The sequence below is a fragment of the Taudactylus pleione genome, unplaced genomic scaffold (assembly GCF_031769625.1).
Source record: "Taudactylus pleione unplaced genomic scaffold, aTauple2 ptg000587l, whole genome shotgun sequence".
NCBI classification, from domain to species: domain Eukaryota; kingdom Metazoa; phylum Chordata; class Amphibia; order Anura; family Myobatrachidae; genus Taudactylus; species Taudactylus pleione.
The window spans coordinates 5297721-5369809 of record NW_028284989.1 but is presented as its reverse complement, the minus strand read 5'-3'; the positions used below and the strand labels follow the sequence as shown (position 1 = coordinate 5369809).

The following is a 72089-nucleotide window of genomic DNA, read 5'->3' as shown; positions in this document are numbered from 1 at the left end:
TCTCTCTTTCCGGCCGACACAAGCCTGCAGAGGTGCAAAGACCTGCTGGTGAACACACTGTCAGCTGAAGCGGAATGTGACACGTCAACGGCTCCTTCTTCATTTTCTCCTGCAACTGGGGCTGCCAGGAAAAAACTTAGGTATCCTAAGCAACCCGCTGGCAGTGATGCAGGGCAGGCAGGACCAAGTTTGGACATCTGGTCCAGACTGAAGGACCTGGCAACAATTTCTGACATGTCTACTGTCACTGCATATGATACTGTCACCATTGACAGAATGGTGGAGGATTACATCGGTGACAGCATCCAAGTAGGCATGGCAGACAGTCCATACCTGTACTGGCAGGAAAAAGAGGCAATTTGGAGGCCCCTGTACAAACTGGCTCTATTTTACCTGAGTTGCCCCCCCTCCAGTGTGTACTCCGAAAGAGTGTTTAGTGCAGCCGGGAACCTTGTCAGCGAAAGGCGTAGGAGGTTGCTTCCACAGAATGTGGAGAAGATGATGTTCATCAAAATGAATTATCAGCTCTTCCAGGGAGACCAGCCTCCAGAAGGTACAGAGGGACCTGTGGTGGTGGATTCAAGTGGGGACGAGTTAATACTTTGTGAGGATGAGGATGTACACACTGAAGAGGGTGAGGAATCGGTGGATGAGGAGGATGAGGATGACATCTTGCCTCCATAGAGCCAGTTTGTGCAGGGACACATTAATTGCCAGCTTGTTTTGTGGGGGCCCAAACGAACCAATCATTTCAGCCACAGTTGTGTGGCAGACCCTGGCGCTGAAATGATTGGTTTGTTAAAGTGTGCATGTCCTGTTTATACAACATAAGGGTGGGTGGGAGGGCCCAAGGACAATTCCATCTTGCACCTCTTTTTTTTCTTTGCATTATGTACAGTTTGGGGCCTAGTTTTTCAAACTGCCATCCTGTCTGCCACTGCAGTTTCACACCTAGATGGGTCACGTGTTTGTGCCGCCCACTCGTGTCGCTTAGCATAGTCATCCAGCTACCTCGGTGCAACGTTTTGGACATAAAAACACTATTGTGAGGTGTGAGGTGTTCAGAATAGACTGGAAATGAGTGGAAATTAAGGTTATTGAGGTTAATAATAGCATAGGAGCAGAAAAACCTACAAATTCTGTGATTTTAGCTGTTTTTATGCTTTTTTAAAAAAAAATACAGATCCAAAACACAAAACCCAGAACCCAAAACACGGAAGGGTGGTTTTGGCAAAACCAATCCAGATCCAAAACACGAAGAAAGATCCAGATCCAAAACCAAAACACAAAACACGAAAAGTGGCCGGTGCACACCCCTAATACACACACAATGTATTTGCACAATTCTAAATATATGCATCCAACAAGGTTTTATATGCGGTTACTTTAATGTTTAACTTGCGTCATTGTGTTTACCATCGAATAATGAGCCTATTAGTTCCATTTGTCAAGTAAGTCAAAATGATCATTAAGGAGAATAACAATTGTAATTGTCAAAGGAGATTTGTTTTTTCCCTGCAGTGCGTCTCTCATTTACACACATTATAAAAGGAATCATAACACAGTCATTTACATTGTCATCTATTTTGTTTAAAGGGAATGTTTTGTGTGTGCCAGAGAAAATGGAGCGATTTTAAAAAGCTGACAGAGGTTACAGTAAATATACTGGGATATATTGGATTTGGGATATATTGGGTCTATTAGTCCTTTGCAAGTATTGTTGGTTGCAGATTGTTTGTTCCATTTGGAATAAGGTGCTACATAAGTTGATTCATAAGGTAAAATCTATGTATGCGGCTGTTATTATTGCTAGAATGAGATAAAAATATAAATAAATGCAGAAGAAAAAAAAAGTTAACATGCAGGGAATAATACAAGCTTGGAAAATACATAAATGTTCAAAAAAATTCTATGATGGTAAAAAAAACAAATTAATAGGTTTATTAAGTAAATATCTGATCATTTTTTACTCACATACAACATACAGTAGCAGCACATACAGGCACTGATTATGAGGGATATATATGGAGATTCTGCTCAACATTTATCTAGCACATTCTAGAAGATAATAGCTAGTCTCCGATTGGTTGCTTTGGGAAACATCTCCACTTCGAAAAACTGTCACTTTAGTAAATATACCCCTGAGTTGGGAGCAAAGAAAAAAAAAAGAAGCAGGAAGTAGCTTTTGCACCTGGACAAACTATGCTGCACTGCAGGTGGAGGCAGTTTAAAATGTACAGAAAGATTTAAATTTGGTAGGGGTGTGTCCAAACTCTAAATTGCAGTGTATAAACAAAGCTGTCCAGCATTTGTGGGCTACATGCAAAGAAAGAAAAAAAATTACTTGTCCCCTTGCAGTGCAGCATGGTGTCCATATTGAAAGTTAAGTTACTGGCTTATTTTCCTTTGCTCCCAAGTCATTACAAATAAAGGGGTCTATGTACTAAGTAGTGATAAGTGACAGAGTGAAAAGTTATAAGTCTGTGATAAGTGTCAGCCAATCAGCTTCCAACTGTCAGCTGTGTTTGAAAAATGACAGTTGGAAACTGATTGGCTGGCACCTTATCACTGACTTATCACTTTTCACTCTGTCACTTATCACTGTTTAGTACATAGACCCCAAAATGAGGTAATAGCATGCAGGGACAAAATGCTCTGCTCTTGGACTTCCCACCTAATTTATGATTGCTGTCACCTGTGTTGAACTAGTTAATTGATAAGACAAGTGTTTCACCACAGGTGATGGCAATCATGCATGAAGAGGGAAGTCCAGGAGCAGAGCATTGTGCCTATCCTGAAATGGGTCACATTGGGATGCATGTAATACCCCTTTTCCACCTAAATTCCGGGTCTGACCCGGAGTTGGAATAAAGTTCCTATGCGGATCAGACCCGGAATTTTGCCGGCGCCGACTCGGGATATTCCCAAGTCGGCGCCGCTCACACCGGAGTCGGGTCTGCATAGACCCGGCTTTCCCGGTGTGAAAGTGGACGCTTGGAGATGACGTCATCTCCAAGCGCCACTGAAGCCGGACCAATCGGCCAGCTAGCAGCGCACTCCAGGTCATCGTGACCCGGAGTGCGCTGTTCTCACAGCAGGGTTTACGGGCTATGCCCGTTTTAAACCCTGCTATTTACTTGGGTTGGATTGCCGGGTCACTCGACCCGGCGATCCAACCCTCTCCCCTTTTACACCAAGGTGCAGCCAGGGTTAACCCTGCAATAAGCCGGGTTTTAGCTCCGGTGTAAAAGGGGTATAATCGAGGCACTTAAGACTCCTGTGTTACATAGGTTCTCAAATTCGGTCCCCAGGAGCTCAAACAGTGCATGTTTTCCAGGTCTCCTCACAGAATCACAAGTGAAATAATTAGCTCCACCTGTGGATCTTTTAAAATTGTGTCAGTGAGTAAGGACTACACCTGTGCACCTACTGGGTGACCTGGAAATGTCACCTGTGTGGGGTCCTGATGATAGAGTTTGAGAACCACTGCTATATTGGAACTACTGTATACTATAAAGCCAAAATAGTTCACATAAAATAAGTTATAAAAGTCTTCTTGTCCATAGGAGTGTTTAATACAGTATATGTGTGTATGCTATTTCAAACTGTGGAGTTATTTCTCAAACCCCACACATAGGAAAAGTGTGTTTACTTTTAAGAATAAAAATCTGATTATTTTATTTAGTACGGTATAAAATATAATAGCAAATATATAAGTGATATCTACAGCTCCATGTTCATAAACATCAGTTTTCAACTCGCTGTGTATTGTATGTGATCTCATTAATTTTTTTATTTTTGTTATTATGTGATTAGCTTGATGTCAATGCTGTTTGGATTTTCCAGAGACAGACCCCACATATCTGTCTGTAGCAGTGGTGTAACTAGGGTATTTGGAGCCCAGGGCAAATTTGAAAATGGAGCCCCCCCCCACTATGTGCGCATGCCAAAAAATGGCTGTGGCCACTGAAAAATGGGGCATGTCAACATGACACACACCTTTCTTGTCACTGGGAACATTTCTTTCCATTTGCACCTTAATGCAGTGCCCCTTATACAGTCCCCCCTATGCAGTGCCCCTAGTAGTGGTCCCCCTTATATAGTACCCCCAGTATACAATGCCCCCAGTAGTGGTCCCTCTTATGCAGGCCCCCAGTAGTGCCCCTTATACAGTACCCCCAGTAGTGGTCCCTCTTATGCAGCCCCCGATTAGTTCACCTTATACAGGCCCCCAGTAGTGAACCCCCATATGCAGTGCCCGTAACACAGTTCCCCCTGTAGTAGTCCCCCTTATGCAGCCCGCCATTATTTCCCCTTATACAGTGCCCCCAGTAGTGATTCCCAATATGCAGTCCCCCAGTAGTGCCCCTTAAACAGTGCCCCCAGTAGTTGTCCCCCTTATGCAGTCCCCCAGTAGTTATCCCCCCTATGCAGTGCCCCCTGTAGTGGTTCTCCCTTTTCAGTGCCACCTGTAGTGGTGCCCCCTGTGTAGTGCCCCCAGTAGTAAGTCCCTTATATAGTGCCCCAGTAGGAGTCCCCCTTGATGCAGTGCTCCCAATAGTAGTGGTCCCCCCCAGTAGTAGTCCCCAGTAGTGGTCGCCCCCAGTAGTAGTCACCCCTACACAGTGCCCTTTATAGTGGCCCCAGTAGGAGTCCCCCTTAATGCAGTGCCACCTGTAGTAGACCCCAGTAGTGGTCCTCCCCAATGCAGTGCCCCAGTAGTAGCCGCCAGTAGTGGTCCCGTGCCCCCCGCCTTGAAGTAGTGCCCCCAGTAGTATCCCCCCCAGTAGTGGAACCCACCCCCCCAAAGCAGTGCCCCCAGTAGTAGTCCCCTCCTTAGCTCCCCCCTGATAAATTCACCACTGAAATGAAACAATATATAAAGTAAAAATTGTTACCTGAATCCATGCTGCCGTTCGCACACCAGTCCTCCCGGGCTGGCACACTCTGCATTATGGGAGAGATGTCATGACGTCTCTCCCATTACCCACTGCAGGAGCCGGAAGGGAGTCAGCTCTTGCAGTGGGCGCTGTTGCTGCAGCAGTCAATGAGTGTCTATCTGACTCTCATTGACTGCTGTTTAACACACACATCGCCACCAGCGCTGGTGGTGATGTGTGCAGTAGCAGCAGCAGCCAATGAGAGTCTGTCTGACCTCATTGGCTGCTGATTCACGCACACATCGCTGCCACTCGGCAGTGATGTGTGTGCAGTAGCAGCAGCAGCCAATGAGAGTTGTCTAACTCTTATTGACTGCTGGTTAACACACACATTGCCGCCAGCGCTGGCGGCGATGTGTGTGTCACCACAGCCTGAGCCCGCCCGCCTGCCACCCTCCTCCTTGCACTATTGGACAAGCACTCACGGGGAGGAAGGGGCTCAGCTGTGCAGCACAGAACCAGTGCTGTGAAGCCTAGCGCTGGTCCTGTGTAAATGTGTAGTGCTGACCACACACACTACGGTCGGCACTACACTGGCTAACTAGGGCGGGCTGGTACCGTGGCGCCTCACTCACCCTGCCCTAGTTACGCCACTGGACTGTAGGTATGGTTATTTGCATTATTTTTAGTCATTTCACAGCAGTAAATGACTTATCTCTCTACTGTAATGTTTAGAACCACATATGTGTAGGTTGCATTTGGAAACGGTAAAAGGATGAGTTAAAGGGGTAAATTTACTAAGATGGTAGTTCTACTAAGAAGTGATGTTGCCCATAGCAACCAATCAGAGTCCAGGTATTATCTTCTAGAAGGTGCTAGATAAATGAGAAGTCAAATCTGATTGGTTGCTATGGGCAACATCACTTCATAATAGAACTACCATCTTAGTAAATTTACTCCAAAGTGTGAGTACGGTGTTTCCAATGTAGGATAAGAATTAATTCCACTATGATAAATAGTATGTTATAATGTTTCACGGCACCTCTATTTTTCATGGCAGCATTATCTGTGCAGAATGTGTCTGCAGTTTATGTTACATTAGGATCTTTTGGAGCATAATAAAAATGATTTGTCTTCACAAAATAACGCTGTAAAAACATAATTGCACTGCGTTGGTAGATACAGTGTTAATTTTTATCCTTGCGTCATGAATGCAGTCATCCAATATCACTAGTTATAAAAAAACATACTGTGTATATACGAGGGTGAGTCAAAAATTATCCGCACACATAGCTGGACCCCCCTGAAATCCAGGCCCTGGGGAGAACCTAGCCCTGCAGTGCTGTATCTTGCACAGGGAGGGACGAGGGAGAAGGAGGCGGAGTTACAGGCCAGGGCAGGGTATGAGCAGAGCGTCATGTCAGTCACTCACTTGACCACCAATACAATAACACTGTCTGGCAGGGAGGTAGAAGAAGAGCCTGAGTTAAGTGTAGATTGAATTCAGCGGTGGATTGGGCTCACACTATTGCTGGGCCAAGTGCTGCGATCGGAGCCCTGCTCTGATCAGGCAGCATTCACTGTTCGGAGGAGCCCCTTTTCAGCTCCATTTAGCCACTGCAATAAAGTTTTTTTTTTTTGGTATAGTGACGCAGCGAGTGTGACGTCATGACATCACACGCCATGCACTGCAGAGGCTGCCAGAGAGGAGGCGCGGAAGAGGAGGCTGGAGCACCAGGGAGACCCTGAGAATGGTAAGTGAGGCTATTGCATAGTGTGCTGCTGGGTTGGCACGGAAGTGTGTGTGTGCCTTCTGGGAGAGTGTCAAAGGCTTAGGCATGCACTCTGACTCACACTAGCCAGGCTGGCTAGTGTGTAGGAATCACATACAACAGCAACAGAGTATTCTATCCAGTACTCTATTACTGTTGTATGTGACTAACTATCTAGTTGCCACGATTGCTGGGCCATATTAAGTGGAGGGGGAAAAGGGGGGGGGGACACACAGGAAGCTCCCAGGAGACTAGGCAATGTCAAAGATATTAAGTGCGCAAGCTGGGCTGAAGTACTTTTGATGTTACAACCATGTTACCCACTATGGCAGGGGGAGATGTAAGGTCAGTGGGGTAGCAGTTTTTACTATCCACGTGGAGGAGCCACTGCGAGTGAAGCGAGCCCACAAGGGTACACGTTGAGACTGTCTTTGACCTTGTTCCTCCCCTTGCCGTCGTGGGTTACATGGTTGTCCTTTAGCCTATTTGACGTTAGCCCTAACCCTGCAGCTAGGGCACATAAAAGGATGGATGTGCAGGATGTGCAGGATGGACTGACCTCTACCACCTTTATTGCCTACTTCTCCTTGCACAGGCATCGGCAGAAGCTGCCTCCTTCTGTTGAGGGAGTGGACTCCAAGCAGTTGTAGGCTGCAGTGCATAGTTCATACAAGATTCTGATCAGGAACAAGTTGTGAGTGGGGCCGGAGGGAAGGGTTACAGGATCAGTTACAGTATATATAATGAGTTTGGCTGCCAACTTTCAGTCTCCACTCCCCCACTGTCCTGGCCCTGTCACCTCTTTCCTGGCCCTGTCACCTCTATCCTGTCACTGTCACCTTTGTCCTGTCAACGCTGTCCTGTCCTGCCCCACTCTCTCTGTCCTGTCACCTCTTTACTGTCCTGTCTCCACTGTCCTGTCCCTGCTACCTCTGTCCTGGTCCTGTCACCTCTGTCCTGTTGCCACTGTCCTGTCCTTGTCACCTCTGTCCTAATCCAGTCACCTCTATCCTGATCCTGTCACCTCTGTACTGTTGGTTGGAAAGTTAGGAGGTATCTAGAAAAAAGCAAAGTACTTGGGGGTCATTCAAAGATGTACGCAAACCCATTGGTTTGCATATATCTTCACTGGTAGGACGCTTATGCATGTTTAGAACCTGTTCTGCGATGTGCAGAATGGGTTCTACATCCTCGCATGCAGTGCTCACTAAGCCGCAGCCTGATGCTGCATCCGTTTTGGGGCGGGGCGGCGTTGAGCAGCGTTCTACAAATGTGGACATGTCTCCCCAGCACGGTGAACATCTGGGCCATCCTGATTAACCTGATTAACCTTAGGGTTACTCAGATGGTCAGTGTTCACGCAAGTGATCCTCGTACGCAACAGCAGATCACAGAAGCATGCAGGAGGCGTCTATTAACACAAGACACCTCCTGCTGCATTTGCAGAATATAGCAGTAGCAGCTGCTACTTATTATGACTTATATTCCTATGATTATATTTCTACACAAACAGGTGTCTTCTAGATCATATGATCTGTTACGTGAATAGAGAATATCAACTGAAGTCACCATCTGCCTAGGGAGGATCAATTTCTTCAGAGGTTCCCTGTCACTTAGAAACCACCATAAAGGTAAGGAAGACTCTCTCTTAGGATAAATTGCACCGAATATCAGAAAAGTTAAAAGCTGGCCCATCAGGAGCAAACAAGCCTGAGAGTAAAAAGCCGAGGATATCGGAAGCTGTATCCTTGTTTGAAAATGGAGCCACAGCGCTCTCTACTAACTTGCATTTCCTCCTCTACTAAATGTATTTTTAGTGCAGTGATATCTGGGAGCTACTATCCTTCCTCACCTGCTGTGAGGAAAGAGAGGTTCTGTGCTGTGAGGGGAGAAGGGTTTTGTGCTGTGAGGAGAGTTGTGTTGTGTGCTGTGAAAGGAGATCGCTGCTGTGAGACAGGCATTAAAGGGCAGTATGTGGTGCTCTGATGTGGAAGGCTGTGCTGGGATCATGTGTTTGATCCCAGCATCAGCCGAGGTGCAGGGGCAGGCAGGGGGGATGTGTCCTCTGCGGGACACATCCGTTGCCGGGGCTGGGACAGTAATGTCCCTAGCATCGGTGCAGATACCGCGGGCACCTGGTGAAGGGACCACCTGGTCCCTTTCACCAGTGCCGGTGGTACTGTGGCGCCGGGAGAAGCCCGGCAGCCAAGAAGCGGCGGGTAGCCGGCGCTGGGAGAGAGTACCTGCTCCCAGCGCCGGTCAGGCGTTGGGTGCAGTGTACTGTGCAGCGGGCGTTTGGCTCTGGCCACGAGCCAAACCTGGCTCGCGGGCCAGCAGCCAATCAGAGGCGGATGCGATGAGCCAATCGCAGCTCGCCGCATCATAGCCCCGCCCACTCGCGCTGTCTTGTATTAGACGGCGCCGAGCGGGAAAAGTTAGTTTGGCGGCGGAGAGGGAGGAGAGAAGACCTCCCGAAGAGTGGAAGATCAGCGCGGCAACAGGGGCGGCAGCCGCGGAAGAGGCCAGAAGACGCCGCTGTCAAGAAAGAAGAAGAAGACAGGCAGCGCCAGCTGGAAGAAAGGAAGAAGGGGCGGCGCCGCTGGCCAGGACGGGCCAGCAGCCGAAGAATGCGGCTGAGGACCGGAGAGGACTGCGGTGGAGGAAAGTAAAAGAGCGTCACGAAGTTCCCCCCCCGCAGCCTCTTCCAACGTAGCAGGTAGGCCCTCCGTGAGGCCCACCATATACCCCCCCTCCCTAGACCGCCAGGATTGTCGGGCGTTAGGCCCGTGGAGCGTTGTTGGGCACTAGGCCCGTGGGTAATTAGGCGGGCACAAGGCCCGGGGCACTATAGCGGGCATTAGGCCCCATGAAAGGATTGCCCCATTAGTAGGTGTAAGTGGCCTGGGTACTAGGCCCAGGTCACTATATAATAAAGTAGGCGGGCAACTGCCCGAGCCACCCACCATATAAAGTGGTCTGGGCATTAGGCTCAGACCGCTAGGCGAGCCCACATACAGGAGGGCACTAGGCCCTATATCTGAGCCCCAATAAAAGTGGTCTGGACATTAGGCCCAGGCCACTACCAGAGCCCACCGTTAGGCAGGCCACTAGGCCTGAGCTGCAAAATAGAGCGGGACTCTGGGCAGTAGGCCCAAGTCCCTTGAGTACCCCGCAGTAGGCAGGCATAAGCCCTGAGCCGCTGGTAAGACCCTGGGCGTTAGGCCCAGGGCCCTGAGCCCATTAGGTGTGCCCCTCATATAGAAAGGTAGCCCCCGCATAGATGATTAGAGGTGTGTGCAGTGGTGGAGAGCTGTACGGCTTCCACCCATCAGGTAGTGGTTTCCCCAGTCACCGAGAAGAGGAGCTGGCCAGCTCTAGGTAGGTAGCAGACATTTAAAGAGACAGTACTGTGTTTTGCTCTTGTATATTTGGTCTGTGATTGGTGTTCCGTGCAGGGCAAAAGTTTAGTTGTTGTTATATCTGTCACACTACACACACTGTAGGTTGAGGGTGATGCCGTTTTAGTATGTGTAGTTGCTTGACATAGGTTTAGGCCCTGCACGGCTGTGTGGTGTATCTCCTTACAGAGACCTGTAGGCGAGTGAGCGGACGAAGAGCAAGAGTGGACACGGTGAGAAATATCTGTGTGTACTGTCTCTCCCTGTTTGTTTGTCACTATCTCTCCTTCCTTCTGGGCGGACGGTGAACCTTGCAACCCGGTGCAAGGACGGATCTTCACCTGGTGCGTGAGTACCGATAGGTGAAAATTCGGGATCTGAGGCCAAAAGTGCCAATGATGATCTTCACTTAAAACCTGAATTTATCCCCCGGTTTGGTAGGGCACGTCGGTCGATGTGAGGAAGGACGGTACTCACCTCGTCTCGGCAAGAGGACCCCCCTACGGACAGCTCCGGAGTGGAACCATCCCCGGGCGTATGAGGACAAGAGTGACTGGATTACAGTGTCGGGAGAAGACATCATGAAGATGGTGCAGCGGTCGGTACAGCGCGGCAAGGAAGAGCGCCGGGAGAAGGGGCGCAAGAAATCCTCTGTGACCCCCTGCAAGACGTGTCAGCGGCTGGGACATGATGCCAGCGAATGTCCCTGGCGTGAATTTAGGGCAACAGAAGAGGAAGAAATGTCCCCGTTGGAGATCACACAGATGGCCCAGCAAGCGGTACAGAGATGTGGTCAGAAGAACTCGGTGAAGAAGAGACTCTGGTGTATGCTCTGTGGAACCTACGGGCATGAGCATAATAGCTGTCCACGTGATGAAGAGTGGCACCAGGAGGATGAAGAATTCTGGTGTGAAGGATGTGGAGATCAAGAGCATGAGCTTCGAGATTGTCCATGGGACGAAAATCGGATGATCTTGGATGGCAGAGCCCAGAAGTGGATAGAAGAAGCCAGGGAAGTGGAGCAGAAGAGCCTGCTGGAAGTACGTTCGCAGGTGCCCATTGTTCCTGAGCAGGAGCCGAAGGGTAGAGACCCCTTTGTGATGAAGATGGCAACAGCACCCCCGTGCTGGAAGTGTCGGCGGCAGGGACACTTGGCCCATGAGTGTCCCTGGGAAGATGCAGTGGCACTGTTATGCCCCGAAGAGGTCCCAGTGAAGAAGAATCCTTGCCCACAGAGGATGGTTGTGGATGACTGGGAGGTGAAGATGCCGCGCTATAAGGAAGAGCGTGAAGACCCAGTGGCAAAGAAGTCTAGGATCTCCCCATGCTGGAAGAGTCCGTGACCTGGATACCCGGAGATGTCAGCGGAAGAGATGGAGTATGCTGAAGAAGGAGATTGTCGCCTGCTGCAGGAGTCTGTGGAGAAGAGTCCAGATTCTTGTAAAATGTCGGCAGAGACCCAGGAAGAAGAGGATGCCCCAGAGGAAGTGACTATTGGGTGGTGGTTAGTGCCACACCCTGAATACAGTGAAGATGCCCCAGACCAGTTGGAAGAAGAGTGGGTGGCTGCGGCACCCTTAGAAGAAAATTCCCCATGGTGGCCCATCGAGAGTGGCACTTCCGAGTTGCCACTCCCACAGAGGATCCGCAGAGTGAAGTCAGGAGTTATGAAGATGGAGAGCCTGGAGCCAGTGGAGAAGGAATGTGGGGTCATAGTCGGTCCCGGCTGGGCCCTTGAACAGATCCTCGCTGGAGGGACCATAGAATACCCTGACCCGCGGATGTTGGAGATGGAAGAAGACTTTGTAGGGACTACAAAGGAAAAGGGGGGGGAAATGTGGAAGGCTGTGCTGGGATCACGTGTTTGATCCCAGCATCAGCCGAGGTGCAGGGGCAGGCAGGGGGGATGTGTCCTCTGTGGGACACATCCGTTGCCGGCGCTGGGACAGTAATGTCCCTAGCGTCGGTGCAGATACCGCGGGCACCTGGTGAAGGGACTGCCTGGTCCCTTTCACCAGTGCCGGCGGTACTGTGGCGCCGGGAGAAGCTTGGCTCTGGGCGCAAGCTCAGCGGAGCTTGGCGCCCGGCAGCCAAGAAGCGGTGGGTAGCCGGCGCTGGGAGAGAGTACCTGCTCCCAGTGCCGGTCAGGCGTTGGGCGCGGTGTACTGTGCGGCAGGCGTTTGGCTCTTGCCGCGAGCCAAACCTGGCTCGCGGGCCAGCAGCCAATCAGAGGCGGACGCGACAAGCCAATCGCGGCTCGCCGCGTCATAGCCCCGCCCACTCGCGCCGTCTTGTATTAGACGGTGCAGAGCGGGAAAAGTTAGTTCGGCGGTGGAGAGGGAGGAGAGAAGACCTCCCGAAGAGCGGAAGATCGGCGTGGCAACAGGGGCGGCGGCCACGGAAGAGGCCAGAAGACGCCGCTGTCAAGAAAGAAGAAGAAGACAGGCGGTGCCGGCTGGAAGAAAGGAAGAAGAGGCGGCGCCGCTGGCCAGGACGGGCCAGCGGCTGAGGACCGGAGAGGACTGCGGGGGAGGAAAGTAAAAGAGCATCACGAAGTTCCCCCCCGCAGCCTCTTCCAACGTAGCAGGTAGGCCCTCCGTGAGGCCCACCATATACCCCCCTCCCTAGACCGCCAGGATTGTCGGGCGTTAGGCCCGTGGAGCGTTGTCGGGCACTAGGCCCATGGGTAATTAGGCGGGCACAAGGCCCGGGGCACTATAGTGGGCATTAGGCCCCATGAAAGGATTGCCCCATTAGTAGGTGTAAGTGGCCTGGGTACTAGGCCCAGGTCCCTATATAATAAAGTAGGCGGGCAACTGCCCGAGCCACCCACCTTATAAAGTGGTCTGGCCATTAGGCTCAGACCGCTAGGCGAGCCCACATACAGGAGGGCACTAGGCCCTATATCTGAGCCCCAATAAAAGTGGTCTGGACATTAGGCCCAGGCCACTACCAGAGCCCACCGTTAGGCAGGCCACTAGGCCTGAGCTGCAAAATAGAGCGGGACTCTGGGCAGTAGGCCCAAGTCCCTTGAGTACCCCGCAGTAGGCAGGCATAAGCCCTGAGCCGCTGGTAAGACCCTGGGCGTTAGGCCCAGGGCCCTGAGCCCATTAGGTGTGCCCCTCATATAGAAAGGTAGCCCCCGCATAGATGATTAGAGGTGTGAGCAGTGGTGGAGAGCTGTACGGCTTCCACCCATGAGGTAGTGGTTTCCCCAGTCACCGAGAAGAGGAGCTGGCCAGCTCTAGGTAGGTAGCAGACATTTAAAGAGACAGTACTTTGTTTTGCTCTTGTATATTTGGTCTGTGATTGGTGTTCCGTGCAGGGCAAAAGTTTAGTTGTTGTTATATCTGTCGCACTACACACACTGTAGGTTGAGGGTGATGCCGTTTTAGTATGTGTAGTTGCTTGACATAGGTTTAGGCCCTGCACGGCTGTGTGGTGTATCTCCTTACAGAGACCTGTAGGCGAGTGAGCGGACGAAGAGCAAGAGTGGACACGGTGAGAAATATCTGTGTGTACTGTCTCTCCCTGTTTGTTTGTCACTATCTATCTCTCCTTCCTTCTGGGCGGACGGTGAACCTTGCAACCCGGTGCAAGGACGGATCTTCACCTGGTGCGTGAGTACCGATAGGTGAAAATTCGGGATCTGAGGCCAAAAGTGCCAATGATGATCTTCACTTAAAACCTGAATTTATCCCCCGGTTCGGTAGGGCGCGTCGTTCGACGTGAGGAAGGACGGTACTCACCTCGTCTCCTTCCCCCTAGGTCATCGTGTCCGTGTTCTATTCGGAGGTTCCAGGACCGTCTGTTCAACACACGGCCTGAAGGTGAGAGGGTGCGACGCAAGGTAAGTAACAGACGTACACCTGCACGGCAGCAGGCATTGCACCGCACCCGCCTCTCACACTGAGGGGACAGTGAAGAGGACAGTATGTGGTGCTGTAAGGTGGGCAGTAACTGGGTTAGTGTGTGTGCTGGGATGGAGGTCAGTGTGCTGAGTGAGTGCTGTGAGAGGGCTGTGAGTCAGTGTGATATGGAATGTACTGGCTGTGAGAATCCTCAGGATGCTCCTGGCATTGCTGTAATCACCAGCGATTGTAGCCATGCCCCCTTGTGACATCACATGGAGGGGCGTGCCCTGCATTTGGGCCGCAAATAATGTTATATATATATATATATATATATCAAAATGGCCCTCGACAGATAAAAGTTTCCCCACACCTGTGTTAGATAGATGAGTGACAGTGGATTATGTTGCAAATCATTTGCAGATCAGCCATGGCTCTGCTTATGCAATAATCCATGACAGACTTGATTTTTGAAAGGTTTGTGCGAGATGAGTACCGAAAAAACTCACAGAATAGCACAAACAGAAGCGATTGGACATCTGCAAACAAAATTTGGACCGATACTCTAAGGAAGATGAAAGTTTCTTAAAAAGAATCATTACTGGTGATGAGACATGGGTTCATCACTATGAGCCTGAGAGTAAACGGCAGAGTATGGAATGGAAATATCCTCAATTGCCGACCAAGAAAAAGTTCAAAACGCACCCATCAGCTGGAAAATTGATGCTTACAGTTTTCTGGGATTCTCAAGAGCCAGTATTGGAACATTATCAGGAAAAAGGTTCAATAATCAACAGTGCTCATTACAGTGAGATGCTCACTGAAGAGCTGAAGCCTAAAATTCAAACAAAACACAGAAAAGGGCAGGTCCACTGATGAATTGTTAGTAATGTAGGGTAATTGTGTATACCTGAAGGGAAATAGGAGTATACTATTTATAAATACTGGAAATATTCAGGCAAAAGACAGAATAATATTATGTTCTATTGGTGTCAGAAAAATTGCCTGTTACTGGCTGGTATTGCCTGGTTATGTCCGTAGTGTCATTTTAACTCCAATCCATTATAAATGTTGTATATGAGAAGCGGACAGAAATTAAGTTTGTATCAATGGGGTGCCAATTATTATAGGAAGTGTGTTGTTATTTGCACACCTTGAATAAAAGTCTAATCAAAGCTGTGTCTGAATATTACTATATTGTAGTTCACACACCTTAGATGCAGATAGGGATAAATTATATATTAATATCACTGCATCAACATATTAATATACATCCGCATATTCAATATTGGGAGTTTGATCATATAAAGAGAGAGTGAAATGTCTACCTAACAATTTTACGACACAAGGTTAAAAATGAACATTGTATCTACAAGTGCAATAGAATCACTTTTTTCGTTTCTTAGATTTTTATGCTGTGACTTTTGCAAAGTTCTCGTTCATTTGCAGCAGGTGGTTTACTAGTATTAAATGATTAAAGAGCCGGAGCCTGTGATGGTAGTCACAAATGGGACAGATCGGGATCCCGGCACCAGTAACCAGACCGTCGGCATCCCGAAGGTAAGTATCAGGGTGTTAGGCGGAGGTTAGAGTTAGGTAACGGGGTTATTCATTAGGGGGAGGGTTAGGTAGCGGACTTAGGCATTAGGGGTAGGGTTAGGGTTAGGCATCGGGTAGGGAGTGTTATGATTAAGGTGTGGGGAGGGGGAGTTTAGGTTTAGGCACTAGGGGGAGGTTAGGTTTAGGCACTAGGGGGGGAGATTAGGGTTAAACACGGGAAGCGACGGTTAGGGTTGGGGTTAGAAAAATACTTACGTGTCTTTCCTATGGGTGTTGGGATTCTGGCTGTCAGGATGCCGCCGTCGGTACTGTGAACAGCGAGTGGGTCTGAATCAGGGCCATGATTCCCATATGGGATATTGCTCATGTATAGCTGATCAGATATTCCAGCACCTAGCTTCCTCAGGAGTATGTCTGCTGTATCATATTATGAGGGTGCTTAAATACCCATAGATAATTAGTTAATTGAAAACACATGTAGTGGCCAACAACATAAGTAAAACACCGTCCATCATAGATATTTATAAAAAGCCAAATAAAGCAAAAAAATTCTTAGTAAGAACTAAAGTAAGGCAATCCTACTTACCCATAAAACAAACATTCTGAAAAACATGTCCCCATTGGAAATATTAGTTGCTAATGATCTGCACTGCGAGAGACGGTGTTGAAATCATTTGCACTGGAATAGTGTGTGGGTGCTTGACATCTACACATCTTGGATTAAGTGGATAGAGTCCTAGGTCCTTTATTATCTGTTCAAACATTACACACTGGAACAGAGGGCCTGATTCAGAGCCGGATGCTCTGACCAGAGCGCTCGCTCTGAATCAGGGCCCTCTTCCATGAAAATGGAGTGTCCTCCTGGACGCTCGTATAGCTGTGGGTGACCACCCACAGCTATAGCGAGCGTCCATGATGATGGTCGCGATGGTCGGGCTTGCGACGGAGACCCTGCAGTAGGGTCTCGCTGCCGCAAGCCCTGGAGTGTTTTTGGCTCTATCAGAGCCAAAATCACTCCAACTGACATCACTAGTGATGTCAGTGGGGCCGGACACAGACGGTAGGTGTCCCCATGGGAACGCCTCCGTCTGGCCACCATGCCCCCGGCATGCCCACCCTCCGTCGTGCGCATGCGCAGTGGGGCAACATCGACCCGTTTGCGGGCGTCCTTTGCTCGCGAACGGGTCTGAATGACCCCCAGAGTTACAAGTGACATTGCTGCTATTATTTCTTCTTTATTGAAACTTTGTATTGAGAGTGCTGGAATATCTGATCAACTCTACATGAGCAATATCCCATATGGGAATCATGTTTTGACAGGGCTGGTCACCGGTCTGATTACTCACATCATGTGTGGCATCTTTTCATTTTATTGATTTTTCTATGAATGTGTTTATGTAATAAATGTTTATTGTTAATTTTTAAATCACCGTCCATCTTTATTAGCGCTGGTTTTCTTTGCATTATTCATTGTGTATTTTAGGGTGTGACTATCCCTCTACCAGCAGCTCCTGTGTCAGTGCATCCCTAATTATCTATTTCCAGCTTCTAACTTACATTTTATAGGCTCTGTTTAAAAAATGACAGTTAGGAGCTGATTGGTTAATACTTTCTCTCTCATCAAGCTTTGATACATAGGCCCCTAAAGCTGGCTACAAACTTGTAACCCTGGTTAAGGGTTAAAATAAGTACTGTACTCCTAAATGATTGTAATATTTATAAATTGTGAGGTAAAGTATATGTTTATATATGTACTGTATTTAATTGTATTCATGTACATGGCCCTCTATAATTTATGTATACAGGTATATCTATTTTGTGTATTTAAATGGAAGTTTATATGGTACTTCTTTCTTTGGTGGGGATGTGTTTCATTGTATGGGATACACACTCACTAGAACAGGGATGGGGAACCTCAGGCCCGGGGGCCGTATAAGGCCCTCGAAATCATTTGGTCTGGTCCTCTGAAATTTTTCTGCTAGCCTCATCTGGCTAGCAGGGTGCCTAGAATGGCACCCTGCAGCCAGGATCTATGCAGCAATGCCATCTCCTTAGGTAGCTTTAGACAGTCACACCTCTGCCTTACAGCTCCCCAGAGCATCCTCAGGATGTTCCAGACATTACTGTAATCATTGGCAAATGTGGCCCGCCCCTTGTGACATCACACAGAGAGGTCGTGGCCTGCACCAGGCCCGCAAATAATGTTATATATATCAAAATGGCCCTCGGAAGAAAAAAGGTTCCCCACCCCTAGAAGAAGAAGGGGTGGAGTGATATGGCTGGGAGTGGTTGGGTTCCTGTCAGGGAAAGCAGGGCAGGGACAGAGAGATGTATAAAAGGAGCTGCAGGCAGACTGAGAGTTAGTCTGCTGATCCCTCCCTTCAGTGCCCAACCACTTGCTTCCCGATTGGTAGCTTAGCGATGGAGGCTGCCGGACGCAGGGGGGTGGAGTGGAAGAGGGAGCTTGTGGGCTTGGCGGCCGGGTCCTGCTCTCATTTGCAATGGGGCAGAGGAGTCACTTGTGGCTGCCCGGGAGCAAGGGACTGGAGAGTGTGGCATTTAGTGAGCGGGCAGCTCCTGATCAGCTGTCAGCAGCCAGGGAGCCGTAAATGTCTGCAGCAGTAGTGGCCAGCAGCGGTGGTGGGAGTCAGACATTATCGGTGTCGGCTGTAGAAAGGAGGCAGAGCTGCTGTCAGACAGGCCAGCGTGCACACTCACCCCTAATGATTCAGGCAAGTGGTCAGTAGTACACAGTCGGGAAACAGATCAGCACAGAGACAACAGAGGTCCCCAGCCATCCAAGGAGGTGGTGTGCATAAAAGTTGCAGTGAGTAGTACAGCTGCACCACTCCACAGATGTCTGTCAGCGAGGAGAGTATTACAGCGGACACTGACAGTTACACAGACACCTGTCAGTGAGGAGAGTATTACAGCGGACACTGACAGTTACACAGACACCTGTCAGTGAGGAGAGTATTACAGTTTACACTGACAGATTCAGTGAAGGTAGAGGAGATGGATCAGTGCAGGCTCAGAGTAATCAGGAGGTGGTGGGCACGAAAGGCTGTCTCAGAGAAGTAAGCCCCCTGCGACATGCAGTTTTGAGTAGAGCTACCTCGGAGAAGCCAGCTGGGGGTGAGGTGACAGGCGGGTAGCTGAAGGGGCTGCAGCAGTTAGCAGAATCTTATATTCAGCAGCAGCAGCGCCTGCCAGCAGATGTGAGTGACATACATGCAGTGTCATCCTGTAATAGGGCAGACTGTATTCCTATACCTATTTCACAGAAGCAAACAGGAAGAAGTGACTTATTAAAGGAATCAGAACCTGGAAAACCTAGGGCTGTTTAGTTTTCCATCACCCAGCTCTGGGCCTGATTCAGACCTGCTCGTAAGCGCATTGCGCTCGCAAGCAGGTCGATGATGACCCAGTGCGCATGCGCGGCGTGTGCATTGCGCGTGCGTTAGCCTGGAACGAGTGCAAAAAGCGCTCGCTCCAGGACTCACTACAAAAGGGTGTTGATCGACAGCTCGCCCCATTTTGTAGGCGTGGCGGGGGGGTGGCTTCACAAACGGAGGCGTTCCCATGTGAAAACCTGCCGTTTGTGGGCGGCCCCACTGACATCACCAGTGATGTCAGTGAGAGAGCTTCCAGCTCTATTTGAGCTAGAAGCTCTCTGGGGTTTGCGGCCACGAGACCCTACCACAAGGGTCTTGTCGCAAGCCCGATTGTCGCGATGGTCTTGACCATTGCGACCATCATCATGGCCGCTTGCAATAGCTGTGGGTGGTACCCCACAGCTATGTGAACGGACAAGAGGCCACAACTAAAAAAAACTGCGCCCGCCCTGATTCAGAGCGAGCGCTCGCTTTTTGCGAGCGCCTCTGGATCAGGCCCTCTGTTATTAATAATAGCAAAGCGGAGAGAGTTTGGGGGAGTGGGGTGTTAGACCCTCACTGTGAAGCAAGATATATTTTATTTACTGAAACAAAAGTAACTTGTTTACATAGACACTTTCAGTAACCATAGTTGGTAAGAAAGTACTGTATCCGGTAACAGTTACAGAGAACTTCTTACATCATCCCTAAATTGAAGGATGTTCCCAAAATACTGTGAGAGCATAACGAACATTCTACATTGCAAATGCATCACTTTTGTCTGATGTTTGGACTCTAATTAAACAAGGCACTTTGCTAGTGTACTATTGCATGACATGTGAGTTTACTTTTATTTAAGTTAACGGACCGTATATATGTATTTATATGATATGCCTAATTTGTTCAGTTAACATATACACATCATATGTACAATGCTTGGAATGATAAAGTTGAATTTGTGTTAACATTAATTTACAACCATCTTACAAAGTATAAATATTTTTCAAACTGTATCTTGTGCGTCACTTTCCTGGAGGAGCAGTGGAGGAAAGAAGTAAATAATTATTCTGGTAAAATGTATATTCATTGTGTGAACCAATGTTACATGACACACCTATAATTCAACACTTAAATTAGGGTTTTCCCAAGTAGGCCCATACTACTTATTTATACTTGGGTGGAGGCACTGATTAAAAAGGTGTAACACTACTTAGTGGGAGGCAGTGGAGGGCTGGGCCGGGGGGCAGGGTGCCATGTGACACAGACTGCACTGCGTGTGTAGCGCTGACCGGACGGAGTTCGGTCAGCGCTACACAAGTGACAAACACACAGCCGCCAGCACTGGCAGCTGTGTGTTTGTTTTGAACAGCAGCCAATGAGAGTCTGTCAGACTCTCATTAGCTGCTGCTGCGCCCACTGCAGGAGCCGCTAAATCTTCCAGCTCCCGCAGTGGGCAATGGGAGAGGCGTCATAACATCATATGATGTCTCTCCCATAATGCAGAGCGGCCCGGCTCGGGAAGGACAGACGGAGGAGCGGATGGCGACGGCGGGAGTGGGGGTTCAGGTAAGTATTTTTTGTTTTTTTTTACTATGTGTGTCTACTGGGGGGGGGAGGCTGTCACTACAAGGGGGGAGACCACTACTGGGGGCACCACAAGGGGGGAACCACTACTGGAGGCACTGCAAGGGGGGGACTACTACTAATGGGGGCAATACAAGGGGGGGACTACTACTACTGCAGGCACTACAAGGGGGGGACTACTGGGGGCACTACAAAGGGGGAACCACTACTGGGGGCACTACAAGAGGGAGGGACTGCTACTGGGAGCACTACAAAGGGGGAACCACTACTGGGGGCACTACAAGAGGGAGGGACTACTACTGGGGGCACTACAAGAGGGAGACCACTACTGGGGGTACTACAACGGGGAGATCACTACTGGGGGCACTACAGGGGGGGGACTACAAGGGGGGACCACTACTGGGGATTACAACTGTGGGTACTTCAAGGGGGGGACTACTACTGGGGGCACTACAAGGGGGGGACTACTACTAAAAGGGGGGACTACTACTGGGGCACTACAAGGGGGGACTACTACTACTATGGGCACTACAAGGGGAGGGGACAACTACTAGAGGCACTGCATTGGGGGGAGGGGACTACTACTAGGGGCACTACATAGGGGGGAATGACTACCACTGGGGGCACTGCATCGAGGGACCACTGCTGGGGGCTCTATAAAAAGGGAAATACTGGGGGTACTGCATAGGGGGGAGATTACAACTGGGGCGACTATTTAAGGGGCACTGCATAAGGGTTACCACTATTGGGGGCACTGCATGGGGTGTGGACTGCTACAGGGGGCACTATATAAGGAGCACTGCATAGGGGGTACCACTACTGTGGGCACTATACAAGGGGCTTACTACTGGGGGCACAAGGGTCACTGCACAGGGGGGACCACTACTGGGGGCACTGTATAAGGGGCACTGCATAGGGGGGATCACTACTGGGGGCACTACTGGAGGCCTGCATAAGGGGGTCCTCTCCTGGGGCACAGGGGGGCACTGCATATGGGCACCACGACGGGGCTGTCCCTAATCTTTATTTTTACTTTACATTAATCCCATATGGCCAGCCTCCTCCCTGGAACACTTGAGGGGGGGGGGCACCGTAGCATGCACGTTCTTCGGGCACCCTGGCTACATGCTACTCCTCTGCCAGGGCCGCCAGGCTAAAAGTTGCCAGCCAGCCCCTGGTGGGAGGTAAAGGGTGGGTACATATGGGAGTTAGTAACCTGGTGTACCTATACAGGTAAAAGGGGGTTACACACTAAAACGATAGTTTTAGTGTGTAACCCCATTGATCCAATAAATGAGTTGATGTTTTTCTCCCAGTGAAAGCTAAGCAACTTTTTATAAAAATCCTGCTGATATTCAAACGCATGGATTGTCCACAAGGACAAAGAGATAAACTCATAAAATCAGAGGCAATAGGATCAGATTATAGTGAATGCCCACACACTACACAATATTGTGACATTGTGGCTGACATAAATCAGAAATTCCATATGATTGAATAATTGGACCCGAGCATGTCTGGCTCATTTTATCAGTGTTTCTGTAAAAACCATCATGTCTACACACTACACAATAATCGGACCGATCACCCAACAATTTGCTGATTGGCCCAATAATTATACAGTATAGTGTGTACCCAGCTTTAGTGATTCATACATATACTGTATATTAATTTAGATTCTGTGTCACATTGCAACTGCATGCAAAATCACTTATAGTGTACTGAGTTAGTGACCGAGTCACACACTGCTGTTGCATGCAATGCCAATATTACTTTTCAGGCCACTCATGCTTTGTAATTTTTTTAGCAATTGTGGTGCAAATAAGATGCACAGTAATTTTTTTCACAGTCATGTGACAGGACAAATAACACGGCTTAGTCACATGATCTGTGATTTGAGAGTATGCTAGTTTGGACCAGTGGCGGCTCCAGGGTGGGGGCTGCAGCGCAGTCCAAAATTCAAATAGGGGAACCACACCAACGGCCAGTGAGTCCTGGCCATCTATGTTTGGCAGTGTTTGGAGTGGCAGTTGGTGTGGCTCCCCTATTTGAATTTTGGACTGTGCTGCAGCCACACCTCTGGAGCTGCCACTGGTGTGGACACATTTGTAAAATAAAAAAAAAAAATGTATAACAGCCAGTTTCTCTTTGAATTTATGTGTGTGTGTGAACACTGTATACTAACACATTATATCTTCCATATGTCAACTGCAATAACTTACTAATATTTATACAGTACATTGTAGAGTCTGGTGGGGCTTATTCAATTAGGCGCAGTGTTGACTGCGCTGGAAAAAACTCTCGGTTTCTAGCCTGGAAATATTTAAGTAAACTGCATTTTTCCTGCACGGTAAACCCTGGGGTAACACACGGTAAGTCATAGATTTCACGTAAAATGCTGGACTTTATGGGTTTCCTCATGTGTGAAACTCCAGAGACAGCATTGAACATGGATTGTTCCTCATAGCTCTTGAGGCTGCGAGAAATGCATGGGGAAACAGGACCTAATTGAATAGGTCCGGGCTGTCAATTACTGTGGGGTAAACCCTACGGCTATTTGGATAATTGTAATCATGTAGTGAATACCAGATCGATTGAACGGACCTATATACTGAACACCTCTTTACTTCAATAAACTATCTATAGGGCAAACTTAATTAAAGACAAAATTACTCATTTCTGTAATAATTACTGGTGCATTTAAATATGAAGAAATTATTTTAAAAATATTTCTAGTAGTACAGCAGCTGTTGCACTTGCTTCTCTTTCCAGGGCTGAGTGCTTTCACACTTGACAAGGGTGGATAAAATAAATACTTATGTGAAAAAAGCTAACATTTTATTTTGTACCATCCATTTCTAAAAAAATAAAATACAGCATGTGTAATGAAAGTTAAGTACTCATTATGGGAAAAATACTATATATAGTCTGTACCATATTGTACTGTGTATAGGGGTTACGTATGCTGTATGATGTAGCAAAAGACAGCTTCCGCCTTAGAGTATTCAAAGTGCTGCATTATAATAGGTGGTACATTACTATTTAGATAATAACATGTTGATTATAATTTATTACTGAGGACACAAGTAGTTTTTGGGGTCTAGAACATGAAAAGGGTTAGACCATCATGAGGACTTGTAAACTGTAAATGTTTTAGTACAATATATATATATATATATATATATATATATATATATTGTCAATTCTAAGCCGGAACTCCACAATATAAATGGATACTCGCCCTGGTGCCCTCAGAGGTATAGGAACCTGATGTAGACTGGAAGGGAGCAGCGGCACTCACGGGACATCCAAAAGAAGACTCATAACACAACAGTGTCGTTGATTTGACGTTTCAGTTAGTGAACACTTTTATCAAGAACACAGATATATAGCAGTGTACATACCTTTATAGGACTCTACTCATGTAGTGATGTGCTACATCCGCCCCTCCTGCCTGTCTCCGGGTGGATGATGTCATCAGCGTGCGTCTGGCGCATCCTAGTGCACGTGATGATGCCCGGCGTGTGACGCTATCCCTATGACACTCACATCCAGGTGTCAGCCGCAGGGTAGAGGGCGGGATTGTGTATGAGTAACCTAGGTAACAGAGTGTAACATAAATGCGTGCATGTGTAAATCAAGAATACAGTGTATATGAATGGCGTAACATGTAGTGTATTACAGCGGGGGTAATCTTGTGATATTGATACACAATAAAAGGGACATATAAAGTGTTAAACAAATAACATAAAAACAAAGACATGACCTTAAAATACAGCAATCATGATAATAAAACATATTCATTGTGTAGACAGTGCATAAACGACCATCAAATGGAAGATGTTGTTATAGAAGCACTGGAAAAGTCTGGGATGGCATATATGTATCCCAGATTCCTATCATATGTGTTTTAAAACCCCAGGAAAAGTCTGTTATGCCAAACAGACCAGAAGTGTGGGCTTTTGGTAAAAGCCAGACAATGGGTCCTAGGGGTGTGGATGTGAGAAGAGAAGGGAGGGCTCCATCCACAGGCCATTCCAGGTGTTGGGCCTTTCAGTCTGAGAGCAGGCTGATTAGTAGTTACACCTGGAAGTGGCTCAGATAAGCTGTGTTAGGTTTTGATTCAGTGTCTCACATGCCCTTGGGGAGAATAGACACTGAGGTTTGTTCAGAGACACTGTGTTATTTGGAAGTGCTGTGTTTGTGGTAAGGCAGTAGGCCCTGCCACTTGTAGAGAGGGAATAACCTGTATAATTAGGGCCCAGATGGGCTAGGATTTGTTTTTATGTTTTGTTTATTTTGTTGTTTATATTGCACAATAAAATTGGTTCCGACCAGCTTGCACGAAAACCCTGGACTGGTGTGCTGATTCCTGGCTGCTGTGTGTAGGGAGGTGTCCATCTACCCCAGGAGAGGGACCCCCTACCCCAACTATATCACTAGTGGTGAAGAATGCGGGCATACACACTGAAAACTGCAGCAAAAGGAAAAGTTTTGCATTGAAAATTTAAGGAGACAGACACCAAGTTGTTGTTTGGATGTCAACCTGTGTTTTATGAAATCCATAAAGGTGACATTGGTAGATGCTTAGAGAAGCAAGATTCCACTTTCAACCTACACCTAAAGACAACATGGAGGACATTGTTAAGGCCTTGCTCCAATCTAACAAAATTCTGCAAGAAGCTATCAGAGCACAGCAGGAAACTAACAAAGCTCAGCAAGAAGCTACCATGACTCAGCAAGTCGCCATAGAAGAAACTCGCCAGGCCTTAAGAGAGGTGGTATAACAGCTAGTAGTCCGGTCTGGAGATGCTTCCCCTGCTCTTCAAACTCACACCATATGGGCCAGTCACTTTCTGCAAAATATGACCCAGAATGATGATATGGAAGCGTATCTTACGGCCTATGAAAGAACCGCAGAAAGAGAGAATTGGCCTAAAGAGCAGTGGGCAAGTCTTGTGGCACCTTTCCTGTCTGGAGAACCACAGAAAGCATACTACGACTTGTGCCTGGCTGATGCAAAAGACTATGTTAAATTGAAACAGGAAATCTTAACTCGATTTGGAGTCACAGTATTTGTTCACGCCCAACGAGTCCACCGCTGAGATGTTTCAAACAGAATAGACTCCACGCTCGCAAATGCATGACCTCATCCAATGGCTACAGCTAGAGACTCTAACGGGACCACATATCGTGGAAAGGGTCGTTATGAATCGATATCTGTGGTCTCTATCTGCAACTCTGTGCAAGTGGGTAAGCCATGCAGACCCCAACACAGCAGACCAATTGGTTGAACTGGTGGAGAGGTATGTGGCAGCTGAGGAACTGTTGAGTACACCTCACCAAGCCCCGATTCCGCAACGGCGATCTCCCATGATCACTGGTAAGAGTGTTCCAAGGGAGAAGGGTGCTGGGTGGTGGAATGTACTTAAGATAGAGGGTTTGGATTCTGGAGATAGGCCAGCCAGGCCAGGAAGGTTCCTACCCCATCATAGACTTGATAATAGTAGGATTCAATGTTTCCGATGTGGTGATTTGGGCCATATTTCTACTAATTGTCCACTTACCTCTGATCCTATGCAATGTGATACTTTTTATGTCAATCGCAGATTGTCTTTCTTTGCACTGCCAGCCTGTACTGCTGACCAACAGGCTGAGACAGATAAGCAAATGTGTGTAGTACCTGTAGATGGCAACCAAGTAGAGGCTCTGTTAGATTCTGGTAGCCTGGTTACAGTGGTGAAACCTGAACTGGTGAATCCCTTGAAGCGTAACAGAAAAAAAGGTGTTGTGTCCAGCATACATGGGGATACTCGCTATTATGTTACTGCAGAGGTGAACATAGCAACACAATGTGGTTCCACGATAGTCTCTGTGGGTTTGGTGCATGGCTTGATATATGATGCAATATTGGGGAGAGACTTTGCTCACTTCTGGAAGTTGTGGGAAAGCCGATTTGTTATAGAAGTAAATAACCCCAACCCATTTGAGGAGGTTACTGATGCAGTAGTAGTGGGAATTTCTTCATGGTCTTAGGTGTTCCCCTTTTCCAGCATGATTGGCAAACCAGAGAATGCTGAGAATGATGGTGGCTCACCAAATGATATGCCTCCTCAATGAGCCAGTTAGTCGTCGGCCTGAGTCAGAAAAAAGGTCTTTGCTGTGGAGCAGTTAAATTACTCTACTCTTGTTAAAGGCAGGGAAAATGTAAAAGTGGGGAAGGTTAATTATAAAGTTTACCAGCCTGGGAAAAGAAAACCAGAGCAGATATACCATGTAAATCTTATAAAACCTTGGAAGGGTAGAGCAACTCTGTCAGCCGTCCCAGCCCCTCCAGTAAACTCAGGGCCCTTGGTTCCCAAAGTGACAGTAGCTAAAACCCTGTCAGCAGTTCAACAGTGGGAAGTTAAGGGATTTCTTAGCAGAAATAGAGTTTTGTTTTCAGATAAACCGGGCAAAACCACAGTCATTGAACATGACATAATCACTGAGCCAGGGGTTAAGATTAACCTAAAGCCCTATAGGTTACCAGAAGCCCAAAGAGAATCTGTATCTAAAAAAATTCAAAAAATGTTGGAATTGGGTGTAATTGAGGAATCGCATAGTGAGTGGTCAAGTCCCATTGTGCTTATTCCAAAGCCTGACGGGAGTGTGCGTTTCTGCAACAATTTCCGAAAATTGAAAAGTGTGTCAAAGTTCGAAGCCTATCCTATGCCTAGGGTGGATGAACTAATTTAAAAACTAGGAATAGCCAGGTATTTAACCACTCTAGACTTAACCAAAGGGTGTTGGCAAGTGCCGTTAACTAAGAATGCCAAAGAAAAGACAGCCTTTTCTGTACCAGAAGGGTTGATCCAATACAAGATGTTGCCCTTTGGGTTACATGGGGCACCGGCTACCTTTCAAAGGGTGATGGGTAAGAATTCTAAGGCCCCATAGACAGTATGCTGCTTCTTATCTAGGTCATGTGGTCATTCATAGTCCTCATTGGCAATCTCACTTTCACAAAGTGCAAGCAGTACTGGACTCCATCTCCAGGGCAGGATTGACAGCCAACCCAAAATATGTTGCCTAGGGATGGAAGAAGTAAAGTATCTTGGATACACCATTGGCAGAGGTTTGAAAAAGCCACAGTTTAATAAAATTGAGGCAATACAAATCTGGCCACGACCCCTGAATAAGAAGCAGGTGAGAGCCTTCTTAGGGATTACTGGGTATTATAGGAGATTTATACAAAATGTTGCCACCATTGCAGTCCCACTAACTGACCTTACCAAAGGCAAACAGGAAGTCATGGTTAAATGGAGTACTGAAGCAGAGAAGGCTTTTCAGGGGTTAAAGATTGCTTTGTGTATCCAACCAGTTCTGATGACCCCTGATTTTTACAGGGAGTTTGTTGTGCAAACTAATACATCAGATATAGGCATAGGAGCAATCTTGTCCCAGAACAAAGAAGGTGAAGAACACCCTATTTGTTACTTAAGCAGGAAATTGAATGTACATGAGAGAAACTATGCTATGGTAGAGAAAGAAGTGTTGGTCATAAAGTGGGCATTAGAAACTCTCAGGTACTACTTGATGGGAAGAAAGTTCAGGCTGATCACTGACCATGCCCCTTTGAAATGGATGTCAGAGAACAAATATAGCAATGGGAGAATAACAAGTGGTTCTTGGCATTGAAAAACTTTGTTTTCAGTTGAACACAGGCCAGGAAGCCAGCTGGCCAATGCAGACGCTTTGTCGCCTGTTTATTGTTTGGGGGTTGCAGTTGTTCCGCCCCACAGGTCAAAACAAAGGGGGGGATATGTGATAGAAGCACTGGAGAAGTCTGGGATGGCATATATGTGTGTCCCAGATTCCTATCATACGTGTTTTAAAACCCCAGGAAAAGTCTGTTATGCCAAACAGACCAGAAGTGTGGGCTTTTGGTAAAAGCCAGATAATGGGTCCTAGGGGAGTGGATGTGAGAAGAGAAGGGAGGGCTCCATCCACAGGCCTTTCCAGGTGTTGGGCCTTTCAGTCTGGGAGCAGGCTGATTAGTAGTTTTTTATTCATGTAATTTTTTCACATATATTTTAACCCTTTACTTTACACTTCACTGTCACCCTTTTTCCTTTATTTGTGCGATGCCCAGGGGGGTCCTGGGCTGGACTTTTTTTGAGGTGTTCTTCACCCCGGATGTGAACCCCTTAGTGTTAGGGACTGCTAGTAACAGAGAAGCCGTGACGTGGCCTAGCATCTTCCCATGGATTTGCAAATGCATGCAACTGATATCTGAATTTCTATCACCATATAGTCTTTATGTATTGTTGCAGGTGCAATTCAATGTGCTGAGGAACAATAGGGGGTTTACCCCCCTTTTTTTCTACTTGGTATGACCCCTCCCTTTCATGCACCTGAAGAGTACTGCCAGATTGATTTGAGCAGCTGCCATTTTCTGTTTTGATTCAGTGTCTCACATGCCCTGGGGGAGAACAGACACTGGGGTTTGTGCAGAGACACTGTGTTATTTGGAAGTGCTGTGTTTATGGTAAGGCAGTAGGCACTGCCACTTGTAGAGAGGGAATAACCTGTTAGTGCCCAGACGAGCTAGGATTTATTTTCATGGTTTGTTTATTTTCTTGTTTATATTGCACGATAAACCTGGTTCTGACCAGCTTGCACGAAAACCCTGGACTGGTGTGCTGATTCCTTGCTGCTGTGTGTAATGAGGTGTCCATCTATCCCAGGAGAGTGACCCCATACCCCAACTATATCACAATGTATAGATCCATATAGATGGTTTGAGTAACACAGCCAAACAAACTTATATGAAACACCAAGATCAACAAGGGAATGGATCAGTTAAAGAACAGATGGTATGGAGTGATATCCAATCCACAATAATGGGTAAAAACCAGTTCTGCGTCTAAATTAGATGAGATCATGGTGCCACCATAAGTTCAAGTATTCAAGTATGAAGAGAGAATGCAGTAATCCGATAGAGAATTGATTTACAACACATGGTATTCTTAGAGGGTCTCCCACCCTAGTACTGACCAGGCCAAACACTGATTAGCTTCCCAGATCAGACGAGATCAGGCTTATCCAGTGTATGTATGGTTATAAAAAATAATTAGAAAGGAATTACACGAGCCTCATTCAACCCCTTAGAACATGTCAGGTAAGTACCAGATCACTACCAAGTAGTGGAAGTTGGTCGAAAATTCAAGAGCTACCATACAACAAAACTCTAAATCTTGCCATCCATTTGCTGTAAAGAAATGCAAGGCAATAAAATGGATCAATGTGGGTGGACAGACAGACCAAAATAACATATAGTGCAATGTTATAACATCTTGAAAGAAAAATACAAGTACAGGAAACAAATATAAAGAGTGTTGCCAGCCACTGTCCTGTGGGAAAACACAATTAAAGGAAACAAGCAAATTATAATTACTTGTTCAGTCCTTGTGGAGACACAGTGTTTATCTTATGTATCCAACATGTCTCCAACTGTAGTAGCTGTTTATCCCTATCACCTCCTCTTTTTGAAGTAGGCACATGATCAATGACTTTATGTATAAGGGTGGCTAAGGGATGTTTAAATTCCTTGAAGTGTCTTGCCCTCAAGTGTCTGTCTAATCACCATGCGATGTTGTGCCATCCTTGTTCTCACAGTACATGAAGTTTTACCTATGTATGCAAGGCCGCAAGGACACCAGATAATATACACAACATATTTGCTCATACAGTTGGGAACATAAAGTATAGGTGTACAACATCCGAGCCAGTTTCCATATGCCGGCATGTTGTGCAACCTATGCATTTGTAGCATCTGGGCTTACGAGTTAGAAAAGTGTCATCTCTAGATGCACCATTAGTGGAAATGTCATTATGGACAAGCCATTCTTTTAAGTTTTTGCCTCTCCTGTATCCCATCATAATGCAGGCAGAGTGTAGTGGTTTCAAGTTGGTGTCAGTATTAACCAATGGCCAAAGTCTTTTGGCCGTTGAGCTGATGAAATAGCTTGAAGTGTTATACTGAGTGATGAACATTGGAGGTGTTTTTTTGTTGCACTGTGGTGATTGCTCCTGCTGGTCTGGTAATTGAGAGCTCTGGTTTGGGCTTTCAAAGGTCTGATGCCATATAACCTCGATGAAGGAATTTGGTCATCATACGATCCATCTCGTCTTCCGCAATTTTGATGTCGCTGGTAATACGCTTAATGCGTAGAAATTGGGAGTAAAGTAGACTTCTTTTTAACGATGTAGGCTGATGACTTTGTACCAAGGTGTTACAATCAGTCGGCTTGGTGTAAAGTTTTGTAATGAAAGAATTCCCCGTCCAAATTATATCAATATCTAGGTAGTGAACCTTATGGGGACTGCATTCATAAGTAAACTTGATATGATCATGTTTTAAGTTGATGTTAAACATAGCTGTCAAAAATTGTAGAAGAGTCCCAGACCATAATACAAAAATGTCGTCTATATATCTAATGAAATATACCAGATATTCTTTGAATTCAGGATTAAGAAGAAACAATTTGTTTTCAACGTTGAACATATACACATTTGCAAATGCGGGTGCTACATGAGAACCCATGGCACATCCCTTTTTCTGTAAAAAAAATTAGTTGTCAAAGAAAAAATAGTTTCTGGTGAGTGTTTTTTCTAAAAGTGAAATAAAGAATTCTATATCAGGTCCCTTATAATCCTGTTTGGATTGTAGAAAGGTACAGTAGTCATATATTCCAGACCCTGTGTATGAGGAATATTGGTGTACAAAGAAACTATGTCAATAGTGCATAACAAGAGGTCACTTGGAAGGTGGTTTAATTGATGCAGTTTCTCCAGAAAAGTGTTGGAGTCTTTAAGAAATGTAGTTTCACTGTTGATCAGGGGTTGTAAATAAAAATCCAAAAATTTAGAAATAGTGCTAAATAAAAATCCTCTGGTGGATATGATAGGATGTCCAGGTGGTGATTCTAAGGATTGTGGATTTTAGGTAGTGTGTATATAAGTGGTACAAAGGGTTTATCAGTTTTAAGGTTTTTGCTTGTGTTGGTGTCAACCCATTTATTGATTACAGCTTCGGTATTAGTGGGGTCACACTCTAATTTTTTATAAACTGAGCGGTCCTGTAATTGTCTATATATTTCATTTTTATAGGCAATAGTGTCCTGAAGGACCACTGCACCCCCATTGTCCGCTGAGCGGATTACAATATTTTTGTCTCTGCTTAAGGACTGTAATACTCAATATTCATCTGTTGTAAGGTTATGGTACATTTTGGGTCTGACTTTAGTTTCTGCTGAGACATGATGGTCTAGTAGTCTAATGAAACTTTTAATTGAAGCATTAAAGGACTGGGGTTCGAAAGTGAACTGTTTGTCTACAGGCCCTTGGAGTAAATTACGTTATCAGGTTCTTTTCCTGCATAGAATTCTTTTAATTTAATATTACAGTGTAGATACCAAAGATCTTTTTTCCATTTGAAAAGATCAAATTTGCATGTTGGCACAAAAGATAACCCTTTGTTAAGTAGTCTTATTTCGCTATCGGTGATGGGTCTATTGGATAATTAACAATTATGTTCTCTTTTTGTAATGTCTTTTTCCTCTCCCTTTCTCCCTGCCCTCCACGTCGCGTGTGGGCCCTCCTCCTCTTTGTTGCACGCGTGGACACCCCTAAAGGGGGTTTCTGGGATATTGGTGTAGGAAAGTTATCTGTGTCACTCTGAGAGGAATTAGCTGCACTAGATTGATCGGTGTCCACGTGTGTTCTAACTTTATTAAGCCTGTTTCTTTGTACCCCATTGGGTGGGGCTCTACCTGTCGCCCAGGAATAAACCCGTTGTTCCTGGAAATCCGTGTTTACCTTAAATAGTTTTTCTTTTTTGTATTTTAAAAGTTCTTTTTTATACTCATTAATTTGAATATTCAATTTTGTAACCCAATCAGTAGGACGATTTGTGTGTAGTTTCAAAAGTTTTAATTTTTTCTTTGATGCAGTTTAACTCCCTGCCTGATTCTTCAATGACAAGAAGAATCAGGTCCAGGGAGCATTTATTTAAAACTGCTACGGATCTCCTACAAAATTCCACATTGTTTCTTCCTATAGTTGGGATATTTTTTATCCGGAAACCTCTGGGTATTTTCCTTTCCTTATGATAATAGGATAAGGTGACACCATGAAGGTAATAGTCAACCTCTTTCTTCTTTAATTTTAATAGGCAATGGTACAGATCATCAGCAGAATCTAATCCTGCTGTATCTAACAATGTATCTTTGAAATAAAGATTTTCAGTTTCTGATTCGCTGAAGCTAAGAACATCACCAATGGGAAGTTGAAGATTTAAAAAGCCACTGCCATCGGCAGGAATATGGATATTGCTGGTGTTGGTTTGTGACATATTATTGTGCCGTGTATAGATGCACACTTATAACATGTCAGATATTGTATGCAAGTTACAGATGCCTGTCCACCAAAAAAAAAAAAATATATGTAATATAATAATAAATAGCAACTAGAATGGTTGCACCACCAAAAGATAGATGAAGCGGCACTCTCAGACTTTTGATGAAAAAAGTTTTACTGCATCAGCTTATCAATGTTTTGGGGTCATCCCCCTTCGTCAGGACACAGATATAAAGTGAAATACAAACAATTTATACTTACAGACCAGTGACAGTGAATACCTGCAGCGCGCCATCCAGGTCTCCGGTATCCGGCGTTCTACTTCTGGTTTTTGACTATGACATCACAACGGAAGTGACGCTTGCCGGGTCCACTGAATAGCTTAACTGCTAGGAGTGAAAATTACATGTGTTTAAAACAGTGTTAAATGTCCGTATTACATGTGGAAAACACAATAAAAGACATAAATATTTAACCAACGGACATTTGCACATTATAATTATCCATTATAATAACTTAACTGCAAATAACAATTTACACACTATACAATTTCTATTAATTAATACTAATTCAATCCTTTTACAAGGTCGCCATCTTGTGGTAACATATCATATTATTTTTTTTAAAACACATTTTAAATAATGTCTATATATTGCACCATAACACAGTATTGAAATAGGTCTATGCTATACTTTAATTCATGTACATTTATGCTCACAAGCTCTTTTAGTATGCTCATAAAAAACAGTTTAAATTAAGGGCTTCATTTAACCCAAAAGGGCTGACAGTATTTAAAGTAAAAATCCATTTGCTTTCTATCTGTAGCAATCTCCTAGCCCTATCGCCCCCTCTAATAGTCCAAGGGACGTGATCTATCATACAATATCGAAGCATAGCCCTTGTGTGTTTTGCCTCCTTAAAGTGTCTAGCCACCGATTGCTCACTGTTACCCTGTGACAGTGCAGCTCTTATGGCTGCCCTATGTTGAGCCATCCTTTCTTTGAATTGTCTTTCTGTCTTGCCCACGTAGTGCAGCCCACATGGGCAAGACAGAAGATATACCACAAATTTCGATGTGCATGTCAGAGCATGTCTAATCATATAGGTTTTACCAGTATATGGATGGCTAAATTTGGCCCCTGTTATCAAAAAACTGCAAGTTACACATCCTAAACACTTATGGCAACCTGCTCTTCTAGCCAAAAAGTGAGTATTTAGTGAACCTAAAGTGGCAACATCTGTACGTACTAGCAAATTTTTTAAATTAGCTCCTCCAGAATAGCTTGGTAACAATTTGCTATCTTTCAATAATTTCAACTGCCGATCTGTTGTAACTATGGGCCAGAGTTGTTTCGCACTTTTTGTAATTTCCTGACTCTTTCGGGAAAATCTGTTAAACCACGGTACAACATTAAATTCTGGACCACCTTTATTCTTCTCTCGCAGTAATGTAGCCCTATCAACTTGTGTAGCTTTCTTTTTTGCTTCCTCAACCAATTTTCTGGGGTAACCCCTCTCCAAAAATTTGTTTGTCATTGTTTCCAGCTGAACATTTCTCTCACTGGGATCATTATTTATACGACAAACTCTGAGAAATTGTGAGTAAGGTAAGCTAGACACTGTTGATCTCGGATGACAACTCTTAAATTTTAGTAAGGTGTTTCAGTCTGTAATTTTCTGTAATTTTGTTATCTCTTACACTTAAGTTGACATCCAAAAAATTTATATTATCCACACTTGCTGTCATAGTTAATTTCACTGGACTTGGGGATAAATTATGTCGTTCTATCAGTAGTTGCAATGCATCAATTGTTCCCGTCCAAAAAATTAATAGGTCGTCTATATAATGCCAGTACTTAAAAAATATATCGACTGGCCTCTGTGGAATCAAAAAATAATTCCTTTTCTATTTGGAACATGAATGCATTAGCGAATACCGGAGCGGCACATGACCCCATTGCACACCCTGATTTTTGTAGAAAAAACTTCCCATCATAAACAAAATAATTATGTGTTAAAGTGAAATGTAGTAAATTTAGGAAAAATTATATCTCTGGACCCTCATATAAGATGTTATCCTTAATCAGTGAAAGTACTGCCTCAACACCTGCCTGATGAGGAATGCAGGTGTAGAGGCTTACCACGTCTATACTGGCCAAAACAAGGTCATCAGATACTGTGTTGATCTGTGCTAGATCCCACAATAAGGTAGATGTATCTTTAAGATGAGTGAAAGTATTAACTATGCAGGGTTGTAAAAAAGCATCTAAATAAATTGCCAATGGTTCACATAAAGAGCTCCTGGCAGAGATTATTGGCCTGCCAGGGGACTTCTTCATGTCTTTGTGAATTTTTGGAATAATGTAAAAAAGCGGAGATTTAGGACATTCCACTTCTAATGCCCTTTGCATATCAAATGTAATAATTTTATGAGATACTGCCGACAACAACAAGGCATTAAGCTCTTTTTTATATTTTAATGTCGGATCTTGGTCTAACCTCATATAAGTATTCTCATCAGCCAACAATCGTGTACATTCCTCCTTATACAAATCAACATCCAAGACTACCACTCCTCCCCCCTTATCGGCTCCCCTTATAACAATGTCACGTCTCTGTTGTAATGATTTAAGAGCCATATTTTCATTCTGTGACATATTCTTGTATCCTGTTCTTGCTATATTTTTGGGAACCTCTTCCAACATCCTAGAAAAAGTTTTTATTGATGAGTTGAAAGATTGAGGATCAAAGAGGGACGAAGGACCCAATTTTTTTATCCGTGCAGGAACTTCACGTGTCTCAGGAACCTTCTCCTGTTTGCTATAAATTTCCTTCAATCAGAGACTTCGCTGTAGTTTATAATTGTCTATCTTCCATTGAAAGGGATTATGGGCCTGATTCAGACCCACTCGTGAGCGGCTGTCCGCTCGCAAGTGGGTCGATGTTATGGACTGAGCATGCGCACGACGGAGGGAGCTCCGTCGTGCGCATGCGCCAGACGCGACGAGTGAAGGAAAGTCCTTCGCTCGTTGTGTCCGATCAAAGGGGGCGTGCTGTCAATGTTGATTGACAGCACGCCCCCTTTGGTGGGCGTGCCGGGGGCGTGCCTCCCTGACGGGGGCGTTCCCACGGGAACGCCTCCCGTCAGAAGCCGGCCCACTGACATCACTAGTGATGTCAGTGGGAGTGATTTTGGCTCTGATAGAGCCAAAATCACTCCGGAGCTTGCGGTTGAAAACCTCAACCGCAGGCTCCGACTCGCAATTTCGATGGTCGCGATGGTCTCGACCATCGCGGCCATCACAATGCACGCTCGTATAGCCTGTGGGTGGTGACCCACAGCTATACGAACGTCCAGGAGGACGCTCCATGAAAATGGAGCCCGGCCCTCATTCAGAGCGTGCGCTTTGCTCAGAGCGTACGGCTCTGAATGAGGGCCTATGTTCATTAGTGGGTATGAAACTCAAGCCGTTGTTTAACACACTGATCTCATCTGTTGTTAGGGGAGTCTTGGAAAGGTTAAAGACTAAGTTCTGCGTCTCTTGGGAGGTCTGTTGCCTCCTCTGCCTCTCCAATTGCCGACCACGCCTAGTTGGTTTGCTCTTGAACCCGCTCGTGAATTGCGGGTGTCTACCCCTAAAGGGATGGATTGATTCACAGATGGGAGTACCTGCGGACTATCATTGTCACTGGCTGACGTGCTCGATTGTTCCATGCATCTCCAGGTCATGTGACGTATTCTTCCCCATCCTTGTCTTGTTTCTCCTAAAGGGCGGCTAGCTGTATGAAGCCAGTTGTACACCCTATGCTGCAAATAATCCAACTGCACTTTGTTATATTTTTCCTTTTTGTACCAGATAAGATCTTTACGATAAGTATCGATTTGCGACTTTCATTTTTCCATCCAATTAATATCGGAATCCACAGTAAAGCTGTTGCCATGTTCAGTTTCAAACAAGGCTATTTTTTCTTTGATAACATTCAGCTCCCTGGTGGATTCCTCTATGACCAAAAGCATCAGGTCCATGGATCATTTATTGAGGATTGAGATCCATTTGGTGCAAAATGGGGCATTGTATCTCCCAATGGTTGGTGTATTATGGACTCTAAATCCTCCGGGGATCTGTTTCATACGATAATACTCTGATAATGTCATCCCATGATACAGAAAATCCACCTCACGCTTATTCATTCTAAGCAGCTCACGAAACAAATCATCATTTGTGGCATTTTCAGCAGTTTCAAAAATAGCTCCACTATATAAGATGTTAGAAGCCTCCACATCGGAAAAGCTAAAAACATCCTGGGTGTCACATTGCAGCATAAATGTTGCTGATCCCACCATATCATTTTCTGTAGCAGACATGTTTAACACACCGCTTATGCTTTAAATAGAATCCTCAAACATTAATGATTTACCAATGACATCATAGGCAATAATAATCAAAGTCTCCACAAATGCAATTTTGTATAGTGGGCAAATAATACAGGTACCACCAGTTTGTTTTAGTGCAGTCCGATAATAATAAAAAATCCAGTGCCATAGTGAAGTGAAATAATTTGTGACATGTTTTCCATTCAGAAAAAAATATATAATAACACAATCCTGTCCATGTATAATGAAAACAAGCTCTTTAGACCTGGGTGGCGCGCTGCAGGTATTCACTGTCACTGGTCTGTAAGTATAAATTGTTTGTATTTCACTTTATATCTGCGTCCTGACGAAGGGGAATGACCCCGAAACGTTGATAAGCTGATGCAGTAAAACTTTTTTCATCAAAAGTCTGAGAGTGCCGCTTCATTGCAAGATTGCAAGAGGATATGTGGAGGGGTTTCATACCCCAGGGGGGGCACCTCAGCAGGATATAATTATTGCTCATGATATATTAGAGTGCCAGTGACTGGTTGTGAATATATATATATATATATATATATATATATATATATGTGTAATCAGAGTGGTTTATCTGAAATCAATGTGGTCCAGAATGGGAATTCCTTCTCCACATCTGATATGAGCAGTGCATATGACTTGTATCTGCCATTACAACCCAGCACCAAATTCACCAAAAAAAGTCCCAAAGCCTATCATAACATAGTATTTAGAGATTATTAACAAATAATAAAAGAAATTAAAAATGTATATGTAAAAATATAAGAAAAGCATTCTGCAAAGACTAGACAAAGACCGTAAGTTTTACCAGTTCTAAAAATTGGTCCAGAATCTATCTTCCAAATGTTGCAGCTGCTTCCAAGGATCAGATAGTTGGAACATACAACGCATTTCATTGAACCTTACCTTCACTGTCCCACTACAGGAAGCTGTAATGGGACATCTGGTTCGTCCACACACCCACTAGACCTCCAGTAGTTAAGTCTAGCATCGGGGACCATATGAGGCCAACGGCACCCAGCAGTTGATACAGCAGTGGGGAGATAAGCCCTCCCCTGGCAGCCCCTCCTCCAGCCCAGAGCACAATTCCTCACAAGAGGTTCCCCACCTCTGAGATGCTCCTCCTCCTCACCCTCCTCCCTATATGAGACACTCAGCAGCCACTAATCAGGGCTTTTCTGAAGCTGCAGGTCTCAGGAGATTCGGGTCCAGTCTCCCAGTACCCCCTGGAGCCAGGTTATACAGTGCACAACTCCTACCAGCCCTTTGAGGCTTGAGTAGTTGATTCAGTGCCCATTATAAGTATATTTATATGCATTGTATGTGACTGTGCTAGCTCTGCTGTTGTGACAGTAATATACTGTTTTAAAACTTTCTGACTGTCAGTTATATCTATCCCTGCTGCTCTTTTTTAACCCTCAACTACCAGGTGTGTAGGGGTTTATTATTACTTCACATTTACCTATATTTGTGAAGGGTGTCACACTGCATTACTTACCATACACTGATTGTGTGTTGTTGGCTGGTTATTACTATGTCTTCTAAGGGTAAACAAGAGCGTGCACTGCACTTGCAAGTGTGCAACTTGGTCCACAATCGGAGGGTATCCATTCACTCAGCAATCCAGGTTCTGGGGTCCATGGTATCCACCTTCGATGTAGTGGAATATGCACAGTTCCACTCCAAGCCCCTTCAACAACTGATTCTCTCCCGGTAGAATGGGCAGTATAATTTGATCTCGTCCTAGACTATCCACCTCTCTCCGGAGGTTCGGCTTTCCCTCTCATGGTGGCTACAGACATCCCATCTGGACAAGGGTCTCCCCTTCTGGATTCCAAATTGGGAATTCTCACTACAGATGCCAGTCTTTGTGGATGGGGTGCATTAACTGGGTTTCATACCTTTCAGTACCGGTGGACAACCCAGGAAAGTCGCCTGCCGATAAACATTCTGGAGCTTCAAGCAGTGTACAGAGCACTCACTCAGGTGCAAAACCTTTTCTGAGGCAGGCCTGTCCAAATCCAGTCTGACAATGTGACTACAGTAGCCTACCTCAACCATCAGGGAGGCACGCAAAGTCGGGCAGCATTGCGGGACGTGTCAAACAACCTGGTCTGGGTCGAATTTCATCTCCCACCAATCTTGGCAGTGTTCATCCCCAGAGTCCTCAACTGGAAAGTGAACTTCCTAAGCCATCAGGACATACATGCCAAAGAGTGGACTCTCAATCCGAATGTCTTTCAACTCCTGGTGGACAAATGGTGCCTGCCAGACGTAAACATCATGTCACAACCACAAGGTCCCCAGGTATGGGTACAGAACCAGAGACCCCTCAGCTGCCTTCATAGAAGCTCTGGCAGTAAGGTGGGACTTCAATCTCGCATACATCTTTCCTCAGATTTCCATCCTCCCGAGGGTTTTCCAAAAGTTCAAGTAATAAGGTGGCACGATTATTCTAATAGCCCCAGCCTGGCCAAGACGACATTGGTTCAGTGACCTATGGAGTCTGTCCATAGACACTACTTTTCCACTTCCTCTATGGCATGATCTATTAGCACAGGGTCCTTGCTTGTACCCAGACCTATCTTATCTGTCTTTGATGTTGTGGCTCTTGAGTCATCCCTCTTAAGAGCCAAGGGTTTCTCTAGCTCTGTGGTCCAGATGATGCTCAGGGCACCGAAACCTTCCTCAGCCTGCATCTGTTACAGAGTTTGGCACTCTTACTTTCAATGGTGCTCCCCCAAAGGCTATGACTCTACAGTTATTAAGGTCTCCTTGATGCTTGCATTTCTCCAGGTTTTGTTAGACCTCGGCCTCCGCCTGGCCTCCCTTAGAGTTCAGGTTTCTGCTCTGTCAATCTGGTTCCAGCGAAGGATCGCTCCCCTGACTGATGTTAGAACATTCATTCAGGGTGTTCTCCACCTTCAACCGCCTTTTGTCCCTCCAGTAGCTCCGTGGGATTTGTTCTTGGTTCTCTGGAGTCTACAGGTTCCTCTGTTTGAACCTCTGGACTCAGTAGACCTCAAGTGGCTGACATTGAAAACACCCTTTCTCCTCGCTATCTCCTCTGCCTGCAGGGTATCTTGTTTTGGCACCGCTCTCCTGTTGCTCCCCATTCTTGATCTTTCATCCGGACAGAGCTGTCCTCTGTACCAGGGCTGGGTTCCTCCCTAAAGTGGTATCCCGGTTCCATTTGAATGAAGAAATTGTGGTTCCGGCCCTCCAGTCCTCGGATCTTTCTGGATCTACGTCGATCGTACTAATTCAGCCATCTGCAAGTTCGCTCACAATGTCTCCCAGCCGCTGCCGTTTGGGCTGTAGTGAGGGGGTGGTGCTGGCCTTCTTTCCCTGAAATGGTATTGTATCACCTGCATTGTATTCAATTACCAAGGCCAGGATTTGCGTCGGAAGATGCAGATTTCCTGGCCTCAGCTACACAGGTAAGATAACTATTCTGAGTTGGCTTTCTCAGATAGACGATGCTGCAACCGTCGTGACTGATGGACGCAATGGTGATCCGAATCTGTGTCTTTGGATGCAGCACTCAGATCTGCAATGCTGTTAGGCACTAGCGCACGCAAGGGGGATCTTGGAGTAACTAGAAACACCCCCTGACAGACTGATTCCCCCCCTATACTGGCCGCAGTGGGGGCAGAGACAATATTGAATGCCCTGTCCCCATATCCTCACAATTCACGGCCTTACAGTGCGAGAGGTGGAGTCTAATGATGCAAAGTACCCCCCCTCATTAGCAACCTGCACTTGCAGCAGCTGCTGCATCAAAAGTGTAAGTGTGTATGTAAATGTTAGAATTATATGTATACATATGTGCATGTGTTAGTGTGTGTATACTGTATATACTGTATGTTATATATAATAGATAAATACATGATATATATATATATATATATATTAGGGGTGAGCGGGTTCGGATTTCTGAAATCTGAACCCCCCCGAGCCCCCCCGATCCGAGTCCGATCCGAATCAGGCTCGACTTTTCCCGCCTGACTCGGATCTGAAATCGAGGCAAAACGTCATCATCCCGCCTTCCGAGTCTCGCGGGTTTTGGATCCTATATAAGGTACCCACGTCGGCGCCATTTTCTCACTCGGCTGTGGACAGTGAAGAGGGAGGGTGGGAGTTAGGGCAGTGTAGTGTAGTGTAGTGCTGCTGTTGTCCACTACTTCAAAGTCCATAGGGGCTGGCTGTGTTGTGCTGTGCTGCTGTTGTTAATAGGGGCTGTGTCCACTACTTCAAAGTCCATAGGGGCTGGCTGGACTGTGTTGTGCAGTCAGTTCTCCATAGGGGCTGTGTCCACTCCAAAGTCCTGTGCAGTGTCCCAGTCCTAAAGAGGTGCTGTAGTGTTGTCCAGGGGGTGCTCTGTCCATCAGGGGTGCTCCCCCCAAGTGCTAAAAAAATAATATATTTTCTGTGTTTGTGAATTGTGTGCGAAGTAGCCGCACGTGCATCAACAAAGTAGTGCCAAGCGTGCGCCTGTGTCATAAGTAAAGGGCCGGCTGGCTTGACCGTTAAAGGGTGCTGTAACCCCCGAAAGTACACTCCAGTCCAAACCAAAAAAAAATTATTTTCTGTGTTTGTGAATTGTGTGCGCAGTAGCCGCACGTGCATCAACAAAGTAGTGCCAAGCGTGCGCCTGTGTCATAAGTAAAGGGCCGGCTGGCTTGACCGTTAAGGGTGCTGTAACCCCCGAAAGTACACTCCAGTCCAAACCAAAAAAAAAATTATTTTCTGTGTTTGTGAATTGTGTGCGCAGTAGCCGCACGTGCATCAACAAAGTAGTGCCAAGCGTGCGCCTGTGTCATAAGTAAAGGGCCGGCTGGCTTGACCGTTAAGGGTGCTGTAACCCCCGAAAGTACACTCCAGTCCAAACCAAAAAAAAAATTATTTTCTGTGTTTGTGAATTGTGTGCGCAGTAGCCGCACGTGCATCAACAAAGTAGTGCCAAGCGTGCGCCTGTGTCATAAGTAAAGGGCCGGCTGGCTTGACCGTAAAGGGTGCTGTAACCCCCGAAAGTACACTCCAGTCCAAACCAAAAAAAAAATTATTTTCTGTGTTTGTGAATTGTGTGCGCAGTAGCCGCACGTGCATCAACAAAGTAGTGCCAAACGTGCGCCTGTGTCATAAGTAAAGGGCCGGCTGGCTTGACCGTTAAAGGGTGCTCTAACCCCCAAAGTACACTCCAGTCCAAACCAAAAAAAAAATTATTTTCTGTGTTTGTGAATTGTGTGCGCAGTAGCCGCATGTGCATCAACAAAGTAGTGCCAAGCGTGCGCCTGTGTCATAAGTAAAGGGCCAGCTGGCTTCACCGTTAAAGGGTGCTGTAACCCCCAAAGTACACACCAGTCCAAACCAAAAAAAAATTTATTTTCTGTGTTTGTGAATTGTGTGCGCAGTAGCCGCACGTGCATCAACAAAGTAGTGCCAAGCGTGCGCCTGTGTCATAAGTAAAGGGCCGGCTGGCTTGACCGTTAAAGGGTGCTGTAACCCCCGAAAGTACACTCCAGTCCAAACCAAAAAAAAAATTATTTTCTGTGTTTGTGAATTGTGTGCGCAGTAGCCGCACGTGCATCAACAAAGTAGTGCCAAGTGTGCGCCTGTGTCATAAGTAAAGGGCCGGCTGGCTTGACCGTTAAAGGGTGCTGTAACCCCCGAAAGTACACTCCAGTCCAAACCAAAAAAATATATATTTTCTGTGTTTGTGACTTGTGTGCACTGTGGCTGCACGTGCATCAACAAAGGAGCAGCGCCAAGCGTGCGCCTGTGTCCCATAAGTAAAGAGCCGGCTGGCTCATTTCTTAAAGGGTGGTGTAACCCACAAAGTGCACTACTCTCCAGCAAAAATAAAAAAATATTTTCTGTGTTTGTGTGCGCTTTAGCCGCACGTATATATATCAATATAACATAAATGGAGGACCAAACTTTCTCTGATAAAAATAAAATAGGGAAAGATCAAGAACCACTTCCTACTAGTGCTGTTGCTGCTGCTGGGAGTTGTTCATCATCCCAGAGAGGAAGTAGGAACATCACTACTTTTACTAAACAATTGACCCTCCAACAGTCCCTAGCGATGAGGATGAAGTACGACAGCAGTCATCCTGAAGCAAAACGTATAACTGAGGCCTTGACTGCTATGTTGGTGTTAGACGTGCGTCCGGTATCCGACATTAGTGCAGTGGGATTTAGACAATTGATGGAGGTAGTGTGTCCTCGGTTCCAAATCCCGTCTAGATTCCACCTGCATCCTCAAAGCAGCAGCGACAAGCGTGCGTCTGTCTGTTAAAGGGTGGTGACACCCTCAAAGTGTGCTACACAAACAATTAAAATATTGTTCTTTTTTTTCTGTCTTTGTGAAATGTGTGGGCTGTAGCCGCACCTGCATCCTTAAAGCAGCAGCGACAAGCGTGCGTCTGTCTGTTAAAGGGTGGTGACACCCTCAAAGTGTTCTACACAAACAATTAAAATATTGTTCTTTTTTTTCGGTCTTTGTGAAATGTGTGGGCTGTAACCGCACCTGCATCCTTAAAGCAGCAGCGACAAGCGTGCGTCTGTCTGTTAAAGGGTGGTGACACCCTCAAAGTGTGCTACACAAAGAATAAAAATATTCTTCTTCTTTTTTCTGTCTTTGTGAATTGTGTGGGCTGTAGCCGCACTTGCATCCTCAAAGCAGCAGCGACAAGCGTGCGTCTGTCTGTTAGAGGGTGGTGTAACCCTCAAAGTGTGCTCCACAAACAATAAAAATATTCTTTTTTTTTTCTGTCTTTGTGAATTGTGTGGGCTGTAGCCGCACTTGAATCCTCAAAGCAGCAGCGACAAGCGTGCGTCTGTCTGTTAAAGGATTACATCGGTGACAGCATCCAAGTAGGCATGTCAGACAGTCCGTACCTGTACTGGCAGGAAAAAGAAGCAATTTGGAGGTCCCTGTACAAACTGGCTCTATTTTACCTGAGTTGCCCCCCCTCCAGTGTGTACTCCGAAAGAGTGTTTAGTGCAGCCGGGAACCTTGTTAGCGAAAGGCGTAGGAGGTTGCTTCCACAAAATGTGGAGAAGATGATGTTCATAAAATGAATGATCAACTCTTCCAGGGAGACCAGCCTCCAGAACGTACAGAGGGACCTGTGGTTCCAGCAGGGACGAATTAATACTCTGTGAGGATGAGGATGTACATAACACTGAAGAGGGTGAGGAATCTGTGGATGAGGAGGATGAGGACGACTTCTTGCCTCCGTAGAGCCAGTTTGTGCAGGGACAGATTAATTGCCAGCTTGTTTTGTGGGGGCCCAAACGAACCAATCATTTCAGCCACAGTTGTGTGGCAGACCCTGGCGCTGAAATGATTGGTTTGTTAAAGTGTGCATGTCCTGTTTATACAACATAAGGGTGGGTGGGAGGGCCCAAGGACAATTCCATCTTGCACCTCTTTTTTTTCTTTGCATTATGTACAGTTTGGGGCCTAGTTTTTCAATGCCATCCTGTCTGCCACTGCAGTTTCACGCCTAGATGGGTCACGTGTTTGTGCCGCCCACTCGTGTCGCTTAGCATAGTCATCCAGCTACCTCGGTGCAACCTTTTGGACATAAAAACACTATTGTGAGGTGTGAGGTATTCAGAATAGACTGGAAATGAGTGGAAATTAAGGTTATTGAGGTTAATAATAGCATAGGAGCAGAAAAACCTACAAATTCTGTGATTTTAGCTGTTTTTATGCTTTTTTTCAAAAAAATACAGATCCAAAACACAAAACCCAGAACCCAAAACACGGAAGGGTGGTTTTGGCAAAACCAATCCAGATCCAAAACACGAAGAAAGATCCAGATCCAAAACCAAAACACAAAACACGAAAAGTGGCCGGTGCACACCCCTAATATATATATATATATATACATATATATATAGGACTGGTTAAACTGAAATTAGAAGTGTAGCAATTCTGCTTGATTTTCCCTAATGGTGTGACTTTACTAAATGGAGCTTATTGCCCAATACATTTTTACTGCAAAGGGAACATATTTTCAACTGTAAATCTGCATTCACACTAGACGATGTGTATATGCGGCGATATCATCATCGGCAGGCCCGGTGGGGGAGGAGGCACACTTGCCGATGCCGACTGACAGACGACGGTGGGGGGGAGTGAGACCATGCTGCATTCAGCAGCATGGCATCGCTCACGACATCCCCAGATTGGGCTGCATTTACAGCTGACTGGGGATATCGTAAACGACCAGCAGCATCACTCATTGTTGGTCGTTTACCGCATACACATTGGCCGATATTGTGAACGACAACGATATCGCAATCATTCAAAATATCGGCAAGTGTGTACATGTGTTACGTTTGTGTCATAGTATTATAATAAATAATATGGATAATGACGAGCTTCGCAAAACTAAACATCTTGCATTTGATCTTTGCTGAACTAGCAATTAAAGGGAAAAACTTCAAGTACAGTCATTTTTTTTTTTGTGCAAGTCAACAATTTCCTTAAAACCTGCACAGGCACCATTAGAAGTGCAATATAACATCCCCTGTGCTATTTCCAGTTGCACACATGTAATTATCTACAGTAGATGGCTATTTGCTGAGTCAGCATCAGCAATGTGCTACAATTAGCCATGTCGTTATTTTCATGCATCCCCTCTAGATCATCCTTATTTTAAGTACTGTGGAGATCCATGTAATTATAATGGTTTTGCCTAATCACATAGTCCAACCTATTATTTTCTGTGAATATAATCATATGGTAACTTCTACACTGGAAATCAGTTTCCCAGTCAGGTGGGATTACATAAAAAGTCTTTAAAGAAGAATTCCCTTTCAGTGGTGCTTGAGGCTTTGTAAATATAGCGACAGTACATATATAGTGTATTGCAGTAAAGTACAGGTTTAAATGCAGAAGCTGTACATATTTTACTACACTAAATTAATTATATATATATTCATATTTGAATAGCAGATTTGTGGTTTGGCTCTGACATACAGTAATTATATTTGCATTAATTCGTTAAAGGTTTTTTAGCATTATACTGTACAATACTTTGTGTCTAGTTGTGAAATGTGTATCATGGAATCAAAGCCTTGAAAGAGTTTGCTCTCTTTTGTGAGGTAAGAAATTATCTATCTATCTATCTATCTATCTATCTATCTATCGATCTATGCCATATCTATCTATCTATCTATCTATCTATCTATCTATCTATATATGCCATATCTATCTATCTATCTATCTATCTATCTATCTATCTATCTATCTATCTATCTATCTATCTATATATGCCATATTTATCTATCTATCTATCTATCTATTGATCTATCTATTGATCTATCTATCTATATATGCCATATCTATCTATCTATCTAGCTATCTATCTATCTATCTATCTATCCCATATCTATCTATCTATCTATCTATATATGCCATATCTATCTATCTATCTATCTATCTATCTATCTATCTATCTATCTATCTATCTATCTAAAAGCCTCACATAGGGGTTCTTTGGGTAGTCGAAAATATAGCTACAGATGTGTCCACATACATCTATCCTGCGTGCACTACAAGTCGCGTTACACATACCACGTGGGCGCCGTGCGACTCGGTAGTGCTGAGCATATTTTTGTGCGGCCTTTTCCTTTAAAATGCGTCTTATCCGCAAAGCGATGTGAATAGGATGCACAAGCAGCTTCTGCTGATTAAAATGATATGCAGCATGCCTATATTCTATGGGCGTCTCTGGGTGTATCTGCATGCTAAACACTACGTTACACTGTTACAGCAGCTGACACTGTAACGTAGCGTTTCACATGCAGATACAACCGCACTCGATCACAGAACATAGGCATGCCGCATATCATTGTAATCAGCGGAAGCTACTTGTGCTATCTATTAAAATTGCTTTGCGATTAAGATACATTTTGAGGGTACGGAAAGATGCTCAGAGCTACCAAGTCGCACCACGGCATGGCGCAACTAGATGGGATGTTCTGATAATTGTTGGTGCTATGTTGGGTGTCCATTGTCCTATGTGGGTGATGTATCAAACATTGGAGAAAGATAAGGTGGAGAGAGAGAAAGTACCAAGTAACCAGTTTCTAAAGCTGTGTACACACTGGGTCGACTTGACGGCTGAAAATTCACCTGCTCAGCAGTAAAGTGTTTCTGGAAAATGTGACAAATTAGGGCTGATTTTGAGATGGAAGCAAACAAAAAAAATTAGGTAACTTCAGACAGAGCTGTAACTAGACTTTTTGGTGCCCTGTGCCAGAGAGAGCATTGGTGCCCCCCTCCCCCCCATTTTTTAAATAAGGACATAAGATAGGGCGCCTGAAAAAGGGCCATGGCCTCATGAGGAAGGGCCAGGGAAGAGATAGGGGAGAGAGGCCAGGAGATGCTGGGGATGAAATAAGAGGAAGTTACAAGTGAGAATGATAATAAACAGGAAATTTGACAGGCCCAAACAGCGCCCCCTGCCCTGCGGTGCCCTGTGCCATGGCACTGGTCGCACTATCCTAGTTTTGGCCCTGACTTTAGGTCCTATACGCAACAGTTGTGAGAAAATATGCAAATATATGCAAATATCGCAGCCACATACATTTGTATATTTGTATTATGTGACTGTATAGAGTTAAACGATTCAGTGAAATAGATTAACTATTCTATAACTTTATACAGTGAGCCTATTCTCTGACTACAGGGGAACTATTACTGTGTGTGTCTTTATAAATATAAACTATCCTGTTACACTTCAGGTTTGCTATTATGTGACAGTGTATTATGAGACTGTATAATGTTAACTACAGTAGTCTGTTATCTATACTATACAGGTGATCTTTTCTGTGACTGTACATATTAACTGCTACAGCATGTGACTGTATACTGGCAAACTATAGTATTATGTGACTCAAGTATATTACTTTCAGTTAATCTGTACACACTACACAGATAAACTATTATGTGACTATACTGATCAGCGACCGTTTTATGTGACTGTATACAGGTAAACAATTCTGTGACTCTTAAGAGGAACTATTATGTAACTGTATACAGATAAATCATGCTCTGTCTCTACAGATTAAGTAATTTGTGACTGTATACAGGGAAAACATCACATGACAACTATTGATGTTCTGTGGAGTAAGGGCCTGATTCATTACTGTTCGCAACTGCGATTACGCACGCAATTGGACGATTGTTGTGTTCTACGCATGCATCACAGTGTACATGCGTGAACTAGCCACTACGGTGGGGACTGTGATCGCAGAGACTACCCAGACCCATCGCAGAGTGATTGACGGGAAGTGCCATTTGTGGGTGGTTAAGGGGGGGTGGTCAGCTGAACGCAGGTGTGCCAGTGCATTTCAGGAATGGCGTGCATAAATTATTAACTGTGATAGCCTCCGCAGTTTGATGTCTCATGACGTGCATGGCTGTTAGCAATTTCTGAGTAAGGTCAGAGCTTGTGCAAGTGTGCGTGAGGCTGCGATGGTACTCGACTGCCCAGATGGTGTCGCTATTCTGCTAAGTATTACAGATGTGTGAAAGGTAAAGTGGGCGTCCTTATGTTGTGCTGAGTTTGCATTGCGCTCACAATGGATTAGCATGCTATCACAGTTGAACTGCGTGTGTACGCAATATTGCAATCCATAGTGAAACAGGCCCTAAGTTTGTTCCCACATTTTCTTTATTTTGCATTCGTCATCGCCAATACAGATCGGTACCAGCACAGTACAGATCATGTGTAGGCGCCATTTGGCAACCATCTGAGTTGTATGGAAAATATTGAGATTGCGTGAAACTCTGAATCAGGCCCAATGTTAATTGGTTATATTATAATATAGTCCTTATTCTATTACAGAACACTTAATTCCCTTTGATCCACACTCATTTAAAGATTTCTTGTCCACACTCATATAAGGATTTCAATGACTACTGCAGGGGTGGCCAAACTCTGTCCTCGAGATCCACCAACAGTTCACGGTTTCTAGGTCACCCAGCAGGTGCACAGGTGTAGTCATTACTCACTGACACATTTTGAAAGATCCACAGGTGGAGCTAATTACTTCACTTGTGATTCTGTGAGGCGACCTGAAAAAAATGAACTGTTGGTAGATCTCGAAGACAGAGTTTGGCCACCCCTGGTCTACTGTATATCCTTACTATATCTGTTTCATAATTGTGTGCTGCACTCTGGTACTGTTATTAGACTGTTACTTACATAGTTATACTTTCTGTACAAAAACAGAATGAAGCTGTGTCTGTACTTCCTGGAATCTTACTGTGTCTTACTGCTGCTGCTGGGAACATGCGGTAATACCCATGCAACTTCACCGAGCGGGTGCAGATTGTCTAATGAGGACATTATCGGTTACTCTTTAAAAGGGGATATCACACTTGGGGGGCTCTTCCCTGTCCATATGGATGTCGACTACCCAGAGGTAACATTCAGAGAACAGCCACCACCTCTCCAATGCCGCACGTGAGTCTTACGTTTTATAATAGAAGGAAAACCCTAGAATTAGTACATAAATAAACATTTCTTTTTATATTCCAGTGAAACTATGTATAGAGAGATGCTCAAATACAGTGAGAGACTGTGAGAATAAAATATACTGTACATAACACCATATGGTACCATTCACAACTGCAAGAAAAGCAATTAATAGCAACCAGCAGCATCTCCTTCCCTCTTACCTGAGGGGGGCTGCCGCTGCTAGTCTGGCTGTGGCTGGCCGGGTCCCGGCACCTGTGTATTGAATCTGGCAGGCACCAGGACAGCGCATGAACAGCGGTGGCCCAGTGCATGTGCATAACACCGGCTTCTGGGCACTGCATTGTTTGCAGCCCCGTGAATCCTTATTGGACTGCCGAAAGGCAGAGCAGCTGCCGCTCTCTGCTAATCGCTGCCCAGACTGGCAGCTCCAGTGGGAAGAGACATCTCCCCCTGGGGCTGCCTGTCCTGTGCATGACTGGCAGGTGCCGCTTCCAATGGGAAGCCACCTCCAGTCACAGTGTAGCCAGTGCAGTCATGGTGTGGAGTATACCCATTCTCTGAGGTACCAGTCTTTATGGTAGCAGAGGATAGTCTTTCAAACCTTAAATTAATAAATTACTGTACTTTATATTTTTACTTATTTTAGCATTGCTTGTTTATAGATTTCATATAAGGTATTACCGCTACCTCCTGTCTATGGTGTATGCTATATGGGAAATCAACCGGTCGCCGGATATTCTACCAAATATCTCTCTGGGTTTCAAATTGTATGATACTTGCTATAATGAAGTTAGATCATTGATGGGGACATCATGGATTTTATCAGGGAAGAAACAGACAGGGCCAAATTTCAACTGCGACATGGAGGGCATGCCAGCTGCTATAGTCGGTGACATGACATCTAAGGCCTCAATACCCATGGGCAGAATTCTTGGATTGTACAGATTTCCCCAGGTAGGTCCTTATGAGCTCCTACTGATTTAGGAAGACACTTAAGGCAGAGTTGTATCAAACTTTTTAAAGAGGACAAGTGAGGAAGTTGCCCACAGTGACTAATCAGATCTTATTATTTTATAGAATACTTGATAAATGCCACCTATTGGCAACTCCTTCAGTTGTCCTCGTTAGAAGGTTTGATACATCTCCCCAAAGTATGTCTAAACAAAACAAAGTGAATTGTTTCTGAAGTCAAATGTTTCAAACGTTCCTTAATTTATTATATGTTTCATTTTCACTGGTAAAGAACATACTGGTGTCATAGTTCTGTAGAAGACACTGGAAATATAGTGAATGTCCAGAAGATAGTAAATATACTGGCACAACGTTAGAGTCTTCCGCAATGGAAGTGCATGTAACTCTGAATAAGACAAGAGCGGAGAAGTAGACAAGTTGCTCATAGCAACCAATCAGCTGCTACCTATCATTTTGTAGGGATGCAGTTCTGATTTTCGTCATTCAAAAAGTTGGCAAGGAGAATGGAAACATTGTTAGGTGGAACTTGGCATGCTGACATGCTAATAATCGGACACAAACTTATTGTGTTTGCATGATGCATTGCAGCTTGATTTACTACCTTATACTATTGCGACATCAAGCCATTAGCGCTTCGCCCAATGTTTTTCTGTCATTAGTATCGCCACTTGCACCAGCCCCATGCTGGGTACAAAAGATCCAACAAAAGCAGACTTCCCTTCTTTGTACACATTGCTTTGAATAGTATGGACCTCTAGCTACATGCCCACGATACTCCCATGACACTCACTTGACACTCCTACAAGGCAGAACAGGTCTGTGCAATGCCCTATTTCAAGCAGAGCGAGATATGTTTGAACTGGATGAAGACAGGGCCGGACTAGCCCACAGGGGTACAGGGGAAATCCCCGGTGGGCCCCATTGCTTGAGGGGCCCTCACCCCCTCTCGAGTGATTAATTTGGTGGAGCATGATCATGGATGAACTTGGGTGCTTGGTTGGTTTGTTGGAATCAACACCAAGATTAACTGTCCTGCCAATCAAAGTGAGTGGTCCTGACACAACCCTGTCCTCTCCTTTATAAAGAGGTACTAGTCTTTGTGTATCCTGTCTAATTGTTGGTCAAGTCCCTCTGTTGTGGCTGGTCACAGCACCTCTGAATGCTGGCCACACCCCTTAAGCTTGGGCCCCTACCACTGCATTCCCTGGTGGGCCATTTATAGCCCAGTCCGACACTGGATGAAGATATGAAAAAAATGTGTACATTTGCTTCTGTGCATGTGTAGTATGCTAAAACTTGCTGTTTCTGTGTGAGAAAATAAATACGTCCAACTCATAATCAGCACCAATACAATGTAAACATTTGAAGTTGTAAAGCCGACACACTTTAAAATGCTTTACATTGCATTATTAGCAGAGATGAGCGGTTCGGTTTTGCTGAAAACCGAACAAGCCCAAACTTTGTAGTTCCAAGTAGAACCAAGTCCTGACTCGGGTTTTCTCTTCACGTTTGGAACTTGGATTGCCTGTCAGTCACTTTCTTTATGATTTGAGGTGGTCAAAATTTACTGGAATTGACAGGAAATTAATGTTAATGATGTTAATAATACTATAGGAACAAAAACAGGTCCAAGTTACAGAATTTTAGCTGTTTTTATAATTTTTTAAAGAAATCCAAAACCAAAATCGAACCAAAAAAATTGAGGGTGGTTTTGCAAAAACCAAAACTGCAACATGATGATTATTTAAAAGCAAAACACGGGGATTTGCACACATCTCTAATTATTAGCATGTCGGCATGCCATGTTCAACCTATCAGTGTCCCCATTCTCCTTGTCGACAATTTAAATTTAAAAATTGCATACCGACCTCTTTTATAGGATGTACTTGATAGATGCTAGCTAGAATCTGGTTAGTTGCTAAGGACACCTTCTACATTTGTCTGCTTCTCCACTCTTTATCATTTTTGTTACATTTCCACTATGTACATTAATGTGAATTGATATTGGTTTATATTTTTTGTATGTTGTTTCTTCTTTCTCCCTATTTAGATAAGTTATGCCGCAGCACATCCAATCCTCAGTGATAAATTACAGTTCCCATCTTTTTTTAGAACCATACCTAATGATGACTATGAAATTGTAGAAATTGCAAACTTGGTGAATCACTTTAACTGGACATGGGTGGGGATCTTAAGCTCTGATAATGAATTGGGAAGATCAGGTTCTCAATTGCTCATCAAGGAAGTTGAACAGCACGGAGGCTGCATTGCATTCCTTGAAATTCTACCTATCTTCAGTTCCATGGAGTCAGTTTTGCGCATCATAGAGGTCATCAAAGAATCAAAAGCCACAGCCATTATTGTCTATTCAACCATGGAGAACCTTATTACTCTTATGGAGGAGGCATCATTTCACAATATTACAAACAAAGTGTGGTTTGGCTGCGGCAGCTGGTCCATCACTTCTGACTTTCCCAGAAAAGATATTTTGACCACTTTAAATGGGAGTCTAGGTCTGTCCCCTCCAAGTGGAAAAATCCCTGGTTTTAAAGAATTTCTTTACAGCATCCACCCATCTAAATATCCAGATGACATTTTCATTAAAATATTTTGGCAAAATGCTTTTGGTTGTGTTTGGCCAACAGACATTTCTTATAATTATACATTTTCAAACACTTCTGAAGACCAAACCCATTGGTGCACAGGGAAAGAGAGATTAGACAGTATTGATCCAAATGTATATAATGTGAACACATTTGTTTACACATACAAAATTCACAATGCAGTTTTTTCCATTGCCCATGGTTTGCATGAAATGCATTCCTGTATACCAGGGAAAGGGCCCTTTCTCAATGGATCCTGTGCAGATATTTTTAACTATCAACATTGGCAGGTACAGTATAACATATAAGTCACTTTTTCACAATATTTTGTGTTGTTAATAGAGATGTGCAGTCCCGGATTCTGAAATCCGAACACAACTGAATTTAGGGGTTCCAAGTAGAACCGGGTCAAAGTTCAGATTCACTTTTGTGAACTGGTTCAAACTGAGTCTCGGCTGGATTGGACAGTTTTACTGTTTTTTTTTAATCAATTTTTATCAATATTTATTGATTTTTTTTTATCAATTTTTATCCAAAACCAAAACACTTGAGGGTAGTTTTGCAAAACCAAAACCTAAACACGAAAGATTAATTCAGATCTAAAACTAAAACCAAACCACGGGGGTCCGCGCACATCTCTAGTTGTTAATTAATTTTATAAAAGATGGCTAAAGTTCTTAGCACTTTTGTTTTTAAGATATCCATATCCATATATAATTAAATATATGTCAATAGAAGTTGTTATATAGGAATTGAAATACATGAAACTCAATGCAGTCCAAGGAGATATTACTTGTGCAATAGGAAAATGGAAAAAAAGATTAAACTTTTATTTAGATAAAACAGCAGCTATTTACCCTGAACTGGATTAGAATCTAGAAATTAAAGTTCCATAAACATCTCTTTAACTTCCATATGTTTTAGCAGCAATCCTTGTAAGATATTAAGCAGGATGAATCCATCCTTCTTTGACTTCCACTTAACCAATCTCCATGGGAAAAATATGCATATCTAGAAAAGAACAAAGACTGGAGAAACTTAAATGGTGCCGGACTTCCAATGGTTTAATCAATAAAAAACAAGCATATCACAGCTAGCTAACTGTAAAGCATAATCACTTTCACTTAATTACAGCTTCATCAATTTCAATAAGGTTTTCATATGGCAACAGCACTTAAAGTATTCCATGCCATGGCACCATGCGTTTCATCAAAGGATTTCATCTGGACAGGTTGGATCATCCCAGATTCATTTTACATAGGAGGCAAATTATAAATCCATTTAGTACATGTGTCAATTACATGCATGGCACTCATAATTGAAATAATTGTAGCATAAAAATACATTAATTATTTCAATATATTTGGATTTAAATGATAAGAAAAATTGTATCCAAATAAAACTAACATCATGATAGAAATATTCAGATGTGATGTTTCAGAAAAATACATTTCTTCAATATTAATTTCCTAAAAATGACATATTATCCACAGATGCAAAAAAAAAAAAGAAATACTTAATCTATATACAGTATATAATCCTTATTATCTTTATATACTGTACACTATTATGACAATGAATATTGAACAATCTACAAAAAGACTATTTAAATATTAAGTGCTTCTCACATATTTTAACTTTCCAATCATGGTGCCTAGATGTGGCCAGTTTTATCCAATCATGTCTCTTTTTGCTTCATTAATAAAATATTATAATTTTTTGAGTTTTTTCAAATAGATACAGATGTGTCCACATACATCTTATTTCTATGCACTCAAGTTGCGTTAAATATAATGCATGAGCACCGTTCACCTTGGCGTCACTGAGCATCTTTTCATGTGACTGTTTACCTACCAATGCATCTTATTCACAAAGTGATGTGAATAGGACATACAAGCAGCTTCTGCTGATTAAAATGATATGCGGCATGCCTACAGTATATTCTGTGTGAGGCTGCGTTGGCATCTGCATGCAAAATGCTGTTACAGTGTCAGCAGCTGTGACACTGTAATGTAGAATTTCACATATGGATACACCCACAGTCGCACGCAGAATATAAGCAAGCCAGGTATAATTTTAATCAGCAGAAACTTCTGTTTGCGAATAAGATGCATTTGAAGGTAAAAGTCAAATGAAAAGATGCTCAGCACTACCGAGTCATGCCATGGCATGGCGCGACTAGAAGGGCTGTTTAACTTGCGAGGAAGTAAGATGTATGTGGACGGAATGGGTATGAAATCTCGGCAGTCGGGATGCCTGCTGTCAATATACCGACAGCGGCATCCCAATGATCAGGATCCCGACAAGGTTTGGGTAAGTATACTTACCCTCCCCCCTTCTCCCCCTAATACTAACCTCTGTTTCTACATGCTAACACTAACCCTTCCCTCACCCCATCCTAACCCTAACCCTCCCAGTTAGTGCCTAAACCGAACCTTTCCCCCTTGGTGTGTAAAAACCTAACCTTCCCCCTTACTGCCTAAACCTAACCCCCCCGGTTGTGCCAAACCCTTACCCACCCCCGGGGGTACCTAATCCTAACCTCCCCTAGCCTAACTGTAACCTGTCCTAACCAGCTCCGCTATACTTACATTTGGCATCCTGGCTGTCAGGATTCCGGCATCTGGATGTCACCTCTTGTTGGTGTTCCGGCACTGTTTTTCTAGCCGGGTAGTGGCATTCCAGCGCCGGAATTTCTTCAGCCGGGATGCCGCATTTCAGTATTATAACTACATCCCATGTGGACACATCTGTAGACTGCTACTGTTTATTATTTTTCATAATTTTATACTAATAAAAATATTGGAATTTTGCAACATGGAAGCACTACCTTTCTGTTCTGTTCTTCTCTTTGGCCTTTATCCTGTTTTTTTTTTACATACACTTGAAAGCTTTTTAACCAAACAGTACTTCAATAATAATAATAATACTTTCTAATGTGCAGGGTTAGTATGGTGTGATTAGCCTATGCCCCCGGGGAGACTCTCAAATGTTCTGCTATGATAGTCAATTTTCACCAGATTTAAAGGAGGGGGATATATAAATCCACAAGCTCACATGTGATATTATTAAATGATTTTAAAAATCCAATTTGATTCTTTCAGCTACTTCACTACATTAAAAAAGTAAACTTCCTCAATACTGGAGGGGAACAAGTTTTCTTTGATAAGAACGGAGATATACCCCTTTACATGGATATCCTTAACTGGCAGCTTTATGATAATGGCAGCAATCAGTATGTCCACATTGGCAGTTTTGATGCTCGTGCCCCAAAAGGGCAAGAACTACAGTTGGAAGAAGGAAAGATTGTCTGGAATGGACACAGTCATGTAAGTGTTAGGCATTGACTTGTTAGATATACTCATAGATTTTCATGGCTATTTTGTAATCTGTATGTTACATGTAAGTTACAGTAGAGCATTATCCACATGCATAGTATATGCTGAATAATGAATTCTTTAAAAATAAATTGCCACATGTTTACTTGAGCAATTAAAATAGAATGACCTGTGACTAATTGCTTGTTTTCACTTTGATTATTTCAAACTGTTCTATATTAGATGAGCGGAACTTTGGCTTTCCGAATCAAACAGAGTCCAGGCTCGGATCCCTTTTGGGGTTCTTAGTAGAACCTAGTCCCAGTTTAGGTATTTCTATAAGTTCAGAACTCTGTTTTAAAAACTGGAACTTGGGTTTTGGATTGCATGTAAACAGGTCCAAATTACATGATTTTATCTGTTTTTATCAGTTTAAAAAAAATCCAGGACCAAAAGCTAACCAAAACACTTAAGGGTGGTTTGGCCAAAATCATAGCATTTGAGGGTGGTTTTGCCAAAACTAAAACAAGGGGGTCCGCACAAATCTATAATCCTATATACCTGTACACAAAGCTTAAATTAGAGAACATAGTCATTCTTTCATAGAGTTAAAAATCATATCTGAAAATAAGAAGATCAAAAAAGTAGAAAAAAAATGCATGTTGGTGTTAAGCTCATCGATCCCAAATTTTTTGGACTTTATATTATTATTTAATTAAATGCTTTTCAGCGCAAGGATATATTAGATAGTTACTAACTAATCATCTGAAACACAATTCTCAGGCTATTGAATATAAATATCTCCGAAACATTGGTTGAGTTCTATTTTAAATGTAATCTAATTTAGAATTACCTAACGTTAGCTGAAATGATATGGTATATTTTTAGATGAGTAATATTTTACCATTACCTTCATATGGTAAAATATTCGTATAAATGTTAAAAGGGCAACTTTTATTTTATATCTACCTTCAAATGGTATAAATGTTAAAAGGGCAACTTTTATTTTATATCTAAATCTCCTTGACCATCTTCTACACATTGGGTTGGATGTAGAGTTTGGCTCATACCAGTTTGTGTAGCATAAAATACACAAAATGATTTGCCTGAACCTTGCACTTGTGGTGGTGATTACAAGAATGGTCACTGCACTAGTCAAATACATCTGATTGGTTTATTGCGGTTTTACCACTGAATCTCATGGGCAGTTTTAGCCTTGCTTGTTCATATATTATATGATACGATATGAGTGTGTTTTAGCACGTTTTTATTCATAAACAAGAAGGAGAGTTCCACCTGTTGTATTGAATTACATTCAATATGCATCCAACTCAGCATCAGCTTCCTAGTTGTACCTGCTCTTCTGTATGTCTCCTTAACTTTCCCTACACTACATGTTTCATCATATTGACTTGCTTTCAGCCACCGATCTCAGTCTGCAGCAATCCTTGTCCAAAAGGCTTTAGAAGATCGACAGGTCAAGGAAAAAAGATCTGTTGTTTTGATTGCATTCCATGTTCTGATGGAGAGATCCTCAACCCAAACGGTATGGACCATTTGATTTTTTTTCTACACAATTACTTTATGTATGTGATTCTTATATTTATGTGACCTACAGTTCGTGTTGTTTGTGATCAAAACCACATTATACATTTCATCATGTGAGGCTTTCAAAATTAGTAAGTAATACCAATTGTTAGGATCCACTAATAAAGAATAGATAAATATGTTTTTTATGTATAGGAAAATAATACTAGCCTTCTTCACTTCGGCAAAGAAAACCTGATCGCAAACCTGAATTGCACATCTGTACCGCTAAAGTCTCCCTTACAAGCCATCTGACTGATTTGGACATAATAAAAGTATTTTTGTTAGGCAGTGATAAATTAAAGAGATGAAATCTGAATAAGGATTGACCAACTCATCAAATAATATTTATATAATATATATAATATAATATATAATTATATTCTTAATCAGTAAAAAAAACCACTTAAAGAAATTACAAAATAATATAAACTTTTAATACATGGAAATTGCTTTGACTGGTAAATCCATATGGCACAGCCACTGCTAAATTATTGGTCAAGGTCCTACATGGACTTCACCTGCCACTGTCCACAAGATCATTGTGACTACAAATAACAAACAGTAATATCTATAATATATAGTTAGATTGTTGCAGAAAACAAAAATTAACCTGGAGCATCAATTGTTCGGGTAAAATGCCTTATTATGGGAAATATCATAGGAAAGCAGCCAGACTTGTTAAAGCTGATGGGGTGGTGACAGTAACTCAAGTAGCCATGTGTATGGAGAGATGCAATTCTGAATGGTCAGCAAATCAAGCATTGAAGTGGATGAGATACAGAACCAGAAGACCACACTATGTTTCACTATTGTCAGATAGGAGCAGGAAACTGGGATAATAATAGACACAGGCTCACCAAAGCTCAACAGCTAAAGAATGGGAATATGTTGCCTGATCTGAGGAGTCTCTCAATTTCTACTGTGGCATATGGATGGTAGGGTCAGGATTTGCAAGAAACAACATGAATACATGATTACATCTTCTCTTATTTCAATATTTAGACTGTGGTGCTGGTGTAATTGTGTGAGGACTGTTTTCTTGACACACATTAGGCCTAATAATACCAATTGAGAATTGTACAACCAATGAGCCTATAGTAACTGAGTGATGCTTTAATATGAAGATGAACCAGAAAACCAGAATTCTAAGGAATTTTTCCTGTACCTGTTGAGTGTATGCTATAAAGAATTAAGGCTATTTTATGGGCAAAATAGTAACCTATCTAGCACTAGCAGGGTTATCATAATATAAAGAACACTAAGGGGTATATTTACTAAAGTGAGAGTTTTTAGAAGTGGAGATGTTGCCCATAGCAACCAATCAGATTCTAGCTATTATCTTCTAGAAGGTGATAGTTAAATGTTAAGCAGAATCTGATTGGTTGCTATAGGGCAATATCTCCACTTCTAAAAACTTTCACTTTAGTAAATATACCCCTAAGTGTCTAACTCCTTGTCAGATGCAAATCGTGCACAAGTGCAGATGTCCTTGGCAGCCAGATTTTTTACTTTATGTTAATGCAAGCTTACATCTGTTTTGCTCAATCTGCAGCCAAAGCTGCCATCATTAGTGTCAGCACGTACACCCACCCCATGCTGGGTGCAAAAGATTTGTCTGAAAGAGGTGTCTCATCTCTATCCGTATCCTCCAAACAAGCATGGAAGTCAGACTACAAACCCATAACATGCCCATGATACTGCAACATGATGGATCTGTTCCATTCATCCATATGATAACCATCCAGTTGCCATGCAGAAATGGCCATTTAATGGAAAGAGAGAAGCTCCCATGGACTGAGCTGTCTGACTACTCTCATATCCTCCGTCAAAGTGCACACGCATGGTGCATTTCATGCATAGTCTGTAACTGATCTCTTCAGTGCATGTGCAATCTGCTGATAATTATGGGAATGTGTTCTCTTTGGACATTTAAAAATCAGAGCCCCAGTGTAAAGATGTAGCTATAATCCCAGCAGTTTGGAGACCAGAGCTTAGAATGCTTGCACTGGTATCCTGACACTAATAACCATTAAACAACCCAAATTAGCATTTTTCCCCACATTTTACAAAAGTAAAGCCTAATTTTCAAAGTGAAAAAATAGGATATGCTTAATGATGTGCCTTAACTCATGAGAAAAAAAAACATTCTTATCTTTTTAAACTTTACGTTAAATTTTTTAAATATTTTTAATTACAGTATTAAGTGACTAGAAAATACCTTTATTCATTAAAAGATGAAGTGCAGGATATTTTGTGGGCTTATTCAGTTTTCATGATAATGAATCCTTGAAAGCAGCCTATAAATTCTGTAGGATCCAGTGGTATTGCTAAGCTGTGCACCTCGAATGTTGGCTCTTCCAGCAAAATATATTTTTTACTATGTGTGTACTTAAATGAATTCATTTAAAGAGTTACATGGATTTTTTATTTACTGTGCTAGTAATTGTTTTTGTACTTTCATCAGATGGTGCAGAATGCCTACAATGTCCAGAAGATCAGTGGCCAAACACATCCAAAGAGAAATGTGCACCAAAACCAATTCAGTTTCTTTCTTATGATGAGTTGCTGGGTTCCTCCTTGGCATTCATCTCAATCATGTGCTGTGCTCTCACATTGTCTGTACTTTGTTTGTTTATTGTTAAAAATAAAACACCCATAGTTAAAGCCAACAACAGAGAACTTAGTTATCTTCTTCTGGTCTCCATTATGTTTTGCTTCCTATGTTCCTTAGTATTTATTGGACGACCCAGCATGTTAACCTGCATGTTGCGCCAAGTGGTGTTTGGAATTATCTTCTCCATTTGTCTGTCAGCGATACTAGCCAAGACTATCACCGTCATAATGGTATTCAGTGCTACAAATCCAGATAGTAAAATAAAAAGACTTGTTGGACTTCGAATTCCAATATACATTGTTCCTTCCTGTACATTGGTCCAGATAGTCTTGTGCTTAATATGGTTGTTTACATCTGCTCCTTTTGAAGAACTCAATATGGTAGCAGAGATTGGAACTATAATTATTGAATGTAATGAAGGGTCTAAAGTATTATTTGCATGTATTTTGGGCTACATGGGACTTTTGGCATCTATTAGCCTCCTTGTTGCATTTCTAGCCAGGAATCTTCCCGACACTTTCAATGAAGCCAAGTTTATTACATTCAGCATGCTAGTGTTTGCTAGTGTCTGGATTACATTTATCCCAGCTTATCTAAGCACCAAAGGAAAACACATGGTTGCAGTGGAGATATTTGCCATCATATCTTCCAGTGCTGGGCTACTTGTGTGCATATTCTTTCCTAAATGTTACATTATTTTACTGCAGCCTGAAATTAACAATAAAAGATATATAACAGGGAGAAGATGATCCAAAAACTATTTAAAATGCCATAATTTTCATAAAGCACGAGGATTAAATTAACAGTTTAATTTAAGAATATGCCATATTTGATTACAATAATTAAACATAAGTATATTTTGTAATTACAGTGATTATTTTTATTTATCATTACCCTTCTTGCAGCAATGCCTTACTTCTTGTATTTCTCAATGCTATTCTTTACTATTCAATAACTTCTGAACATACTGTATGTCAATTACTGGATCATTTTCAGTTTTGTTTGAAGAATAAATGATGTTTTACTATACTGCTCTTGTAGTGATTTTTATTGACTTGTCATACAGGTGTCAGTGACAATAAATTGTATCTCACTGTCTGTGTAATACTTATTTTCCACAAATTGATTCACCTGAACTGTATAGAAGGATTATTATTGTTATTATCCTTTATTTATATGGCACCACAAGTGTTCCGCAGCGCCTTACATAGTATATAGAACTAATAAGTGAACAAGAAACAAGTAACTTACAGTACATTACAGTGCAGGACAAGGACACGATTTATATACATTGCTGCAATAGCTATTAAACACTCCCAATAAGCAGCAGGGAGTTAGGCAGTCACGTTTTAGGTGCCCTTATGGGGAGTAAAGAGTCGAAGAAAATGTAAAGGATAGCAATCTTGCTTGTCCAGTCATAACTCCATCTTATATATAGATATCACACATCATTGTATCCATAGGAGCGATCTATTCAATATACTGTAAGCAATAAATTATTATAAGGCTTCTGCAAATTATATATATCATTTTAATACATAAAATAGGTCTCACTACCCTTATTGTAAAATGTATATATATTTTTCTAATATAGCAATTGTTCAGAATTATAATATTTAATTAAGTTAGTAGTTTTAATGTTATAACTTGGAAATAGAAGCATTTAGCAGAAATAGTACCTTTTTTTTTTACAGACAAGCAAAACGGATTACCTGGCCATTCCCTTTGCAATTGCTAAATTGGACAGGGTGAATTGGATAAAAGGACTGGATAACATTTTGTTGGTATTGTGACATTTAGATATTAACCCGGTTTCCTAGGTCTATAGTCTCCAATATTTTCCAGTTAGTAATTCTTTAAGTTAAGATTTGTCTAAAATGTTATCATTAATTAATAGAGCCTGCAAATTATCAGAAAATCCATACTAAACATGACCTAATAGGCCTTCAATTTAGGAACACACTGTATTAATATAACTTCCTGGTTAAATATCTTTTAACTTCACATATATCCGGGAAATATTTAACTGGTTGTAACTTCAGATAAATATTTCTGCAATTATCAATTATAGGCAATAGTTCTTCAATATGCTAGGTTCCCTGTAAATCGCAAAAGTATGATTTAAGATAGTCATTGTCTTGTCCTTAGGATGATATTTGGCTGTTTAATGCCTTCTCTGCTGGGAGACATCAAACTCTTTTTATTTTCTGTTCACTAAATGGCTTGTGTGATTGAAGTCAGTCAACTTCTACTAAGTGTGAAGAAGATAGCCATCCACAAACAGGATTTAGCAAAGCAACATTTATTTGACAAAGGTAATGCTTACTTGAGGTGTCTGTTAACTCAGGACCCAGAGTAATACAGTACCTTTATATTTACTAGAGAAACATCTGGCTTTGAAGCTAGTGTAATGCAAGACAACCTGATGTCCCTTCCTGGCTATGCCCTGATCTTCACATTAAGCATACACATTTATGCAGACCTGCAAACACAGATTCCGTCAGGTGCTATTTACTGTAGTACTTAACATTCAACCTGGTATTCTAGTGAAGGATGGGTCCAAAGAAAAGTGTTTGCATCCCCCACTTCAGGATGCCCAGTCCAATGCAAAGTAGCAGTTATGTAGAGATATGTTTCAGTGTGGAAACTAGCTCTCTTTGATGGTAATTAATTTAAGACACATGGTGAATATTCAGTACCTAACAAATGTTATATAAGGAAAGCAGTAATTAGGATATTTAAATAACCACATGTTTAATCTGTTCAATTTGCCTCTGATGAAATCGCAGTCTCATGTCAAGAAACGCCTCAAACTGCAGGATGAATATTGCTTTTTTATTCATGTTTTAGATTATTTGACATATGATGTTTTATAGAATCTGACTGAGATTGCATAAAGGACTTTTTTTTTATTGAAACAAGCTTTAATGTACCATGTAATAAGAGACTGTATAATCCACACATAAAATTGGTCCACATTAAATCCATCTTTGCAGTGTGAACCCTGCTTAAGAATTGTTCCAAACATGTTTTAGTTCTAGGAGAAAGTAAGGTGTGTAATTTATTTTGTGATTCTACAATAAGAACCTAATTTACATGTGGAAGTACAGAAAGGATATTTGCAAACAATATTGTGTGAATATAAATTTTTGAAGGGGACTGTCCATAATTTATAGACCACACACAAAGGTGCAATGTACTTCAGTAAAAACATTTGTGAGATCATGATGTTTACTGTACTTATGTAGCCTTTATGGAGAGTCGAGTCAGGTTCATTCAAAAATTATTTGTGGAAAATATTTGTATATAGTTTAAATAACTTATTTATAACTTGTGATATCTGGAAAATTACCTTCTTACTACAAGCAGACTAACTAAGAGGAGCAGAGTGCTCTATACTGTATTTATTCAATATACATGAGAACTTGAGATACAATTTTGAAACTGTGATATTAAGTCTGATATAGTATTTGTGCAACATTTGTATTAAAAGCAGTTCAGAAGTTATATTACAACCACAGTAAATATTTTTTTTAGCTTTATTATATATGTTTTTTATGTTGAATAAATGCAGTTGCATTATCGGTATATACTGTATTTGTTTTTTAAGCTGACACTGATTTTACCTACTATACGTGATATGAAGGTTTATACTTGTGTTTCCATTTTTTTGTCTTTTCTGTTCCAATATTTGCAGGATCCAATACCTTATTTTAAAGAAGCTGCTTACTTTGATAGTTTTTAGCAGCAGTAAGGATTATTTATTTGGTTTGTGGTATTTTTACTTTTTGGATTTCAATTACTGTGATAATTACTGACCCAACAAAATATATTAATTCACCTGTGCATGATTGAGTTAATCCACAAAATATGACCTGATTAACATGTTGGTGGTATTTGAGGACTTAAGACCTACTGGGCTGAACAAATATCCATTTTTGGAGCATAATTTTCATTAATAATAAACACATATTTTTGCACTGTGTATTTCATAAAATGAGTACATGCAAGTGCAGTAACTCAGATTTACATCCTGGTACTACCTGCACTTACAATCATGGAGGTAGCACAGGGTGTTTAGCTGCTTCTTACCGATCAGAGTGTCTTTATCATGTTTACCAATCAGAGAAAAATCCCTATTTTTCTTTACAAAGAGGCATAGTAGTATATTTACTAAAGTGTGGATTTTAAGAAGTGCCCATAACAGTCAATCAGATTCTACTTAACATTTATCTAGCACCTACTAGAAGATAATAGCTACAACCTCATTGGTTGCTATGGGCAACAACTCTCACTTTAGTAAATATACCCCATAGAGTCTGTAATTATATACAGGGGCTTCTTACAGTATCAGAGTTGCATCACTTATATATTTTTATTATTTTGTCCATAAGTATCACAAGCTCAGAACTGAGAGGATGACATAACCCCCACTCACCCTCACTCCCACACCTCCACCCCTACCCACTCCTGCCCCAGTTCTTAATGAGCAATAAAAATGATAAAGGGGAATTGTGTTAAGAAACCTTCAGTATTTACGTTTTTTTTTTTTTTTTAAGAACGCCAGGATCCCCACATGTTTTAGACATGTTATTTCAAGTTTTTTTTTTTTGCAGGTACTCTTTACCTCCAGAGTTGGGCCCAGTGTTGAACAAGCTAGGACTGGTAGGTTATGGACTAGAGGACTCCACAACGCACTTTCTATGTTATAGAGTCCCAGCCCAGTGTATCGGTTCTTTGTGCTGGTATTGTTTTTATTTCAGGGGGATCCCACACTGTCCCTACTATTCTACTACTAGCAACCTAGGGTGTGATCACTAGAGCTGTCTATGCTTTGGGAGGAGGGGACACACCATTTATTTTACATTTATTTTTATGGTGATAGCACATCATAATACATACACATCATGCATTGTGCAAACATACACATTTACTCGAACATACAGGGCTGCACATATGCAGCTCTGCATATGGGTGTATGTACGCAAATTATGTGTATGTTTTTTTTATGCAAAAATAATGCAATTTTGCAGCCAACTCTGCATTAGCCCAATTATTCCCCAATTTTAGTCACACTGGGACAAGCTTAGAGCATCATTAAACTTGGGGCAGCACAGACAGTATAATGGTTAGCATTACTGCCTCACTGCACTGAGGTCGTGGGTTCAATTCCCACCACGGCCCTACCTGTGTGGAGTTTGTATATTCTCTCTGTGCTTGCGTGGGTTTCCTCTGGGTAATCCGGTTTCCTCCCACATTCCAAAAATGTAAACTGATAGGTTAATTGGCCCCCAAAACCCTAGTATGTGTGCATGTGTTACAGAATATAGATTGTAAGCTCCACTGGGGCAGGGACTGATGTGAATGGCCAAATATTATCTGTAAAGTGCTGCGGAATATGTGTGCACTATATAAGTAACTGGTAATAAATAAATAATAATTAAACCAAGCTTTTGTTATAGCCATGTTGCATACAGTGATTGTTAGTCACTAGACTCATACTGCTAAAAACAGTTATTTCTAGACAGTTATTTCTAGTTTCTAGCTTTTCACTTACAGGTTTTCTATATAGAGACACACTTACAGTTTGTTTGAAACATGGTTTCAATCAGCACAATGAAAGTAGTAACACCATATTTTTCCTATTCATATTTACCAATGTTTGGACCAGAGATGAGCCACTCCATTTCTGTGAAACTGAACACACCCGAACTTAGGGGTTCCGAGTCTAATCAAGTCCTGACTCGAGTCTTCTCGAAATTTGGAACTCGGATTTAAAAACCGGATCTTGGGTGTTTTAGATTGTATTTATGCCCTTCCTTAATTTTATGGATGTTAATAATAGTATAGGAACAAAAACAGGTCCAAATTACCTGATTTTAGCTGTTTTTATTAGTTTTAAAGAAATAAAAAACCAAAACCAAACTAAAACACAACATTGATTTAGAACCAAAAGCAAAACACGGGGCTCTGCGCACATCTCTAGTTTGAACCTAACTGCACTACATGCACTGTTTATGTATTTTGTTAGGCGCTGTGGAACTCTTGTTGTGCCATATCTCTAAAGGATAATAATAATAATACTACTACATGCAGTTTAGGCGTTTGGATATGTAGATTACGGGTTATGGATCTGATACCTGATATGTTACAGTTTAAAAACTACAACAAAAACTGTCCATTAGAAAATCTCTTTCTTTTATTTGTTGATGTCAAATTACCAGATATAACTATTATGTAATGTTCTAAAATGTTTGTTAATGACATTCACAGTAAGGGACAGATGGTTCCTTTTCCCTCTCCGAGTTCCCATTCCTCCTTCTGCCCAGCTCCTGGTGAGCCAGTTATGAGTTGTTGCAAATGCATCATAGCCCAGTGCATAGGACTGTACATGAGAGTCACCTCCAGCACTGATTGAAAACTCCTGGCAAACAAAAATTCTCAGACCTGAAACAGCAGCAGTAGCTTCTTCAACATCAGTCCTGGGGACCCTAGGTTCCTACTGTATGTCCCTTCTTCAATATCCTGCAATGTCCACTTGCGATGAAACCCCTGTGTAGAACAGAATACCCTCATATCCGCAGATCATCTCCTTCCCAAAACACTGCATTCATACTGATGTGCACAATAGCAGCACAGTTGTTTACAAATTCAACAATATAACTACTAGCACAGAGGCTTCAGGGGAATCTGCAGGGTGCCAATGCCCCAACCAAGTTATATGGAGTCAGCGTTAGACTGCAGAAATCCAGTAGAAGTTGTGCTGCTCTTATACATCAGAAAAGGTAGGGGAAGGGGAGAGCCATAAAAGGATGGGGATGAGAAAAAGAGAAAAAGGAGGGGTGGGGGTTGGGACAGAGAGTAAAAAACAGCAGTGCTGGACACAAAAGCCAGAGGCATGATAAATTAAAAAGCAGCTGATTAATGTAATACAACACATAAGAGCACTCCCGTTTGCTTTGAAGGCTTAGTAATTACAGACATCATATGCAACACCTGTCACCAGCTGCTTTGCAATGGCAGTGTCCAAAGATCATGTGGCACCAGCTATCAATACAATAGTGTTCTCAGGAGTAATTAGTATACCACTCATCTTTACAGTCAAAATTAAAGCTCCTGAGGCAGATTGAAAGCTGTAACTCCTTTCTAAGGCTGGGTACACACGTAAAGATTTTCTGTCCAACCATCCAACTAGTTGATTGGTTGGAATGAAAATCTGGTAAGATATGAAAGCAAATGACAATCTGCAATTTGCTCCCAAATGCCGGAAAATGGACAAAAACTGTTGTTTGAACAAATTGTTTGGATCAAACATTTAACAAACTTGTCTGACCGACCACTTTCATCTGTTTTCTGGCATTTAGGAGCAAATTGCTGATCATCAGTTACTCCCATACGTTACCAGATTTTCATTCCAACCAATCAACTATTTGGATGGTTGGACAGAAAATCTTTACTTGTGTATACAGCATAAGTGATATGAATGTACGTATACTCCCTCTATGGTTTATGTGTATTTTTATTATAAAGTGAAGGATGTAAGAGTTTACTTATAATGCATTTTCTATACATTAATTATTTTTTTTTAATTTAGATAAATATCTCTAAACTGTATTCCATTCCAAATCTTCATTTAAGATCCTTAGCTATTTTAACAGTTTAAATTCAAACATTTTCAATATTCTTTGTTAAAATTCCAATATTGGATCCAAAGCACAAAATGTCTGGACTTTGAAGTGGTGTGCCTAGACGATCAGCCCAAAACAATCCAAGATCCAAGTTTGCATTCTTCTCTGAGGAAACATCTCTGAAGAATAATACCCCTTTTCCACCTAAGTTCCGGGTCTGACCCAGAGTTGGAACAAAGTTCCTATCTGGATCAGACCCGGAATTTTGCCGGCGCTGACTCGGGATACTCCCAAGTCAGCGCCGCTCACACTACAGTCGGGTCTGCATAGACCAGGCTTTTGTGGAGTGAAAGTGCCATTGAAGCCAGACCAATCGGCTGGCTAGCAGCGCACTCCAGGTCATCGTGACCCGGAGTGTGCTGCTCTCACAGCAGGGTTTCACGGGCTACGCCCGTGTTAAACCCTGCTATTTACCTGGGTTGGATTGCCGGGTCACTCGACCCGGCGATCCAACCCTCTCCCCTTTTACACCAGGGAGCTGCCCGGGTTAACCCTTCAAAAACCTGGATTTTAGCTCCGGTGTAAAGGGGGTATTAGGCTCTTATTCTGAGTGAGTACAATGCCATTTGACCTAGCATATCTTGGGTGATTTCACTCTCTGCAAGCTTCAGAAAGGAAATGTGCACAAATGCGCAACTGCAGACCTACACACATCTGGGACTTACAACGTCTTGCATCCAGAGATGTGGCCCAGGGGTGGGAGAGGATGTTCTCAAGTAGGCTGAGTACTGTAAGGATATATTTATGCAAATGTGGCTGATGCACTCCAGCAGTTTTGTATAGTTATGCTCAACAAGATGCATAGAAAGTGCACCAGCAACAGATCAGGTACAAATAAACTGAGATGTCCAGACCACTCAGGGTCCTTGGCACAAAGTGCACCAGCAACAGATCAGTTACAAATAAACTGAGATGTCCAGATCTTTCAGGGTCCTTGGGTAAAATAATTGATTATAATATATCTCAATCTTCTATTGATAAACAGTTTATACTGCACAATTTCCTGATAAGTACCTATATATGCTGCCACCAGGTGGTATTGGGTTCTATACCCACCATGGCTCTAACTGTGTGGAGTTTGTATATTCTCTCCTTGCTTGTGTGGCTTTCCTCTGGGTGTTCACATTTCCTTCCACAATCTAAACATTTACTGGCATGTTAATTTGCTCTTGACAAAAATTAACTCTATTGTGTATGTTTGTGTCCACTGGGACATGGACTGATGTGAATTGTCAAATAATCTCTATTAAATGCTGCACAATATGTATGCGCAATAACTGTTAATAAATAATTAAATTGTCGGACCGTGGAGTGTGTCTACAGATTATTGGGATACCAATAGAGGGGTGCTATTCTGCTTTCACCTACATTATTATTTTATTGTTCAATAATGGATGGACAAACGTGCATGACAAAGATAGACCAGAACGCACACCACTTTTTGGATGGGAGGTTGTTGATCATCCACCCTAAAGTCCGGACTTTGCTCCAAGCAATTTTCAACTTTTGACTAAGTTCAAAGATTTCTTGGATGGAAAACATTTTGGAAGTGATGATGAGTTGAAGCTTGCAATTAACAACTGGTTCAGTGGACAAGAGGCAGCTGAGTAGAACAAGGGGATTCTAAAGCTTGTGGACAGATAAGATAAATGAAGGAGGTGATTACTGTATGTAGAGAAATAGACAAAGGTATTCTATATTTAAGAATAAAAAAAAGAAAAAATAATAATAATGTTTTTTTTTATTATTATTTTTACTATTATTATTATTATTATTATTATTATTATTATTATTTACAGGCAAATGGTCTTTACTTTCTGGTTTATTCTTGTACAGTACATCACAATCCAAAATAAAATCTTTTAAGCATTTTACAGAATAGTTCAAAATGTTCAGGCTGACAAGTAAGGTACGTATATATATAACAGTTATAGAAAACATTATTCATTATTTTAATCATGATTGGGGACGGCGTTATTAAATGGAAATGGGTAGGGAAAAGAAAAATAAGGAGAACAGGGACACAACTTGAACATAGTAGCATAGAGTTATAAAGGAGATGGAAATGCCTGGGAGTAGGCCATGACCAAGCAAAAATTGTGCAGTGGAAGAAGTAGGAAAGTTGGATGGGTGGTGGGTCGTCCAGTAAAGTAACAGATGTATTTCATACCAAAGCATCAAAGCATGATATGGAAACAGGTTATACTGTAATTTAACTTTTAATTATGGAAGCTCTCCCTGATGGTAAAAAACTTTTAACTCGTAATTCTTTATGCTTCAGGTCATTTAATTTTTATATATGAATATAAAGAACCAACTCTTATTACCAACTCACAAGCTGGCAGGTTATATAATGATCATAGTACACCCTTTGTGTCAATAGAATATGATAAGTGATGTTCAGAACTTCTCCCATGAAGATAAAGGGAAACCGTATCCAATCACCAGTAGTTATATATATGAAATACTTAGTGGTCCTTGCTTTAGCACTAATACATTTCTCAAAAACAGTGAATAACAGGATTCTACACATACATTTTTATAAAACAAAATCTGAACTTATTTTTCTGTCTTGAATTACACGTTTACAATATGTAGGAATAATATTGTAGCCAATAAGACATTTTGATAATGAGAAAACCTACAGCATGAAATCAGGGGACCCTTGTTTATATTTTGCCCAGGATGGGGGATAGTAAGGCACTAGATACTCCAATCTATGGAAAATTTAAGGTTTTGGGTAACTTTGGGAATCATTGTCTGATGTTCAAACGAGGTCACAAAATAACTATTAAGAGGACACATTTTTTAAAAATTGACTCCCCACTTTTAAATGAGAGTGCCCCTGAGAAAACTGGTGCCAGTATGGTGGAGACTTGCCTGTCCTCGCCTGTCTCTTTAAAACTTTGTTTTCTCTTATATAGAGTAGGGTGCTTTTATCTGGGGATAACAGTATTTAGTAGCCTACAGTACTATCATAATATTCTGCTATTTTTATAGGGGATCAGGGCCTTATTAGGATGTTCTTTTAATTAAGTACTAAAACTGAATAGACGATCTCCAGTATCAATGGAAAAAATTCTCCCCTGTGTGAATCTTTTCTGTGAACACATTATAATGAATGGGTATATAAGGTTATGCTACATTTTAGTATGTAAATCTAACACTGCCAAAGTGGAATCTGCAACAGAATCTTTTTTTGATAAATTATTTTCCAATCGTCACTTCTGAGGGATAAATAACAGATCCTGTAGTTCAAAACACATTTTAACTTAACATTTCTTCTAGAATATTATGGACACTGATTTGTTTCTATTTTAAATAAATTCTAAGTATAAATAAAACATTTGATTATACTATATATACACAAAATCAGATTTTCTTTAAGGTAAATTTTTACATTCAATTACTTTATTACTAATGTGTAAAGAAACTAATTACAAAAAAAAATGTAAATTCATGGTTTGCCTGCTTGTAGTTAATGGAAAAATGCATTCTGCTCTATGTACTAAGGGCCTGATTCAGGTTGGTTCGCAAGGCTATGTTCGCACACATGCCGCTTGCTGCGAAAATATGCTAATG

General features: G+C 42.7%; 1 protein-coding gene across 1 annotated transcript; it reads left to right on the top strand.

Annotated features, from left to right (window-relative positions):
• Positions 1-46213: 46213 nt before the first annotated feature.
• Positions 46214-61638, top strand: LOC148481289 (extracellular calcium-sensing receptor-like). The gene is made up of 7 exons (XM_088453743.1): positions 46214-46337; positions 49475-49708; positions 50386-50677; positions 52746-53327; positions 56403-56627; positions 58038-58161; positions 60670-61638. Exons 2-7 carry the CDS (start codon positions 49476-49478, stop codon positions 61566-61568), a joined length of 2355 nt encoding a protein of 784 aa, XP_088309869.1. The 5' UTR covers positions 46214-46337; position 49475; the 3' UTR covers positions 61569-61638.
• Positions 61639-72089: the final 10451 nt, after the last annotated feature.

Excerpts from the sequence above, each read along its gene's own strand:
- LOC148481289 (XM_088453743.1), top strand. The coding sequence starts at position 49,476 with ATGAAGCTGTGTCTGTACTTCCTGGAATCTTACTGTGTCTTACTGCTG. Across the intron at positions 49,709-50,385 it reads CCACCTCTCCAATGCCGCAC|ATTTCATATAAGGTATTACC; the intron begins GTGAGTCTTACG and ends GCTTGTTTATAG. Across the intron at positions 56,628-58,037 it reads TCTGGAATGGACACAGTCAT|CCACCGATCTCAGTCTGCAG; the intron begins GTAAGTGTTAGG and ends ACTTGCTTTCAG.